Source organism: Mesoplodon bidens, assembly GCF_964165515.1.
Source record: "Mesoplodon bidens genome assembly, chromosome: 14".
In the NCBI taxonomy this organism is placed as follows: Eukaryota; Metazoa; Chordata; class Mammalia; order Artiodactyla; family Ziphiidae; genus Mesoplodon; species Mesoplodon bidens.
In genome coordinates, this window is record NC_138170.1 from 11187521 (window position 1) to 11259609 (window position 72089).

Here is a 72089-nt window from a genome sequence, read left to right on the forward strand (position 1 = left end):
GGGACATGAGCAAAAAAAAGTTTGAAAGCCTCTCCTCTAGACAACCTGGCTTGAGGACAGCATAGAATCTCAGGAACTCCCTTCCCATAACGTCTGCCTTTAAATATTTACTCGATTTTTAAGTTCTTTTTTCCAGGATTTCTTACCACAATGACCCACACCATCTACTCAACTTTAGGTTCTCTTCCCTTTCTTGGTGCAACAGAATTTCCCTCTTTCCCAAGCTCCCTTCAAACCATTCTAAAGCCCATGACCGTTTCAGCCTGGTTAGAGCTCTGAGCTGCCATGAAACTTCAAAGGATTAGTGACCCCATGGCTTCTGCAATTCAAAATGAACTTTTACTGCCATCATCTGAGTCATTTAATTGAAAAGTACTGAGACCCTGAATCATTCATCTTATCTCCAGAATACTCCATGTAGTCCTTGTATTATTTTGTCTTTGTGTCAATGAATGACCTAAACCTGAAGACTGGTTTTGACTTCAAGGTGATTGCCTGGAGGCACCATGTAATCGGAGAACTCCATCAATAGAGCCACTCTTGTTTAATACTCTTCAATGGCTCCAAAGAGCACTTACAATAAAACACAATCTCCCTATGCCCCTATTTGACTTTGCCAAGCCTACCTCACTTTTTCCTCACTGAAGCCAATCACCACATCTTCCTTCAGTTCCTGGAACATGTAGCTCTCTTCTGCCCCAGGGCCTTTGCCTTCAAGGTATCTTAGCCTGAATCGTTCTCCTCCATATTCTTCCAAGTGCATGCCTGCCTCTTTCTCTTCAAATTTGTAACAATTTGACAATTCTTTTCAAAATGTGAGATATCTGCCTATGGACTCACCAAAAAAAATTCTAGAAATCCATTCTGAAGGAATCATTACCACCCAACAATATATAAAATAATGTTTATTGCAGCATTTATAGGAGTAAAAATTGTTAATTTAAATGTCCTTCAAGAGAGGAACAGTGGGACTCCCCTGGTGGTGCAGTGGTTAAGAATCTGCCTGCAAATGCAGGGGATATGGGTTCGAGCTCTAGTCCGGGAAGATCCCACATGCCGCAGAGCAACTAAATCCGTGTGCCACAACTACTGAGCCTGCGCTCTAGAGCCCTCGAGCCACAACTACTGAAGCCCGTGTGCCTAGAGCACGTGCTCCACAACAAGAGAAGCCACCACAATGAGAAGCCTGCGTACTGCAATGAAGAGTAGCCCCTGCTCGCGGCAACTAGAGAAAGCCCATGGACAAAAAGGAATACCCAATGCAGCCAAAAATAAATAAATAAATAAATAAATAAAATTTTTTTTTTTTTAAAAGAATAAAGTAGGGAATTCCCTGGCGGTCCAGTGGTTATGACTCCGCACTTTCACTGTCGAAGGCACGGGTTCAGTCCCTGATCAGGGAGATGCACAGTGCAGCCAAAAACAAAAACAAAAACAGGTACATCCGTAAGTCCTGGCATGGATAGTGGTCCATGGTATGTTGAATGTGATAAAAGAAAGTCACCGCACAGGGACTTCCCTGGTGGTCCAGTGGTTAAGAGTCCATCTTCCAATGCAGGGGACGTAGGTTTGATCCCTGGTTGGGGAACAAAGATCCCACATGCCACAGGGCAACTAAGCCCATGTGCCGCAACTACTGAGCCCGCATGCCATGATGAAGAGCCCGTGCGCAGCAACTAAGACCCTATGGAGCCAAAAATAAATAAATAAAATAAAATAAAATAAAATAAAATAAGAAAGGCTTCCCTGGTGGCACAGTTGTTAACAATCTGCCTACCAATGCAGGAGACATGGGTTCGAGCCCTGGTCCAGGAAGATCCCACATGCTGCGGGGCAACTAAGCCCATGCACCATAACTACTGAGCCTGCGCTCTAGAGCCCACATGCCACAACTACTGAGCCCACATGCCATAACTGCTGAAGCCCTTGTGCCTAGAGCCTGTGCTCCGCAACCAGAGAAGCCATCGCAAAGAGAAGCCCGGCACCACAACAAAGAGTAGCCTCCCACTTGCCATAACTAGAGAAAGCCCGCCTGCAGCAATGAAGACCCAACACAGCCAAAAATAAATAAGTAAATTTATTTAAAAGAAAAAAGTCACAGCACAGTCTGGAGCATGTAATCCTATTTATGTAAATAAAACAAAGCCACAACACCCATGCAAATACAGAAAAGGTCCCAGAGGTCTCATACCTACCAAGAATGGGAGGACAGGGCAAGGAGAACATTATTCTTTTCCACTGCTCATTCTTATTTTGTATGAAAATTTTATAGCAACTCTGTGCTTATGTAATAACATTTATCAAATCCTTACATGTTAAAGTAAATTTGAGGAGTAGGAACTATCAATAAATCAGTGTCATGTTAGGGAAACGTACTCTTTCAAAGAGATACCAAAAATTGGAGGCAACTTCCCTGGCTGAGCAGGGAAAGAGCAGAGTGATTGCCCTGATGCTGGAATTGGCAGTCAGATGCTTATGGTCCAGGCCGGGATCATATCTTTGGACAAGAAGCTGTTTGATGATGCAGGTTGGTTCACCACACCCATGGATGCCATCACGGTTAAAAATGCTTCATTTCTTCTTGTGGGGGAGACCCAGCCAAGGGGAAGCTTGTTTTGCCAGGGCCTTGGGAGAAGGGCTAGAAAAGGAGATGAGATGACAGAGAGGGGGAAAGAAATGAGAAAACATAAGCTGAAGAGTAAATAAATTAGCAGAAGAAAAGAGAATAAAGAAGGCAAATGGGAGAAGAGAGAAGGGGAGATGGGAGGGGGAAGAAGTGAGGAAGGAGGGGAGAAGAGGAAAGAATAGTTAACAGTTATTGGATGTTTACTATGTGTCGATCATTATTCTAAGCACTGAATGTGGTTTTATTTCGTTCTCTCTAATGAGGGTGGTTGTATTATTATCTCTGTTTACTGCTGAGGAAAACGGGGCAGCAAGGCACAGAGATTTATATAAACTTTCCCAAGGTCCCTCAGCTTGTAAGTTCTGACACAAGAATGCAAACCCAGGTTGTTTGATGCCAGAGCACCTGTCTGGTTTTTGTTGTTGGTGGTGGTTTATTTATTTATTTATTTATTTATTTATTTATGGCTGCACTGGGTCTTCATTGCTGGCGAGCGGGGGCTACTCTTCGTTGCAGTGTGCAGGCTTCTCATTGCAGGGGCTTCTCTTGTTGCAGAGCACAGGTTCTAGGAGTGTGGGCTTCAGTAGTTGTGACACACGGGCTCAGTAGTTGTAGCTCTCAGGCTCTAGAGTGCAGACTCAGTAGTTGTGGCACATGGACTTAGTTGCTCTGCAGCATGTGGGATCTTCCCGAACCAGGGCTTGAACCCATGTCCCCTGCATTGGCAGGCAGATTCTTAATGGCTATGCCACCACAGAAGCCCTGCTGTTGTTGTTGTTTGTTGTTTGTTTGTTTGTTTTTCCCATGAAGTGGAAGATTTAATATTGTTAGATGTCAGTATTCCCAAAGCAATTTACAGATTCAAAACCATCCTTATCAAAATACCAATGGAAATTTTAAATATATATTTTTCTACCAAATCTCATTTTTGTTTGTTTTTTAATTTTTATTTTATATTGGAGTATAGTTGATTTACAATGTTGTGAGTTTCAGGTGTACAAAAAAGTGATTCAGTTATACATATACATGTATCTATTCTTTTTCAAATTCTTTTCCCATATAGGTTATTACAGAGTGTTGAGTAGAGTTCCCTAGAGTGCCTGTTCTAATCTCTAGAATTTTAAGAAAAAGAAGAACACTGGTGACAGGGAGGAAGGAAGCAAAGAAGGAAAGGGAAAAAGAAAGGAAAATGGAAAAAGAATAAAAACTCAGTTTGACGGTGACCACTACTTTAATTTCTGAACCATGTAGGCAGGGAGGATAAATATACACAAAAGCTTCTGAATAGTTGATATTTGGGAATTTTTTTTTATATACATAAAGCTCAAAAACAGGCAAAACTAAACTATAGTGTTTAGGAATGCCTACTCAGGTAACAAAACTATAAAGAAAGCAAGGAAATGATTAGCATAATAGTCATGGGTGTGGTTACCTTTAGGGATAAAGGAAAAAGTTGCCATCAGGATGGGGCAGGATGGGTCTTCTGGAAAAGTTCTGTTTCTTTGCCTGAGTGCTGATTACAAGTATTCCCTTTTTCATAATACCTTAAGCAGTATATTTATGTTTTATGCACTTTTCTGTATATTTGTATTTATTTCACAATACAAAAAAGGTTTAAAAAATATCTTGTGAGGCTGGTGGTGGGATGAATTGGGAGATTGGGATTGACATATATACACTAATATGTATAAAAGGGATAACTCATAAGAGCCTGCTGTATAAAAAATAAATAAAATAAAATTCAAAAATTCAAAAAAATAAAATAAACTTAAAAAATATATATCTTGGGAATGGTTTTAGTAATAGATGCCGGGTTGAGCACTCTAAGATCCTGTCTCAGAAAACAAATAATCAGGAATTCCCTGATGGTCCAGTGGTTAGGACTCGGTGTTTTCACAGCTGTGGGCCTGGGTTCGATCCCTGGTTGGGGAACTAAGATCCCGCAAGCCATGTGGTGCGGCCAAACAAAAACAAAAACAACAACAAATAATCAACAGTGATTATACTAATAATCAGTCTAGATAGGCACAATGGGTCCTGTTCCTGTACCAATGTGAGAGATGGGGATAGACAGTGAGCATGAAGGGTGTGGGGAGGCTTCTTCCCTCAGACCAGTGACATGCAGTGGTGCCCAAGGCCGAGGAGTTTTCCATTTGGACACTGGAGATTCAATCCCTATTGTTGTAGCCCCTGAACTTCTCCTTCTAGAAACCTGGGTCCTGGAGGAATTTCAGTCTGCTTCTCCCATCATGGGTTTCCCCAATCCCATCCTTCTTTGCCTGCTCCGTCCCAGTCCCTTCTTAGTCTAGCTTTTCTGAATTTCTTTTATTAAGCTGACAGAAGCCATAATTGGACCCACTGACAAGAGCTGGACTGTGCTTTTCTCGCTCACTTCTTTTTCTGCAATCTACAATGAGCCTTCCAAGTTCATTACCGCAGATGGTCCTGGGCAGGACACAGAAGCCAGTGGCAGAAGCTTATTATCCAAGCTCAGGGACAGTGAGAGCTGGCCAGCAGCCGCAGTCATTCTGAAGCAGTCATGTCCAATTAGAAGAAACATTAGGCACTTTCCTTCTGGAGCCCCATTAACAAATTAGTCCTACCACAAACTGAGAGGGACTGGATGGGACCAAATACCTTTTGACCACGGGATAATTTGATAATTTGGAGAAGAAACAGTACAGAACACTGCTGTGTGTGTGTGGGGTGTGTGTGTGTGTGTGTGTGTGTGTGTGTGTTTGGAGGTGGGGGGCCGGTGGTTAGGGAGAAAGATTTGATCCTATGTGACTGTCCTACCCAAAAATGAAACTTTTCTAATACTGAACAACAACTATTACTGGGTTTAAATGGTCAGGAAATTGGGAAGAATGGCAGTCTTTTGAGGGGTCAGTATTTCACCCCTGGTTGACTTGCTGGGTTGGAGCAACTGTTTCACATGCCTTCAACCAGGCCATTGCATCCTCATGCATTTTTGCAAGTTTTAGTCCCAGGAAGTTCATGGGAAAAAGGCTGGGGAAACCTGTGACTCATGTATCTGCTGTGGTAAAATAACCAGAACTCACTCTTTTCAGGCTATGTTAAGTTTTCAAAATATTGGTTATAAATGGTTTGCTCAGAGAACAGTACTAATTAGACCTCTGAGATTTTTAAGAGTGTGAATCACAAATGTCTGTTGCTAAGGAAACAATTACATCCAAATTACCATTGCAAATTCAAATAGCCATTTTAGATTCATTTACAAGAGAGCACAAGATTGGAACAAGATCTCTCAAAAGGAGAGCAGGAAAGGAAAATGAGGGAAGATGAAAATTGCCACGGGTGAGAAAGCTACTCTTGTTTTTGATCTAGAGCTGAAGAACTAAGAAATCTAGGAGCAGAGAACCACAGAGAAGACTCAGACTCTCTTTCCATGATAGTTTATTAATCCTGGAATTTTCCATCAGAAAGAGTCTTAGAGATTTTCTGCCAGCTCCCATTCAATGGAGGAGTGTTCTTTTTATTCATGGTAGATCCTATAGTTATAAAGAAAAATGTGAGGATCTTATGAACAACTTTGTGCCCATACAATAAAAAAAAAAACAAACCCTGGATGAAATGGATAAATTCCTTCAAAAACATAAACTTACCAAAATTGACTCAAGGAGAAATTTTTAAAAAGTGAAATAGCTCCATATCTCTTAAATATGCTAAATTTATCATTAAAACCCACAATGAAATCTCCAGACCCAGTGACTTCAACTGGTGAATTCTATCACACTTTTAAGAGAGAATGAATACCAACTGCACACAAACTCTTTCCAAAAAATAAAAAAGGAAGAAACACTTCTCAATTTGTTTTATGAGTCCAATGTTATTGTGATACTAAAACCTGAATAGATGCACAAAAAGCATTTGACAAAATTCAACACATTTTCACAATCAAAGCAAACTAAGAGAAGAGAACTTCCTCAACCTAATTAAAGGAACTACAAAAACTTAAGCTAATATCATAGTTAATAGTGAAATATTAAAGGCTTTCTCACTAAGTCTGAGAACAGGCAAAGATGTCAGCTCTTACAAGTTTTGCTCAAAATTGAGGCACCAAAAAAAGAAAAAGAAAGAAAAGCCAGAGGGGTTGGACAAGAAAATTGAAACTGCCAATATTTGCAGACAACTTGATTGTATATATAGAAAACCTTATGGGCTTCTATAGAATAACTACTACATCTTATAAGTGAATTCAGCAAGATTGTAAAATACAAGGTCCATATACAAAAATTAATTGAATTTCTAGATATTAGCAACAAATAAATGAAAAACATTTTTTTAAAAATGTACCACTTACAATAACATCAAACAAATCACCTATCTAGGATGAAATTTAGCAAAGTATGTATAAGACTTCTACACTGAAAACAACAAAACATTGCTAAATTAAAGACCTGAACAGTGGAGAGGTATGTTACGTTTTTGGATTGGATGCCTCTAATGTTAATATTTCCATTCTTCCAGTAAAACTGAACAGAGTCCAGAAATGAACCCACTTGTATATGATTAATTTTCAACCAAAATGCCAAGTCAATTCAATGGAGAAAGCCTTTTTAACAAATGGTGCTGAAACAACTATAGATTTTAAGCAAAAAAATGAACCTCAACCCCAATGTCACCCCATACATAAAATTAATTTAAGATAGATCACAGACCAACATAAAAGCCAAAACTGCAAAATTTTCAGGGGAAAAAGAAAAAAAAAAGCAATGTTAGCTTTTGCAAAGAATTCTTGGAAAGAAAGCAAAAAATGTTAATCACTAAAGGAGAAAGAAATAAACTTGATTTTATCAATCAATACCTCTACTCTTCAACAATAATGAAAAGGCAAGCCACAGACTGGGAGAAAGTATTCACAATGCATGTATGTGATATATTTCTTGAATACCAATACAAAAAGTATCCACACAACTCAGTAATAAGAAAATCAACCCAATTTTTTTAAATGGTCAAAATCTAGAGCAGGAATTTCACCAAAGGAAATATTCAAATGGCTAAGGAGTACATGAAATTATATTCAACATCATGAGTTATCAAGGAAACACATATGAAAAACATGGTAGTGAAGTCTTAAAAGGCTGATAAATACAAGACTTGACAAGGATGTGGAACAATCAGAATCTCAAACAGGACTCTCCTGGTGGCACAGTGGTTAAGAATCTACCTGCCAATGCAGGGGACACGGGTTCAAGCCCTGGTCCGGGAAGATCCCACCTGTCGTGGAGCAACTAAGCCCGTGCTCCACAACTACTGAACCTGTGATATAGAACCCGCGAGCCACAACTACTGAGCCTGCGTGCTGCAACTACTGAAGCCCGCACGCCTAGAGCCCGTGCTCTGCAACAAGAGAAGCCACTGCAATGAGAAGCCCACGCACCACAACGAAGAGTAACCCCTGCTCACCACAACTAGAGAAAGCCCGTGCGCAGCAACAAAGACCCAACACAGCCAAAAATAAATAAATAAATAAATAAATAAATGATTTTTTTTAAAAAAAGAATCTCATACAAAGATGATAGGCGGGTAAAGTGTACAACCCTCTTTGAAAACCAGATTGTGACTTTCTTACAAAAAGCATAATTTCACCTCTCTTAGATCCAGCAATTTCTACTTCTTGGTAGAAACATATCCACAAAATGACGGTCACAGAAATGTTCATAGTTGCTCTATTCATAATAGTCCCAAACTGGAAACAATCAAATGTCCATCAACAGGTGAACAGATAAACAAACTGAGATATATCTATACAATGAAATATGACTACAGTGAAAAACAGTGAACTGTTGATAACAGGCAATGGCATGGATGAATCTCACAATCATGCTGAGTGAAAAAGTCAGACAAAAGGAGGACATATGATATATACATCCCTTTCATAGGAAATTCTAAACTAGGCAAATCTGCTACGTGGTGCTGGAAATCAGGTCATGTTTAGCAGGGGTGACAGTGACTGCAAAGGGGCTTGGGCCTTCACGGGGCATTCTTGGCTGCATATGAACTCAGTCTTGATGGGAGCCTTTCAGCTGGTGTGTCAGGCCAAGGGAAAGATACCTGTGGGGAGGCAACAGGAAAACAAAGTCTGTTTAGCAGCCTCCACATTGGTTATTTCCATTTTTAAGAACTTCAAATTTTCTTTCCTTCCTCCCTCCCTTTTCTCCTTTCTTCCCTCTCCATCTCTCTTTCTATTTTCATCCAACTGAAACTGTGGGAAATGCTGGTATCCTCCTGAGCCAAAACCTTTCAAAAATTTTTTAATCTGATTTCAGAGAGACATCTGTTGATCCCTGCATTGTCTGTGATGAAGCAAAAATTGCAGCCCCGTAATTATCTCTTCTCCTGGCAGGCCTTAAGATGAAACAGACAGGAAGACCTGAGCGGATTCTTCTCAGATGCCACCTCTTAGCACTGGGCTTTGCGAGCCTGTTATTTGGGGCACTGCAGAAGGCAAGGCCCTATCCCGCTGAGGATCAATGGGAAAATAAGCAGTTGCTGGTGAATAGACTGTGGTCTCCTACAGTTGTTAGGCCTCCTTGGTAATGGCTATTTATCCCCACTTAATTGCTACCTGGGCTCCCCTCATTCTGTGCTGGTTGGCACTTCCCACCACTGCCGTCCGGGCTAACCCAGGGCAGGCTGCAGAGGGGCAGCTGCCTGCCCGACACTCCTTCAGAGGCCAAGGGATGCCCATGGTGACCTTGGCCAGGTTGATAGTAATGCCACCTACCCTGACTCTCTCCCCAATGGTGTCACCTGATCTCCAATGCCTGGTGACTGCTGAGCTGGTTCAGCCTTGGGATCTGCTCTATTGCCAGCTAAGTGTCCAAGCGGTCTGTGGGGAGGTCTGAGGGGCAGGTAGTTCTCTTTGACAACAAACTGAAAAAAGAAGCCCATGTTCTCCAAGAATGGAAGAGCCCAGAGAACCTTGGAGAAAGGGAACCTCAAGCCCATCTACATCTGGACTTGTTGTATGATAGGATAAATGGAGACCCCCTTAAAAAAAAGAAGAAAAGCAAAGAAAAGCGAAAAAGAAACACGTTAGCATAAATGCAAAAATCCAACCAAAGTTTTATAATCCAAACCGAGTGTTATATAATAAGCACATCATATCATGAATAAATCTGACAAATGTAAACTAGTGCGAACTTGGAAAATCAAATACTGTAATTCATAATTTAACCCAATTTTTAAAAAAAGCTTAAAAAAGGTCTTTGTTCACTTATAGAGCTACTTCTGGGAGAACTACATAATCATATAACTTGCCATATTGGGAATGGGAATCACTTTGATTTGGCCAGGTTAGGCAAACAAGTTTTGTTTTTGTTCCCATTTAGACTGAGTGCCTGTTCTGCCTGAAGTCCAGTGTTGAGGCAGATTGTGAGATCCTCTGTGGGTTCGGTGGGAAGGAGGGTCAGGATCTATCTGTAAGGTGTGCTCAGGCACTAGGGTGACAGGTAATGGTGCTCAAGCCCTGTATCTGCTCACCCTGGTAAGACCACCTGCTCTGGAGAGTATAAAACTCTTTTCCAACGTCTTCTTGGGAAAGAATCACCTTGTTAGCCCAGTTCTGCCCATCAGAAAGTAGAGACCAAACAACAGACTCCAAACCCTCACTGGTTCAGCTGTTGTCTGGTATTTCTGAGTAGATTTAGCCCATCCCAGGAGTCAACTGGAACTCTATCACAGAGCCATGTACCCAAACTCCTGAAAAACGTTTTACCCCTTTGGGTAGAGTCCACTGTGGAAGTTTTAGCTCTTACATAAAAAAGAAAACATGGGCTTCCCTGGTGGCGCAGTGGTTGAGAGTCCGCCTGCCGATGCAGGGGACACGGGTTCGTGCCCCGATCCCGGAAGATCCCACATGCCGCGGAGCGGCTGGGCCCGCGAGCCATGGCCGCGGAGCCTGTGTGTGTGTCCGGAGCCTGTGCTCCGCAACGGGAGAGGCCACAGCAGTGAGAGGCCCGCGTACAGCAAAAAAAAAAAAAAAAAAAAAAAAGAAAACATAGGTATAAACCTTCATGGTCTTAAATTAGGTGGTGATTTCTTTGATATGATACCAAAAGCACAAGTAACAAAAGAAAAAAACAGATAAATAGGACTTTATCAAAATTAGAAACTTTTGTGTTTCAAAGGACACCACCAAGAAAAGATGACACACAAAATGGAAGAAAATATTTGCACATTATATATCTGATAATGGATTAGTATCCAAAATATATAAAGAACAATTACAGGTCAACAATAAAAAGACACATAACGTAATTTTAAAAGATTTGAATGACATCTCTCCAAAGAAAAGATACAAATAGCCTACAAGCATATGAAAAGATGCTCAACATTATTAGTCATTAGGGAAATGCAACTTGAAACCACAATGCAATACCACTTCACATTTACTAGGATGACTATAATCAAATAAATTGATGGAAAATAACAAGTGTTAACAAGGATGTGGAAAAATTGGAACCCTTGTCCATTGCTGGTGGGAATGTAAAATGGTGCAGTCACTTTGAAAAAGTCTGGCAGTTTCTCAAAAAATTAAACATAGAATTACTATATGACCAGCAATTCCACTTCTAGATACATACCTAAGAGAACTGAAAATGTATGTCCAAACGAAAATTTGGACATGGATATTCATAACCACATTATAATAACCAAAAGGTAGAAACAACGCAAATGTCCATCAATTGATGAATGGATAAACAAAATGTAATATATGCAAATAATGGAATATATGTATCCATAAAAAGAATTTTGTACTGATACATGCTACAACATGGATGAACCTTAAAAACATGCTAAGTGAAAGAAGTCAGACTCAAAAGACCCCATATTATATGACTCCATTTACATGAAATGTCCAGAATAGGCAAATCTATAGAAACAGAAAGTAGGTTAGTGGTTGCCAGGGGCTGAAGAGAGGAGAGAATGGGGAGTGGCTACTAATGGGTATAGGGCTTATTTTTGGGGTGATGAAAATATTCTGGAATTAGATAGTGGTGATGGTTGCACAACCCTGTGAATATACTAAAAGCCACTGAGTTGTACAACTTTAAAAGAGTGAATTTTATGGCTTGTGCTTTATATATCATTTTTTTTAAATACTAAGGCACAGTCCTCACTCTCAAATAGCTGACAATCTTCAGTATTCAAACATACTTGCTCAACACCATGTAATTATCAATATTGAATGTTTTTATCTTCTGAGGTAGCCACCAATCATATTACTCTTGATGAATTAACCAAATCATGATCTAAACAACAAAAATATAAATCCGTCTAGAAAATACATTGCATTAATTATTCAAATTTTACTTAGTAAGAGTGGGGCATTTTGCAATAATGCAAAGATTGTTTCTAAAAAACAAAGAAAATAATAGTCATATCAGTGGACATGAAGACACCTCCATTTGATGGTGTTGGAAGTGACTCTAGACTCAAAAATAACAAGAAAGGCTGTTGTGTCTTTATTTGTTCATTCATTCCTCAAAACTCTACTGGTTATTATTATCTTCTGGGCCCTGTGGGGAGAGAATACAAGTTTCCTGAAGGAGCTCAGTGTCTAAGGAAAGAGGCAAACCTCCTACACTAAGAGGGTCATCGCAGAGCTCTGTCTAGCCCAGCTGTGGCCCATCCCAGTGGGCAATGATTTTGCACACAGGTATATTTAAGGGGCCCAGGATCAGGTCAACATTTGACTGCACTTCCTCTCTCACCTCCAGCATTTTCTCCAAGCATATGTTATTAACCCAAATCAGCAATTGGCAGCACAATCTTGACCTCTACAATGTATTAAAAATTTTTTTAATGAATTGCCAACATAGAAAAATCAAGAGGTCTTAAATAAAAATCAAAATGTCTAGTTTTTTTTTAAATCTGGCAGTGCTGGCCCCATGTGCTGACCTATAACTCTCAGGTGGGCTGGAAGAGTGCCTGCTCCCACTCGCCAGACACAGAAATGAACAAGGCCCCCTATAATTGGCAAGGACTGATGAGCTGGGTGATGGGCTCAAGAGCTTCATTATACTATTCTATTTTGTGTTTTTAATGTCCATAATAAAGAGTTAAAAGTGAACAAAAAACTGGAGATATACATTCTCCTATTGGCCACAGCCCCCAACCTGCTCTACTGTCATTGAGGCAGGATGTTAGTTACTATTCACTGGGCTTGCAGTACTCTTTTTCTCAGTAGTATTAAAAGGCAACTGAACTGTTCTTCATACCTCACTTGTTTGCCTTATCTTCTACATCTGTGCAAGACCTCTGCTGTCATGTGAGTACAGTCTTCAAAAGAAGCCTTAAGCAGAGGGTACAGCCTGGCAGCCAGTGGCCAAATTGGACCACAGATGCGTTTTTGTTTGGCCCAAAGAATGTTTTCCTTAATAAGAGTTCAGTGTCATAGATGGGCATGACTTTCCAATTCTCCCCAGTCCTCACCTCCCATTACATTATTATTATCTGGCCCAATAAACCTTTATGTTCCTTACCTTGCCCCTGTAGGCATCTGAATTTCAGAATCTAAGACAGGAGGAACAGTGGTTGTATTCAGTATTTAGGCTGGCATGTAGGTTGGCACTGTTAATCTTCAAGAGTCTTGAAATCCTGTCTGCCCACTGATCCCTTCCTATTGTGAAGATGACCATATCTTCCATTTAGTAGTTTTGTGAAAGTCTTCTATTTTGGAAGTTTAAAATAACTCTTGGGAATTCCCTGGAGGTCCAGTGGTTAGGACTCAACGCTTCCATTGCTGGGGGCGCAGGATTCAGTCCCTGGTTGGGGAACTAAGATCCTGCAAGCCACGTCGTGCAGCCAAAAAAAAAAAAAGCTCTTTATCTTTCCTAATGGTTTATTAAATGATTAATTCTGTGCTATGCCTAATATTGTCATTAATGTCATATCCACTGTGATTATGTCTAATCGCTATTAAATGTTGAATAGAAGAGGCTAACTCATTTTGTGACCAAATATGGTTTATATTCAAGGAAATTCAGATAGTATATTATCTAAAAAATGTACAAGCTTCCTAATAGAAAAAAAAATGCTACCCAAAATAGGTTTAAGAAATTATTATACCTCTATCAAATTCATTACAAAAATTAAAAGGGAAACATTCTGTGATTATGAGAAAACAGGTACACTTCTGTATTATCCGGTAGCTGCAAATTGGTTGGGCAAGTAACTTGCAAATGTTACAAGAGCTGTGGTCAAATAATTCTATTTGGAAAATATTTTTCCAAGGAAATAACCAAAAATGAAAGGTACAAAGATAGTCTTACTAGAGCCATTTAAGAGAGAAAAAGGTAAACAAACCTCAGTGACAAAACTAAGCAATAAACTAAGAAAACACTTGTTTATTAACAAGATAGCAAACTATAAATTCTTCAAATGACAATTATGCAGTTATGGTCCATATAAATGCAGTGAGCATGTGCACAGGAGATAGGGAAAAACACAGTGAAGCAGAATACATATACACTGATTTCATATGAATAAAAAAACTATGTTAAATCCTTGAAAAAGATCAGAAGAGACCATACAGAGGTGCAAAGAGTTTTGGTTTGAAGTTCATATATGGTACAAGTGAACAATTTTAAAGTGAGGATGGAATTGGGTTAGTGAAGTCTATGAAGAGGATGTAACATGTTTGATAGCGTTTTCATGGTACAAATGTAAGATGAGGGGAAAATAAGACAGAATGCGCATGGGGGAAAGTAACCCATAAGCATGAAGTTGTGCAGAAGAATTTGAGGGAAAACGCTGTTACTGAAACACCTAGAAGCTGACAATCCCTAGGGACTTCCTTGGCGGTCCGGTCGTAAGGACTCTGAGCTTCCACTGCAGGGGGCACAGGTTCAGCCCCTGGTGGGGGAACTAAGATTCCACATGACAAGACCAAAAAACAACAACAACAAAAAAGAAGCTGACAATCCCTGGTCTTTATACAGACAAGACATGGGCTTCACTAGTGGGTTGAATTTCTTAAGGTCTATTTGGAGAACTGATCAAAAGCTAGAAGGTGGTCCTGTACTGAATCTCACCCAGGGAATGGGCGGTGTGTTGATTCAGGCTCAACTTGGTAAAGCTGCCCCTTGATAGGGCTGGATGGAGAAAGACTTGATCATTACTGTGATATTTTGGATGGTGGATTACTCAGCCTTTGTCAAGGCACGGGATTGCAATGCTGGGGCATCCCTGGGAATGCCAACTCTGTAAACACCAGGACAACTTTTCTGGTCAAGACAACCCAACCCATACTAAATCTTGACTGTTAATGTCTTTCTGGTATGGCATACCATACCATATGGTGGTAAGAATTAGTAGGTTCCAGGGTTCTCCAACCATTGATGACAGAAACATGACACTAATGCTTACCACTGCTTTTTCACTCTGAAATAAATTAGCACTACCATCTCAATGAATGAACTGAGCAAAGGTAACTCATTATGAACAAAGAAGAAGAAAGGGTTTAGAGGCAGAAGAAAGAAATAAAAGACGCATTTTATAATTTAGCCATTAATAAATCTTTTTAAACAAATAAGTGCTACTAGTAAATATTTGATAATTTTCCCAGGATAGAAAATAGCCATGGAGGGGACTTCCCAGGCGGTCCAGTGGTTGGGATTTTGCCTTCCAATGGAGGGGGTGCAGGTTCAATCCCTGGTCGGGGAGCTAAGATCCCACATGCCTTGCAGCCAACAAACCAAAACATAAAACAGAAGCAATATTGTAACAAATTCAATAAAGACTTTAAAAATGGTCCACATTAATCGATCAATCAATCAATAGAAAATAGCCATGGAGATCTGCTCTCAAGAGTATCCTGGGAATTCTCTGGTGGTCCAGTGGTTAGGACTCGGCGCTTTCTCTGCCAGGACTCGGGGTTCAATCCGTGGTCGGAGAGATAAGATCCCACAAGCTGCATGACCTAGTCAAAAAGAAAAAAGAATATTCTCATTGAAACATGATAAGCAGTTCAATTTCTCCTTTGGAGCAATGCAAAGCAGATATATATCCTATCTATACATCATCTCCCTTAAATGTCAGCATAATCTTACTATTACTCTTCCTATTACTATACACAAACTGTAGCTTAGAAAAGGTTAGTAACTTACCCAATGTCACAGCTGTTAGTGGGAGATCCCCCAGATTTTGAACCCGGCCCTGTCTGACTTAAAGCTCGTAAACATTTCCCTCTCTTGCTTTTCATATATGCACTAGTAGTCTCTGTTATAAGTGCTGATGGCACAGACACAAGGGAACAGTGAATTCTACCATGGCAGGTGAATGCCAAGAGAGGTCTCAGGAAACCACAGAGAAGTGACATTGGAACTGGGCCCCGAAAAGTAAGTTGCAGTGTGTCAGGAAGACCAAAGAAAGGGTGATTTAAATAGAGGGAACAGCCTGGGCAAAGTCATGGGAATAGCACACCCTGGCATGGAAAACAACTACAAACTCTCTTTGACTCTTCTATCATTATTTCTATATGTGTGCCTTCTCAGGCCAACCCAACTGTAAACACACTTCTTGGAAACAGTGAATGGCGCCCCAATAATTTGTGCAGTGCTTAACCTATACAACTGTTCCTGCCTATCTTGATTAATTTTGGTATTATATGTGGAGGTTAAAAAGTTTTGCTGATGCTCTTGCTGTAGGAATTCTCTGATCTCTCTGCTCTTAAGAAATATAAGGAAACATCTCACTTTTCAGAACAACCTGAAGCTGTCCCACCACCTTTTATAAGTAGACAGCTGTTGATTATTTAATTTATTAAGTAATTCATTTAACAAACATTATTTATGTAAAAATGATGGGCCAGGGTTTGTGCCCAAGCAATGGAAAGAATCAAACAAACAACAATAAGAAAATAAGACATGAACTTGTCCTCATGGGACTTAGAAAATTAAAGTGAAAAGGATCAAATATCTCTCTCCTTTATTTTCTATTTGAAATAATGCGCAAACCTCCCATAACCTTTTTTAACGTCTCACTTCAGTCAGTATCTATTGTCTCCTCTCTTTTATCTACAAAATAAGGGTAGAGATGTGAATCATCTACATCTCATTAGCAATGAGCTTCTTAACCACAAAACAAAGCAGGGAATGGGGGCAGTTCATGATCAAATAAACTTGGAAAATAAGTCAAGTCACACTCCACGTTGGAGATCCATATTCACATTCACACATTAAAGGGTCTGAAGAAGAGTTTTTCACCTTTGGCTGGCTAGTCCAGGATTTCCAAAACATATCAGCCCATGAAACCATTTTTTTCATAGATATTCCAACACTAACTTTAGGAAATAGTTCTCAGAGTGTAAGCGAGTCATAGACATACTACCTTGGAATCACCTGGGGGTATGTTATCAAAATCTTGCAGAGAGACTTCCAAGAGTTTAACATTTTAGATCATTAATGCCTTACAGGCAGTAGTGCGTTAATGGCCAGCAGGACTGGTGGCCAGCAGGATTGGTGTCCAGTAAGAAATGAGCAGGCTTGAGTGTGGGCAGCACCCCTAAGAAACTTTGGACTGGTGACAGTGGAGCTGAATAAAGAGTCAAGCACCTAAGTCCTGGTCTTGGTGTCCTCTTGGATTCATGTGTGATCTTGGGGAAGCCACCTTCCTCCTAGGACCGTCTATGAAGGTCTTGGGTTTTGGATTGTGGAAATGTATGAGAGTATTTTTATTTGTCAGTGATCAAGGGTCATGACTGACATGGAGGCTGTAGGGAGTATGGATGCTAGAGGTTTTCAGGTGTGGGAAGTTCCTCACTTTGAAGAACTGCACTGCCTGTTGCATGATTTTCTGATGTTCCTCTGGACATTAGTGCAGGAGGTGAAAAATCTGCTACCAATGATCAGAGCCTAGAACCGAATCCTTAGCTGCACATAAATGGTTTAATATGCCCTGAAATTTCCAGGAATGCAACCGCATTCGGAACCAAGAGAAGATTGTACTTTATGTATTCAGAATTTTACCTAGAACTTTACCACAATTTTGGGAAATCCCATCACTAATGATAACAGTACTCGGGTTTTTGTTAAATTGCCAATGTTACAGGCCTGTATCAGTGTTCACTGGTAGCTGTCACATTCCTGTTGACTCGAAGTATGGATTCATGCATCTGATCACTTCTTGATGTCATCTAGAGCAATGCATTTCAAGACAGTGTGCTACCAGATAAAGAACTTGCACCAGGGACTTCCCTGGTGGTACAGTGTTTAAGAATCTGCCTGCCAATGCAGGGGACACGGGTTCGATCCCTGGTCAGGGAAGATCCCACATGCCGCAGAGCAACTAAGCCCGTGCACCACAACTACTGAGCCCGTGTGACACAACTACTGAAGCCCATGCCCTAGAGCCTGTGCTCCGCCACAAGAGAAGCCACTGCAGTGAGAAGCCCGTGCACTGCAACAAGGAGTAACCCCAGCTCACTGCAACTAGAGAAAGCCCACGCAGCAGCAATGAAGACCCAACGCAGCCAAAAATAAATACATCAATTAATTAATTAAAACAAACAAACAAAAAACTTGCACCAGAATGTAGATCAACATCATGTTTTGTTCATCAAGAAAGTCTTGCTATGAAAAAATGTCCACTAAACTAAATAGTGTGTTTCAATATGGTTGATTTTCATTTCTGGTATAAGCTCTTTCCGTCTTTGCAGAGCAATAACAGTTTATGTTTACGGCATATGATCTTTTTATAGTCATATCTGGAAGTAGGCTTTACTATCACTGGAAAGGAAAGGGAACATAACAAATATTGGTGATAAAAAAAGAAAATTGGCCCAACACATTTGATTATCACTGCGTCGAATGCTTGCCAAGGGGGGATGAGCTTTAGTTTGTCCATAGCATCATCGGCTGCCCTACCCAGTTCTCCGATGAGACAGTTGGAGATTTCTCAATCTTGCATAAAATGAATGCTTGTCCATTGTCATGTGGGGACACCTCTTTCCACCAGAACACAGTCCCTAAGCCCCACCTATGTAGAAAGTCTGAAGCACCCCACTAATGATCTCTGAGGTCTTCAGACTTTTTAATTTTTTTTTCAGCTAATTCTGTATCTTTCGAGCTTTGCCACTTTGTGCCTTGACTCATCTGTATGGCTGCCCAAGTCACAGAAAGAATTGATGTCGCTCTATTAAGGGAGCAATTCGAAGTCTTCTCCCCTGCAAATTAAGGACAATTACCTCCAGTGCTGCTCTCTCCCCTAAATGTGTACTAGATCAGCGGTCCCCAGCATTTTTGGCATCAGGGACCGGTTTCTTGGAAGACAATTTTTCCACGGAAGGTGGCGGGGGATGGAGAGTAAAATTTCTTTGCTGCAGACAGTCAAGGCGATTCGGTCCAGCAGGGGTTAAAGCTGGCTTCTTGTCTCTGCTGGGGAGCAGCCAGGCGGGATGGGGCTCCTCCTGTAATGGGCGCAGATGCCGCCATGCTTTGTTGATTACAATCTCCCACACCAAGGAAGCTTTGACTAGGTTTGACATAATCAGCTCAGAGCCTCTGCCTGCACTCTTTCACAAACAGGCCATTTTCACATCTTTTTCATGGAATCCGACAAGCGGAAAAATAATTAATGTTACCTCAGCCCAACAATGACCCTGGCTCTGATTCAAAAAGAAGGCATGTTGCATAAACTGCCCTTTAATTGAGGTTTGGGGGCAGACCCCACATACTCCTGTATCGGTTCTGCCTCCTTGACCAAGGCTGATTAAGGCTTTCCTAAGACTGAGGACCCTTGGTCACTGAGTACTACTCAGTTTCAGGTTCAAAGAGTTTCCGTGAAAGAATTCTGTTCATGGTATTTAGCAAGCACAGACCAGTTTCATCTGTCGGAGAATTCCAGATGGTACTGTTGGTTGTTCCCATTTTATTGATGAAGACAAAGTGACTTGCTCTTTGCAGAAGACACAAAACTAGAACCCACAATTATTTTTCGATATTTTTTTCTTTCTTTTGAGAAAGAAAATACAAACGTATTTTATTATAGAAGTCTACATAGTCATTTACACAATTGTTGTGAATGGTGCAGCCATTCAAGTGGCAAAATGGTACAGCCGCTTTGGAAAATAATCTGGCAGTTCCTCAAATGGTTAAATATAGAGTTACCTTTTTTTTTTTTTTTTTCGGTACGTGGGCCTCTCACTGTTGTGGCCTTTCCTGTTGCGGAGCACAGGCTCCAGACGCGCAGGCTCAACGGCCATGGCTCACGGGCCTAGCTGCTCCGCGGCATGTGGGATCTTCCCGGACCGGGGCACGAACCCGTGTCCCCTGCATCGGCAGGCGGACTCTCAACCACTGTGCCACCAGGGAAGCCCTATAGAGTTACCTTTTGGTTCGGCAATTCCACTCCTAGGAATTCTCCCAAGAAAATTGAAAACATATGTCCAAACAAAAACGTGAACACGAATATTCACAGAAGCATTATTCATAATATCCAGAAAGTGGAAACAACCCAAGTGTCTCTCAATGGACAAATGGATAAACAAAAGTGGTGTATCCATACAATGGAATATTATTTGGTCATAAAAAGGAAAGAACATGAATGAATCACTATAACATTAATGAATCTTGAAAACATTATGCTAAGAAACCAGTCACACACACACAAAAACACTTATTATATGATTCCATTTATATGAAATGTCCACAGTGGGCAGATACAGATACATAGAGAGTTGATTCATGATTGCTTAGGTCTGAGGAGGATGGGAACTGGTGGGGGGAGGGGTTGGATGGTGAAGGGGTGCAGAATTTCTCTTTGAGGTGATGAAAATATTCTAAAGTTGATTGTGATGTTGGTTGCACAATTCTGTAAATATACTAAAAACCATTGAATTGTACACTTAAAAAAAATAGTGTATAGTATACTAATCTTACTCCAGAAAAAATTATTGTCAAATTGTGAGCCAAGAAACTTGGCAATTCCCAACATCTTTTGGGGTGTCTGTAAGTACTTACCTTTCCAACTACACATCCACGCGAGGCTGGATTTTTCTTTATATAATTCAGCAATACATTATAATGCAACAGATTGAATGCAGAAGCTGATGTGAGAACTGAGCTGTCTATTTTTTACCAAGCCATAAGAAAAGCTTCTCAAAAAAGTAAAAAGAATAAAAAGTCCCAGGAATTCCCTGGCAGTCCAGTGGTTAGGATTCAGCATTCTCACTGCCGAGCCCTGTGTTCGATCCCTGATCAGGGAATTAAGATCCAACAAGCTGTGCGGTGCAGTCAAAAAAAAAAAAGGAAAAGGAAAAAAAGTCTACACATTCACTGTAGAAAATTTGGAAAATGTGAAATATTAGAAGAAAGACAGTAAATATCATCTATGATCTGATCAACCACTGCTAGCATGTTGGTGCATTTCCATCTGTTCTTTTTTCTGACTCCTTGAACTCTGAGTCTTGTGAAGGGTGAAGCTCTGGAAAGAGGCCAACTCTGTTGGGTGAGTCCCTTCCCTCTGTTTTTCCTTGGTTCCTTCAAAGTAGAGCGATCAATGCTCACCTTGCTGGGCTGGGGCTGGGGGATCCCAATTAGACCTGCCTCAAGCCCATGATTACTTACTTATTACAAAAGTAGCACACGGTCATTGTTAAAAAACATTGTGTGGGGAATCCCTGGCAATCCAGTGGTTAGGACTCTGTGCTTTCACTGCTGAGGGTGTGGGTTCCATCCCTGGTCAGGGAAGATCCCACAAACCACACAAGGGGGCCAAAAAAAAAACAAAAGCAACAAACAAAACATTGTACGGGTGTGTGTATGCATGTGTCTGTGCATCGTGCATACATGAAGCAGAAAACATAATGATCTGAGATATCAGATCAAGGTGGCAGATGAGAATACACTTCTTCAACTCTGCAACCCTAAAAATGAAGGAAAAGTGGCTTAAAGAATAAGTTTATCATAGCAAATAGGAGAGATGCTACTAGCAGATAAGAAATCATGAAGAATTCCCAGAAGACAGAATAAAGAAAGGAAGCAGATAAGTAGGAAGAGAAACTCTAAAAACACTTAGGCAAAAATACAGGTGAGGAAAAACAAATTCAAAGCCACGCCGAACTCTAAGTCAAATAATAAAGATATGCAATCTCGTATCTGCAATCCTTAAGTCCAAAACTCTAAAGACAGAAAGGTTTTTTCCTAAGTTTAGCAGAAACATTTGAAGCAAAATCCGACCAGAACTGATGTGGAGCTATGTTTAGACTTTATCTCATTTCATGTGAATATTCATTTATTTCTTTGCAAAAAAATTAGTATATCTGAGTACATGGTGTTGCCCCAGATTTTGCTGGGAGTATTATGAAATATTTAGTAAGTGCAATGAACTACCTTTTTTAAAATCAAAAAAATTCAGAATTCCAAACACAACTGGCTTTTAGGGATCTGAATAAAGCATGTGGGCTTGTACAGATATCAGAAGGGGTACTTGGGACAAAGTAAGAATGGGGTTTCCATCAACAGGAGAACGAATAAGTTGGGATAAGTTCCAATGAATAAAAGGAGAGTAGAGGAAATACAGATTGGAAAGGGAGAAATAAACTATCCCAATTTACATTATTGTCTACAAAATCTCAAGAAATCGACCCAAAACAAAACAAAACAACCCCCCCCCCAAATGCCTAGAACTAGTAAATGAGTTTAGCAGATTCTCAGGATTCAATAACAACACACAAAAAAAGTATCATGCTAACAACCAATGCTAGCAATGAACAATTAGAAACAAAAATTAAAGCACATTACTCTATAATTGCTAAAAAAGAAAAAAAAGGAAATATTAGGTATAAATCTAACAAAACATGTATAGAATCTATATGCTAAAATCTACAAAATGAATTAAAAACTGATGAAAAATTTTTTAAAAATCTAAATAAATGGAGAGAAATACTATCTTCATTAATTGAAAAACCCAACATAGTAAAAATGTCAATTATCCCTAAATTTTTAAAAAATATTTATTTTGTTTGCACCAGCTCTTAGTTGCAGCAGGCAGGCTCCTTAGTTGCGGCATGTGGACTCTTAGTTGTGGCATGCCTGTGGGATCTAGTTCGCTGACCAGGGTTCAAACCCGGCCCCCCCCCCCCGGAACTGGGAGCGCGGAGTCTTACCCACTGGACCACCAGGAAAGTACCTCAATTATCCCTAAATTGATTTATCAAAGTCCCAGCAGGATTCTTTGTAGATATAGACAAAGTGATCCTGAAATTTATATGGAAATACAAAAAAACTAGAATAGCCAAAACAATTTTGAAAAAGAATAAAGTGGGAAGAGTCACACTACCTGATCTGAAGCTATTTATATAGCTTCAGTAATTAAGACAGTACAGTGTCAATAGAGGGAGGGACACTTAGATCACGGCACAGAATAGAGAGTCCAGAAATGAACACACACAAAGTTTTACCAACTGATTTTTTTTTTTGGCCAAGCCGCATGCAGGATCTTAGTTCCCCGACCAGGGATGAACACACACCCCCTGCATTGGAAGGCGAAGTCTTAACCACTGGCCCGACAGGGAAGTCCCTTTGACAAAGGTGCAAAAGCAATTCAATGAAGGAAAGATAATCTTTATAACAAATGGTGTTGAAAATATTGATATTCAGAGGGGGAAAAGAACCTTCACCTGAATCCCACAACTTATACAAAAACTAGCTCGAAATATATCATAGGGACTTCCCTGGTGGTCCACTGGTTAACTTTGCTTTCCAATGCAGGGGGTGTGGGTTCAATCCCTGGTCAGGGGGCTGGGATCCCACACGCCTCTTGGCCAATAAACCAAAACATAGAAGCAATATTGTAACAAATTCAATAAAGACTTTAAAAATGGTCCATATCAAAAAGAATCTTAAAAAAAAATAGGTCATAGACCTAAATGCTAAGCTTAAAACTATAAAACTTCTAGGGCTTCCCTGGTGGTGCAGTGGTTGAAAGTCCGCCTGCCGATGCAGGGGACACGGGTTCGTGCCCCGGTCCGGGAAGATCCCACATGTCGCGGAGCGGCTGGGCCCGTGAGCCATGGCCGCTGGGCCTGCGCGTCCGGAGCCTGTGCTCCGCAACGGGAGAGAACACAACAGTGAGAGACCCGTGTACCGCAAAAAAAAAACAAAAAAAACTATATAACTTCTAGAAGAAAACACAGGAGAAATTCTTTGTTATCTAGTGTTAGGTGAAGAGTTCTTAAACATGACAACAAAGCATGATCCACAAGAGGAAAAAAATTGATAAACTGCTTTTCACCAAAATTAAAAACTTTTGCTCTGTGGAAGACTCTGTTAAGAAGATGGAAAGGGGACTGCTCTGGTGGTCCAGTGGTTAAGAATCTGCCTTCCAATGCAGGGGATACAGGTTCAATCCCTGTTCGGGGAACTAAGATCCCACATGCCAGAGGGCAACTAAGTCTGCGCACTCTAGAGCTTACATGCCACAACTAGAGAGCCCACGTGCCACAACTACTGAGCCCACACACTCTGGAGCCCGCATACCACAACTAGAGAGATGCTCGTGCACCGCAACGAAGAGCCTGCATGCTGCAATGAAGATCCCTCATGCCACAACAAAGACCCAATGCAGTCTTAAAAATTTCTTTAAAAAAATTTTTTTAAGAAAAAGAAGATGGAAAGAAGCCATGGACTGTGATCAAATGTTTGCAAATCACACATCCAACAACGAACTTGCATCCAGAATGTATAGAGAACTCTCCAAGTTCAACATTAAGGGGAAAAAATCCAACTAGAAAACAGGCAACACTTGAAAAGACACTTTATCAAAGAGAATGTATGGAAGACAAATTAGAACATAAAAGGATTATTAATATCATTTGCGATTATTATGCACCTATAGAATGAGTAAAAGAAAAAGTACTGATTATACCAAGTGCTGGTGAGGATGTGTGCAACTGGATCTCTCATACGTTGCTAACAGGGATGTAAAATGGTTCAACCACTCTGAAATAAGGTTCAGCCATTTTGGATAAAAATAACCTTACCCAGCAATGACAGTCCTGACTATTTATCCCAGAGAAATTAAAACTTACATTCACACACACACAAAGAATGAACTACTGATGCACGCAAAATCTCAGATGGATCTCAAGGGTATTATGTTGAATGAAAAAAAAAGCCAATCTCAAAGGGTTACTTACTAGACGATTCTGTATATTTAATATTCTTGAAGTGGCAGAATTACAGTAAAGAGAATAGGTCAGTAATTGCTAAAGTTGTAGTGAAAGAACAGTTCTGTATCCTGGTTGTGTTGGTGGCTACTGTTATCTGCATATGGCAAAATTTCATATAACTATTCATGCACACACACACATACACACACACACACACACACACACACACAGAGGAGTGCCCATAAAACTAGTGAGAGCCAAATAAGATCTGTACCTGAGTTTTATTATATCAACCTTACCTTTCTGGCTTGACAATGTTGTGTAAGATATTATCATTGGGGGAAGCTAGGTAAATGGAACACTGAAACTCCCTGTACTATATTTACACCTTCTTCTGAAACTTAAACTATTAAAAAAAATTTTAAGTTATTAAAGGAAAAACAAGGGAACGATCATTGCAAAACTTCTGAAAGTAGTTACCCAGGAGAGATGCAGGGGAATGGAATAAATAAGAAATATAAAAGTAGATGTAAGTTACTAGTTATGTTGTTGTTCTGAGTTCACTGATACATTTGTGGCTATTTCCTGTCTTATGATGTTTTTGTTTGTTTGTTTGCTTGTTTTAATTTACTTTTGGCCGCATTGGGTCTTCGTTGCTGTGCGCAGGCTTTCTCTTGTGGTGAGAGGGGGCTACTCATTACGGTGGCTTCTCCTGTTGCAAAGCACGGGCTCTAGGTGCGTGGGCTTCAGTAGTTGTGGCACGTGGCCTCAGTAGCTGTGGCTCACGGGCTCTACAGCGCAGGCTCAGTAGTTGTGGCGCAAGGGCTTAGTTGCTCCACAGCATGTGGGATCTTCCCGGACCAACGCTCAAACCCGTGCCCCCTGCACTGGCAGGTGGATTCTCAACCACTGAGCCACCAGGGAAGTCCATGACGTTTTATATAGATATATATGTGGGTATAGATATTGACAGAGATGGAGATCTAGATGTAGGTGTAAATGTAGATGTGGAGACAGAGTGAGAGATCTCACACATAAGCATCCCTGCAACTCAAAGCAATATTTAAGAGTTAATGGAGAAAAGGAATATTAATAGAAAGTTCTGAAACAGTATATGTAATAAGAGCCAATTAAGATTTAGAGAAAAATAAAAGCTCTGTTTCTATGTGCACATATATATGTATAAATGCACAGGAAACTGCAGAGAGAATGCAAGAGCAAAGATGGATAGTCAGAAGCTCTGGTGAGGGTATTGGGATTGTGCTTGGACCAGGGAAGGGGAAAAGTAAGGGATGGGAGTAAATTGAGATTTTCCCCTCTTACGCTCTACATTTTGTATTTAAAATTTTTTTCCAAGAGAATGTATAAAAACTAGGCTTCACTGTGCCACTGCTGTCATATGTTCTTTCTGAACTAGACACTTATTCTGCAGATAGTGTGCCTTCCTGCCCACAATTCTTCTGCTAAAACCATCCCCTGGGGACTTACAGAGTGTCTTATTCACCTTTATTCACATAGCATTGCTTCTGACCAAGGAACATCTTTTACAGCAGATGAGGACTGCAACGGGCTTAGGATCATAGAGTTCGTTACTCTTATTGTGCTCCCTATTCTCCTAAGGCAGAGCCTTTATAGAACAGTTGATGTCCTTTTGAGGACATGATCAGTTATGTATGCCATCAGCTGGGTGACAACACCTCTCAAGGCTAGGGCCATGTGTGCTCTAAATCAGTGACCCACATATGCTTCTGTTCCTCAGGATCTGCAGGCAAGGGACCACAGGGCAGGGATGGGAGTGGCCCCTCTCCCTGTTAGCCCTGCTGATCCACAGCCAGCATTTGGCTTCCCGCTTCCACAACTCCGAGCCCTGCTGGTGAAGAGGTCTCAGTCCCCAAGGGGGTGGGGATCTCCCACAGGGGACACAGCACGGGGTCCACTGAAGAGGAAGCTGGAACGGCCATCTGGCCACGTTGCCTCTTCACTCCAGTGAATCAACAGGCAAAGAGGTCACTCTACTGTTTGGGGTGATTGATCCTGACTCTCCAGAGAAAATCAGGCTGCAGCCACACAACAGAGATGACGAGGAATATGTCTGGAATGCAGGGGCTTCCCTGGGGTCCTCTTAGGACTCCCAAAGGCTGTGATAAAGTTCAGTGGAAAACTACAACAGCCCATGCAAGCAGGCCTGCTATTGGCTCAAGCCCTTTAGGAAGAAAAAGGTTCAGTTCACCTTCCCAGGCAAAGAAACTGGACCAACCAAGGTATTTGCCCAGGGCGGATGGAATATAGACTGGGCAGAGGATGAACTGGCACACACCTGGCACAGGATTAAGAGAAGTTGGAGGAGATCTAGAGTGAGCTGGACCAGCTGCTGGCTTGGAAGATGCCAAGTTCTGGGGAAACAAAGCAATGAAATCTGCTAACACAGTGGTTCTCAAATTCTGGTGTGCATCCGAATCACTGCGGGGAGCTTTTTTTAAAATGCTGGGTCTAGAAGACTCCCAGCCTAGGCTTCCCACTCAGAACCTTCCAGGTAAGGTCAGGACATCTCCTATTATGTTCCCAGATGATTCTAACACATAACTATAGCCAACACCTTCGTGTTGGTATGTACTTGTGGAACATTCATGCATGATCTCCTTGTTCCCCAGTTGCCCACTCTAATTATTTTATTTTCCAAATGAATGGCACCCCCTAAAGCATAACTCCATGGATGATGAGATATATGAAGTTCCAAAGTTTTGGAACTCTGAGTTTCCCCTATTCAGTCCTCATGAATTTTGCTTCAATTAGTAAAATGGAAAAAATATATATTAAATAAAAGCAGTCCCCACAAGTAAAGGTATTCTTTTATCCTGCTTATGATATTAAAGTTTTAAATGGCCATTAAACTTCTTACCTGGGCTGACTGGCTTATGCCCAGAAAGACTCCCTGAGAGAATAAGAGATCTTTGCTATAGATGTGCAGATAGACATGTGATTTAAGCGGAACAGTCAGGACATCTATTCAGTATGTGCTCAATTGCTAGATGCAACAACCTTGATGTCATGATATTCTATCCTATCAAAGCCTGTAAAGATGAGACCTCAGGGCTTCCCTGTTGGCGCAGTGGTTAAGAATCTGCCTGCCAATGCAAGGAACACGGGTTCGAGCCCTGGTCCAAGAAGATCCCACATGCCGCAGAGCAACTAAGCCCGTGCGCCACAACTACTGAGCCTGTGCTCTAGAGCCCGCGAGCCACAACTACTGAGCTCGTGCGCCACAACTACTGAAGCCCGTGTGCCTAGAGCCCGTGGTCCTCAACAGGAGAAGCCACCACAGTGAGAAGCCCGCACACCACAACGAAGAGTAGCCCCCGCTCACCGCAACTAGAGAAAGCCCGTGCGTAGCAATGAAGAACCAACGCATCCAAAAATAATAAATAAATAAACGTATAAAGTAAATAAATAATATAATATAATATTAAAATAGTGTCCAGTACATAGTAAGTATTCAACAAATATTATTAGTTATTATGGTGTTAGATAATAATAATAATAATGATGATGATAATAGTAATAAAGCTCAAGTTTACATAATGCTTATGGCACAAAAAACTTTGACCTGTCCATTTACTTTTTTAACCTACCAAATATCTGCTTCTAAAATATGTCAGGCATCACATCAAGTGCTTTATACATAATTAAATTTTTTTTTTATTTTGGAGTAATTTAGACTCAGAGAAAGCTGGAAAAATAGTTCAGAGAGGTCTGTGTACCCTTCCCCCAACTTCCTCCAATGATAGCATCTTACACACCCATACCTATATATTTTTTTTAAGATGAAACTTTCCAGAGGAAGAAACTGAAGCTAAGTCAAGCAACTTGCCCAAGGACAGACAAACTCAAGGTCTTCAACTAAAGAAAAAAACTACCCTTAATTTTTTGGGAGTTGGGGGAGTCGGGGACAGAGAAGGGAAAATCAGAAAATAGGGGCTTCTCCCTTTTTTGGGGGGAGGCTTCTCCTTTTGAGGAAGACTGAGCACTCTCAAAGAATGCTTCACTGTTCAGAAATAGCTACATATTTTATCCCATTTAGTTCCTGAAAACAGCTCTAGGAGGTAGCAAGGCAGAGAATGTCTTATTCCAACTTCACATATGAGGAAAGTGATGTTTAAGCAATTTGTCTGAAGTTAGAGGGCAAATTCAGATAAAGTTGCCTTAAGAAATGTCCAGAAGAATGGTTCTGTAAACAGGTACTGAGTTTGTCTTTTCATTCTGTATCCTCAATGTCCCTGGGAAATAAACAAACTAGGGAGCTGTCATCTTCAGATGAACTGTTTGTAGGGACAGCAGATCTGCTGGTGTGCTGACTATGTGGAAACCCTTCCCCGTTTCCTTCTAGACTCCTCTGAAATGATAGGAAATTTATAATGAGACAATAGACACGTGAACTCAGGCTTTCAGCCCGGAAGGCATAGCACAGGGACCACAGAAAAGAGAAATTATGCAGGCCTTTTCGTTGCCCAAATACCTCCAAAGAAGCCTTTATGCTGGAAGGCGTAAAAGTGAATTTGGCTCCCTCTTTAAAACCCATGGACCAAACTGGATTTACTGTTTGAGTGCAGGAAACTTTACCAAGATTATGGAAACAGAAAAGAATTCGAGATTAACACATACTGTACATTTCAGTACAGGTGGCAGGACAATTAAAAATCTAGTTAAGCTATAGAAAATCCCCATAAATCTGGGAGGGATTTAGATCTTGGTGTGCTTTGGTGTAACCCATCATCAGACGCATGTTGTACTTGGTCTCAGTGCATCCAGACACCCCAGGTGTGGGGGAGATGATGTAAAGGGGAAGAATAAAGAAGTGATTTTTCTCTGATCCACCTTTTGTGCAAAGCAAACGATGAGGTGGCACTGGAAGGGGAACTGAGTGAGTCCCTGAGAGCTGTCTCTTGTCACTGTTTCACAAGTTTCATATTTTCCTTTTTAAAATAACTAAGATAATCGAGGTAATTGCTTATATGCAGATGTTGATTTTAGAGTTTGAAATAGTTGATGCACCTCTGTACGTTTACCTTGGATTCTTATACTTTGGATTCTTACAAAAGTCTTTGAAGGTTTTGTCTTGTGTGTAAATGCTATTTATTTAGCCTAGCTTTTAAAGATAACTTTCTGGAAAAGAAAAATGTAACTAAGAGCATTGCCACAAAATTTTAAAAAGCAGCTAAGAGAAAAGAAAAAAACAAATGCCCAAAAGCAAAGAGTACCCTTGACCATGGGTTCTCTGGCCACCTCATTGTCATATTCTCCAAAATGAAGAAGAAGAAGGAGGAGGAGGAGGAGGGGGAGGAGGAGGAGGAGGAGGAGAGGAAGAGGAAGAGGAAGAAGAAGAGGAAGAAGAAGAAGAAGAAGAAGAGGAGGAGGAGGAAGAGGAGGAAGAAGAGGAAGAAGAAGAAGAAGAAGAAGAAGAGGAGGAGGTGGAGGAGGAGGAGGAGGAGAGGAGGAGGAAGAGGAAGAGGAAGAAGAAGAAGAAGAAGAGGAGGAGGAGGAGGAGGAGGAGGAAGAGGAAGAAGAAGAAGAGAAGGAGAAGGAGAAGAGCAGGAAGGACCGGGAGACGTTGTGTTTAACTGACCAAGAACTGAGTAAACCTATTCTGCTTCAACTATGTCAAATCGAGGACTTTACTTTCCTTATAATCTTAACTAGTAGTTAGCACACTTTTTCTGTAAAGTGTCAGAGAGTAAACATTTTAGGCTTGGAGGGTCACATGGTCTGTGTTCATTACCCAGCACTGCAGTGGGAGCCTCATAGCAGCCTGGAATAATATGCAAACGAATGGAAGAAGCTATGTTCCAATAAAACTTCATTTATGCTGAAATTTGAATTTCATATAATTTTCATGTGTCATAAAAGAGTATTCTTCTGATTTTTTGCAACATTTAAAAATGGAAAAACCATTCTTAGTTCTGCACAAAAACAGGCCTTATGTGGGATTTGGTTCAAGGGCTGTAGGTTGCTAACTCCTGAGCTAGGCCTATTCTGCCTCTTAAATCTCTTCAGGAGAGATCCTATTAGACTGAGGTAGATGGGGGCTCCCCAGATCTGTGGGAGGGGTCTGTGTCCCAAATCCTTTCTTCCAGATGTTCTGAGCTCCTGTGCCATCGGGCTCTGACAATCAGATCCCCTTTCTAGTGTCACTTGAACTCTTTTGCTAGGATTCTCTCTTGCTCAGTGATTACTGTTTCCAAGAATAGATAAAACAAAACAGAACACACATTTAAGGGTAGCTTAAAAGGCAGCTTTAAAATCTGGACCTCAGAATGGTTTCCCAACACCAGGTCTCTCAAGGGGTCTCTAGTTGCTCTACACTGGGTATTGCCAACTGCTGCTTACACAGGGTGAGGATGTTTGCCCTGAAAATGGGCTTGGAGAGGTTAGGCTGAGAGAAGTCTTTTCTCCTGACCAAGAGAATTGAGGAAAGAAAGCCCCCTGCCCTCTTTATCAGGGATTTCATGTGGTTGGAATGAAATACTGCTTCAGGGCACTTTGGGAATAGATTTTTATCTGCTCGGGCAGTCCTCTAAATGAGATGCCAGAAAACACACCTTGAATGTCAGAGAATGGAGTTCCCTACAGGGAGAGCTTTGCAGATCTTATGAAATTCCAACCAAGCCCTGGAGATTCAGCCCTGCAACTTAGAGCAGAAATAGTCCCAATCTTGGGGGATCTGCGCTAGTAGCAGCCTTCACTGTACCCCTAAGGGCAAACTAGAAAAAGAAGAGAGGATTTTGCCTTGTCTGGGGGGTGAGACCACCAATGACAAGGAGATTCTGGATAGGGAGTGAGTGAAAGGGGTTTCCAAGAGATTGTGGGTCTGGAGAGGGGACAAATCCAGAGGCAAGGCCCAAAAAACATTAGTGATAGGGCTTCCTCCTAGCCAGAGAGGGCACAGGTTTACTGGGAGGTGCTTCTAGAGTACCAAATTCCTGTGCCTTAGGGTGGAGCTCAAGGCCACATTCTCTCTCTATCTGCAGGCTAGAACACTTGTACCTCTGGTGTAGATGGAAAGAGGGCAGGAGCAAGGAGAAGGAAGGTCAAGGTAAGCCCCACGTATAAGGGTGAACTGAAGTATCGTCCCGGGTGGGACTGGGCCTTACAGTGAAGCAGTTACCTTCAGGCTGTGATGTTGATCTAATCATCCCTGTGCCCTTCTCTGCCCGGTTCTGCCAGAAGTTAGGGGATTTTGTTTAGATGGTCGATTTGGTGTTGTCTAGTTGTTCCAGTCATAGAAATGTTTAAAGCCTCAAAGGCAAGCCAAACTATGCAGTCCTTTTTCCATGCAAAAGCCTGGCAGGTAATTGGGGCTGGGAGTTCACTGTTCTGACAAGAACCAATTACCAACAGTTAGCAGAGGGCAGGCAGAAACCCAAAGGGAAAAGGCTCCCCTCTCCCTTGAAGACTGAGAAATTGATTTCAGGCGCAGAGGAAGGGTTCCTAACAAGTTGTCAGGAAGCAAAGATGAGTCCCCATGAGATAGTAAATAAATATTATGCTGTTCATTTTGCAGAAAATGAAACAGACCTAGAGGTTAAGCAATAGGATTGAATAAGCAAAGGGAGAGAGAAAAAAAGAAGAAATTACAGTCCTTATAGTAAAATGTAACAATGAAACGGAGCAAAACAGCAAAGAAGAAGAAAAATACTTTAATGAGATGATAAAAGTTAGATCAAACCTGTGTGACAATAAACGTGGGTGTGATAAGTTCATCCATGAAAGAACAAGATTTCTGGAACGCCTCAAATACAAAATCCCACAATATGTTGTGTGAAAGAAACACAGCTAAAAGAAATTGAATTTTAAAAGTTACAGTTTAGAAGGCAGGTAAACAGACACCATGAAAATGCTATTAAGGGGCTTCCCTGGTGGCGCAGTGGTTGAGAATCTGCCTGCCGATGCAGGGGACGCGGGTTCGTGCCCCGGTCTGGGAAGATCCCACATGCCACGGAGCGGCTGGGCCCGTGAGCCATGGCCGCTGAGCCTGCGCGTCCGGAGCCTGTGCTCCGCAACGGGAGAGGCCACAACACTGAGAGGCCCGCATACCGCAAAAAAAAAAAAAAAAAAAAAAAAATGCTATTAAGAAAAGAGCAAGGTTATAGATGAATATCTGACAGTATTTGTGCAAATCTTAGAGTGGCTTGAAATAATTTGCCAGAAGTAGAATTTCTGGGCCAAAAATAAGTGTACTTTAAATTTTGTATGACATACTGCCTTCAGAATTGCTAAATAGTAGAAGTAATTTATATTGGCACCAGTAATGTATAAGAATACACCATTGCTAACCTTGGAAATTATCAATCTTCTTCAATTTATTAATTAATATGAGTAAAAAGAAAAAGCATTTGTTTTCATTTGAATTTCCCTGACTAAAAATGAGGCTCAGCATCTTTATGTATATATTGGCATCTGTTATTTCTTCTGTGACTAACCTGTTCTATATTTGTCTAATTTTTATGGATTTGTAGCTGAAATATATGGAAAGTAATTATTTACCTTTCATATGCATATTTCCAAGATTATAAAATGATCCTCATTTTTTATAATAACTTTATACCTTTGTTTTCAGATTTATCTCTTTAACCTTCTGGAATTTATTTTTGTATATGGTATACATAAGAGTTTAAATGTATGTTTTCTTTACGGATTCCAAGTGCCCTAACTCTTTGTTTTGAGTGTTTTTTCCTTTTTCCACTGATTTGAAATGCCACCTCGAGGATATTCTAAATGTACGTAGGTTCCTTAATGGAATCTCCAGACTGTCTCCTTGATCCATTGTATTTTCCTACACTAATACATGCTGTTTTATTTTTATTTTTTGGCTGCACTGCGTGGCAAGTGGGATCTTAGTTCCCTGACCAGGGATCAAACCCATGCCCCCTGCAGTGGAAGCATGGAGTCTTAACCACTGGACTGCCAGAGAAGTCCCAATACATGCTGTTTTAAAGTTTGTAAATGCTGTATCTTTTTTTGTTTTAATTAATTAATGTATTTATTTATTTTTGGCTACGTTGGGTCTTCATTGATGTGCGTGGGCTTTCTCTAGTTGCGGCGAGAGGGGACTACTCTTCACTGTGGTGCACGGGTTTCTCATTGCGGTGGCTTCTCTGGTTGCAGAGCATGGGCTCTAGGCAGGAGGGCTTCAGTAGTTGCAGCACGTGGGCTCAGTAGTTGTGGCTCATGGGTTCTAGAGCACAGGTTCAGTAGTTGTGGCACATGGGCTTAGTTCCTCCTCAGCATGTGGGAAGTTCCCAGACTAGGGCTCGAATCTGTGTCCTCTGCATTGGCAGGCAGATTCTTTTTTTTTTTTAAATTTTATTTATTTATTTATTTATTTATTTGGCTGCGCTGCATGTCATGTGGGATCTTAGTTCTCTGACCAGAGATCAAACCCGCACCCCCTGCAGTAGAAGCTTGGAGCCTTAACCACTGCACCACCAAGGAAGTCCCTGTAAGTGCTATATCTTAATAGATAGTAAGGGAAAGAGGATATATATATATATATATATATATATACACACATATTTTTCCTTTTTCCAAAATTATCTCATATATTATTATTTACTACAGATAAGCACTGAAATTCTTTAGTTACATTAAAAAAATCTTTAGGGACATCAATTAGTATTACACTAAACATTGTTTGGGGAACATGACATCTTTACATATTGAGTTTTCCTATTCAAGAGCATGGTTTTTTGTTTTCTTTTTTAATGACATTCGGTAAGACTTTATGGATTGTTATAAAAATATTTATATATAACATGGAGCTTGACTTTTCCTTGTTAAATTTATAGCTAGTAATTTTATAGATTTTATTAGTATTGAAAATTGGATATTTTAAAATTTATATTTTCTATTGATTATTGATTCTATAAAGGAAAGCCATGAATTTTTGTTTCTGATCATGATCATATTACTGGACTATCTCATTAGTTTTAATACTTCTTTAGATGATTCTCTTGTATTTTTTAGAGGATAATATTGTCCACCTGCAAAATGGCAAATCTCTCCCTTTTTTCTATATTTATACCTCTTGCTTATTATTCTTACTGACTAGTTAACTCCAATTCAATGTTGAAAAGTATAGGTAATAGTGTAAAATTTTGCCCTGTTCCTGTCTTTAATGGGAATACTTTTTTAAAAAATTAATTAATTTATTTATTATTTATTTTTGGCTGTTGGATCCTCATTGCTGTGCATAGGCTTTCTTTAGTTGCAGCGAGCTACTATAATAGCTACTGCTATTGTGGTGTGCGGGTTTCTCATTGCCATGGTTTCTCTTGTTGTGGAGCATGGGCTCTAGCACGTGGGCTTCAGTAGCTGTGGCTTGCAGGCTCTAGAGTGCAGGCTCAGTAGTTGTGGTGCACGGACTTAGTTGCTCCGTGGCATGTGGGGTCTTCCCAGACCAGGGCTCAAACCCGTGTCCCCGACACTGGCAGGCAGATTCTTAACCATTGCACCACCAGGGAAGCCCAATGGGAATTCTTTTAAAGCATTTTTGTTGGTTCCTTGTAAAAACATTTTCTTAAATTAAGGAATGTTTTTTTCCTATTCCTAGCTCAGTAATAAATAGTTTTGTTTATACTTATTGTTTTATTTAGTTTTAATAAGAAATAATTGATACATTTTAACAAATGTTTTTCAGCATATGCTTTGTTTTCTTGCTTTTTTAATATATTCAATTACATTAACAGATTTTCTTTTTTCTTTTTTTGTTTGCAGCAGGGGTGCTCCTTAGTTATGGCATGCATGTGGGATCTAGTTCCCAGACCAGGGATCGAACCCAGGCCCCCTTCCTTGGGAGCTCAGAGTCTTATCCACTGAGCCACCAGGGAATTCTCACTTTAAGAGATTTTTCTAATGATGAATGATCTTTGAATAACTAGAATAAGCCCTATTTTCCCATGATATATGATCTTTTCACACCTTACTGAATGCAACCTGATAATAGTTTAAGACTTTATTGAGAACTGTGAAAGTTCTGGGATTTTTTTCTCCTTGCTTGCCAGCTAACAAGTTAACCCAATATAGTATCATATAAGCTTACAGAATACACGAGACTCTTGGGTCAAAGACAAAGGATTTTATTACACACAGCACAGCAAGCAGCATAAGCATCAAGTTTCCATTGGTTTCCCTTGCTCCATAAATCCCATAGGGGCAACACAGGTACTTGCTATACACCCAGCAGGCTTGCATCACAGTTCAGAACTCCAAGGTTAGGAAGCTGAATCTTTTATAAAGAGAAGTAAGCAAAGGCACTGGAGGGAGACATCATTTTTATCATACAGTAAGCTATCCTCTCTCTATTCCAGGTGAAGGTCCTATCACTATCTTCCAAGGTTGTTGACTATACAAACATTCTTGAAATTATAGCCTGGAACAAAAGGGCAGTTAGTACCTCTGTTTGCAAGATGTGTGGAAACACAAGAGTCCCACAGAGTCTGTCTCTTGACAGACTTTTGTGTATATTAGCACTCATTTGTAAGTGAAATTTGTCTATACTTTTCTTTGGAGAGCTAACCAGTTTAAGAGTTATTGGGATTTTGTAAGTAGCAACTGACACTGCAGAAATACAAAGGATCATGAGAGATTACTACAAGCAGCTATATGCCAATAAAATGGACAACCTGGAAGAAATGGACGAATTCTTAGAAAAGCACAACCTTCCGAGACTGAACCAGGAAAAATAGAAAATATCAACAGACCAATCACAAGCACGGAAACTGAGACTGTGATTAAAAATCTTCCAACAAACAAAAACCTAGGACCAGCTGGTTTCACAGCAGAATTCTATCAAACATTTAGAGAAGAGCTAACACCTATCCTTCTCAGACTCTTCAAAAATATAGCAGAGGGAGGAAGGCTCCCAAACTCATTCTATGAGGCCACCATCACCCGGATACCAAAACCAGACAAAGATGTCACACACACACAAAAAAAAAACTACAGGCCAATATCACTGAGGAACATAGATGCAAAAATTCTCAACAAAATACTAGCAAACAGAATCCAACAGCACATTAAAAGGATCATACACCATGATCAAGTGGGGTTTATCCCAGGAATGCAAGGATTCTTCAATATATGCAAATCAATCAACGTGATACAACATATTAACAAACTGAAGGAGAAAAACCATATGATCATCTCAATAGATGCAGAAACACCTTTTGACAAAATCAACACCTATTTATGATAAAAACCCTCCAGAAAGTAGGCATAGAGGGAACTTACCTCAACATAATAAAGGACATATATGACAAACCCACAGCCAACATCGTTTTCAATGGTGAAAAACTGAAACCATTTCCTCTAAGATCAGGAGCAAGACAAGGTTGTCCACTCTCACCACTATTATTCAATATAGTTTTGGAAGTTTTAGGCCCAGCAATCAGAGAAGAAAAAGAAATAAAAGGAATCCAAATCAGAAAAGAAGAAGTAAAGCTGTCACTGTTTTCAGATGACATGTTAGTATACATAGAGAATCCTAAAGATGCTACCAGAAAACTACTAGAGCTAATCAATGAATTTGGTAAAGTAGCAGGATACAAAATTAATGCACATAAATCTCTTGCATTCATATACACTAATGATGAAAAATCTGAAAGAGAAATTAAAGAAACACTCCCACTTACCACTGCAACAAAAAGAATAAAATACCTAGGAATAAACCTACCTAAGGAGACAAAGTACCTGTATGCAGAAAACTATAAGACACTGATGAAAGATATTCAAGATGATACAAACAGATGGAGAGATATACCATGTTCTTGGATTGGAAGAATCAACACTGAGAAAATGATGATACTACCCAAAGCACTCTACAGGTTCAATGCAATCCCTATCAAACTACCAATGGCATTTTTCACAGAACTAAAACAAAAAATTTCACAATTTGTGCAGAAACACAAAAGACCCCGAATAACCAAAGCAATCTTGAGAAAGAAAAAAGGAGCTGGAGGAATCAGGCTCCCAGACTTCAGACTATACTACAAAGCTACAGTAATCAAGAAAGTATGGTACTGGCACAAAAACAGAAATATAGATCAATGCAACAGGATAGAAAGCCCAGAGATAAACCCATGTACATATGGTCACCTTATTTTTGATAAAGGAGGCAAGAATATATAATGGGGAAAAGACAACCTCTTCAATAAGTGGTGCTGGGAAAGCTGGACAGTTACATGAAAAGGAGTGAAATTAGAACACTCCCTAACACCATACACAAAAATAAACTCCAAATGGATTAAAGACCTAAATGTAAGGCCAGACTATAAAACTCTTAGAGGAAAACATAGGCAGAACACTCTATGACATAAATCGCAGCAAGATTCTTTTTGACCCACCTCCTAGAGAAATGGAAATAAAGACAAAAATAAACAAATGGGACCTAATAAAACTTAAAAGTTTTGCATAGCAAGAGAAAACATAAGACGAAAAGACAACCCTCAGAATGGGAGAAAATATTTGCAAACGAAGTAAATGACAACGGATTAATCTCCAAAATTTACAAGCAGCTCATGCAGCTCAATATCAAAAAACAAGTAACCCAATCCAAAAATGGGCAGAAGACCTAAATAAACATTTCTCCAAAGAAGATATACAGATTACCAACAAACACATGAAAGGATGCTCAACATCATTAATCATTAGAGAAATGCAAATCAAAACTACAATGAGGTATCACCTCACACCAGTCAGAATAACCATCATTAAAAAATCTACAAACAAGGCTTCCCTGGTGGCACAGTGGTTAAGAATCCGCCTGCCAGTGCAGGGGATACAGGTTCAAGCCCTTGTCTGGGAAGATCCCACATGCCGCGGAGCAACTAAGCCTGAGCTCCACAACTACTGAGCCTGTGCTCTAGAGCCTGCGATCCACAACTACTGAGCCCACATGCCACAACTACTGAAGCCTACACAACTAGAGGTCATGCTGAGCAACAAGAGAAGCCAGCACAAGGAGAAGCCCGTGCACTGCAACGAAGAGTAGCCCCCACCCGCCACAACTAGAGAAAGCCCGTGTGCAGCAATGAAGACCCAGCACAGCCAAAGATAAATAAATAAATATATTAATTAATTAATTAATTGATTAATTTTTAAAAACCTACAAACAACAAATGCTGGAGAGGGTGTGGAGAAAAGGGAACCCTCTTGCACTGTTGGTGGGAATGTAAATTGATACAGCCACTATAGAGAACAGTATGGAGGTTCCTTAAAAAACTAAAAATAGAACAACCATGTGACCTAGGAATCCCACTACTGGGCATATACCCTGAGAAAACCATAATTCAAAAAGAGTCAAGGACCACAGTGTTCATTGCAGCTCTATTTACAATAACCAGGACATGGAAGCAAGCTAAGTGTCCATCGACACATGAATGGATAAAGAAGATGTGGCACATATGTACAATGGAATATTGCTCAGCCATAAAAATAAATGAAATTGAATTACTTGTAGTGAGGTGGATGAACCTAGAGACTGTCATACAGAGTGAAGTAAGTCAGAAAGAGAAAAATAAATACCGTATGCTAACACATATATATGGAATCTAAAAAAAAAAAAAGGTTCTGAAGAACCTAGGGGCAGGACAGGAATAAAGACGCAGACATAGAGAATGGACTTGAGGACACAGGGAGGGGGAAGGGTAAGCTGGGACGAAGTGAGAGAGTGGCATGGACATATCTACACTACCAAATGTAAACTAGACAGCTAGTGGGAAGCAGCCGCATAGCACAGGGAGATCAGCTCGGTGCTTTGTGGCCACTTAGAGGGGTGGGATAGGGAAGGTGGGAGGGAGATGCAAGAGGGAGGAGATATGGGGACATATGTATATGTATAACTGATTCACTTTGTTATAAAGCAGAAACTAACACACCATTGTAAAGCAATTATACTCCAATAAAAATGTTAAAAAAAAGAGGTATTGGGATTTTGCTGGCTTCATAGAACAAATTAATAAATTTTCATACTTGTCCATGTTTAAAAGTAGCATTGGGGTAATACTGTGTTTGAAACATTGGTAGAGCTTACTCAGAAATCTGTCTTGGCCTAGTGCCTTTTTTAGGTGTAGATTTTTTACTACTATTCAAATTTCTTCTGTAGTTATTAATCTGTTCAGAGCTTCTACATCTTATGTGTCAGTTTTATTAGTTGATATACAGTATCTTTAGAAATGTTTCCATTTCATCTAGATTTAATTATTTACCATTATATAGCATTCAATATACAGACATTTACTAATTTGTGGGGTTTTTGGTTTTGTTTTTTACATTTCGCTGAAAACTTTTTATTGACCTTTTGGATAGAAACGAGAACTTATTTGCCAGGAAGGATGATCCCATCATACTTCTTCTGGAACCAGTGCATGGCCTCCTCTTTGCTGATTCTGTGTTTGGCCCTAATGCAACCTGTCCTGTGCTTCTCATCTGCAATGCTGAAAACTGGCCTACCCAGCACCATGTAGAAGTCCAGCTCGTAGATACCAATTCTTGCATCATATGTGATCCCCAATCGATGTGTTCTTGGATCCCAAAACCAGTTTCTAATATCTGAGAAGTTATTTTTTCTTAACACATGTTCTCCACACCTTTAGACATTTTCCCAGGATTTCTTCTGCCTTGGCCCCACGGACTGTGCAGTGAACAATCTTTTCTTTTCTCCTGATGCCGAAGGATCTCACAGTGTACCTGGCTTTGGAGAACACAGGGGTCTGGCCTATGAGCTGCGCCAGCACCTTGGCTGCTGGGGTCAGTCTGTCTCTACTTTCCCCCACAGATGTTCAGGCAGAGCTTGCAGATGCAGATTTCCCTTATGGGGTTCTCCTTTTCACCTTGATCCTATGCCATGATGTTAGAGGTGCTCAGAAGCAACCTTCATCAAGTGGCAACGAAAGAGAATGAGAGAAGTGGGCCTTGTGAAGTGGGCTTCTCATGAAGACACAAGAAGCTACGTAGGTGGGAGTACATACTTCATGAGTGCGAACAACTTGGCCCCAAGGAAAGTTGATTGAGAAGAAAAAAACAAACAACCTAGCCCCGATTTACAGATGGACAGGCACAATACTGCAGCATCAACCAGAAGTGTCTGACTTCAGCCTTACATCTCCATGCCTTGAAAGACTGTAGAGAAAGGAAATTCTCCCAGAAGACAAAACTTCAAGAAATATATCTCACAGTCCACTTTGCCTCAAGAAGACCTTCTGGTCTAAGGTGAGGACCTTATTGATTCCTGAGCATGATGTTTATTAAACACTCAATATGTCTCAGACACATATCTGTCACTAAGTACACTGGATAAACAAGTCAGACAACATCTTCATTCATGGAGTTTATATCCTCTTGAGAAGACCAGCAACGCCAAGCTTGTTTGACCACAGCCACCAAGCACCAAATTCACCATTAGCTTCGGAAACCCTGAATCTTTAATAATAGAATGATAGCTCCAGGGCATGTGGTTTCTAGCTGGTTACATGGTATCTCTTCCATCATGGAGGAAGGATAAATCTGTCTTTGCTTAAATAGACTTTTTCTAGAAATAGATTTGTGTTCTTGCCTATCATGCCTCTACTGGGAACACCATCCAAGCACCTTACTTAATAGCATTCTCTATGACGGGACACCATACACTATTACCTCCTACAAAGAAACTCACTTCGTAATAAAGTAAACAAATGAGATGACACCCAAAGGAGTCATTGGTCTCCATGTGCTCCATCATCCAGAAAGAGCTGCTCTTGAATGGCTATTAAAAAGTCAGCCATCTGACTGACTCTTGAACGGCTATTCAAACAGCCGTTTGCTGTGAACAAGCAAAGTCATGGTGCTCTTTCTCCCAAGCAAAAGTTCATTGGCCAGAGAATGAAGAAGTAGAGCTTGGGAGTCACACCTCGCATATGACACCCAATGAAAGGCTCAACAATTGTTTCCTTCCTATTCCCAAAAGATCTGGGCTCCGCTGATGTAGAAGGAAGGATCGCTCATGTCATAGGAACACAATAATGACTGTGATGGAACTGGGAGCTGAAACAGTCACTTGTTCATTCTGAGATCTCAGGGAAGGAAGAAAGGAAAGTAGGAGGGAGGAACAGAGGAAGGAGAGGAGGGAGGGGGGGAAAGGGAGGAGTAGGGGAAGGATGGCACAGATGGAGGGAAAGAGGGAGGAGGAGAGGAGGAGAGGCAATCAAGAGGAAATTGCCTTGTTGCTAGTGGGTAAAATTTGATGAGAAACAGCATACCCAGTCTCAAGGTAGCTCTCTACAAAATACTTATCAATTTTCTTACTAATTCATAAGTAAAATTTCTTACTAATTCATAAGTAAAATTACATAAGTAAAATTCATAAGTAAAATTAATTAATTCATAAGTAAAATTACTAATTCATAAGTAAAAATTACATAAGTAATTCATAAGTAAAATTAATTCATAAGTAAAAAAACTTTGTGGTGAAGAAACCCGAAAATACCATCTATATTAGTCAGTTAAGACTGCTATAAAAAAATACCATAGATGGGTTGGTTAAACAACAGAAATTTATTTTCTCACAGTTCTGGAAGCTGGAAGTCCAAGATCAGGGTGCCAACCTGGTCAATTTCTGGTGATACCTGTCTTTCTGGCTTGCAGATAGCTGCCTTCTTGCTGTGCCCTCACATGGCAGAGAGAACAAGCTCTCTGGATATCTCTTCTTATAAGGGCACTGATCCTAAGCCTCATCTAAATCTAATTATCTTCCAAAGACCTATCTCCAGATAGCATCACACTGGGGATTAGGGCTTCAACATAAAATTTTGGGAGGGACACAATTCAGTCTATAGCATCATCTTAGCTAAGTGAAAAAAAGTTATCATCACCAATAATAGGACCAATCAATATCATTGGCCTCTGAGTCTGATGCACTAAGGGGAACAGAACCAAATCTGTGATATTTCTGCCAAAAAAAAAAAATAGTAATAACCTGAATCTAATCATGAGGAAAACATGAGACAGATTCAAATTGAAAAATAACTGGCCAGTACTCCTCAAAAATGACAAAGTCTTGAAAGATATGGAAAAACTGAAGAACTGTTCCAAATTGATGAAAACTTAAGAGACACAACAACTAAATATATGTGATCCTGGATTTGATCCTGGACCAGAAAGGAGACAGCTTTTATAAAGGATATTATTGAGACAAATAGCAAAATTTGGAAAGGGTCTGTGGATTAGCAGTAGTATTTTATCAATGTTAATTTCCTGAGTTTTGTGGTTGTGCTCTGATTATGTAACAGAGTAGCTTTATTTTGGGAAAATATACATACTAAAGTATTCATGGGTAATGGGATATCGGGGTGAAGAAAGAGTATATGGGAGTCTTTTGTACTGTTGCTGCAACTTTTCTGTAGGCATAAAATTGTTTCAAAATAAAAAGTTAAAAACAAGCAAAAAGATGAACTGAAACCAATTAGAGAGTAGTAAGCAAGCAAGTACAAAGGTGGAATTTGACCAGAGGGCAAATATTGAAATTGGCCTCATATATTACAAAGGCCCACAAATACAGCAGGCAGCAGGGTGGGGATGCTGAATGCCGGGGAGTCCCAGCGTAAACTGGGACCCTCAAAAAGGGCTAAAATAGGGCTTCCCTGGTGGCGCAGTGGTTGAGAGTCCGCCTGCTAATGCAGGGGACACGGGTATGTGCCCGGGTCCGGGAAGATCCCACATGCCGCGGAGCGGCTGGGCTCGTGAGCCATGGCCACTGAGCCTGCGCGTCCGGGGCCTGTGCTCCGCGACAGGAGAGGCCACAACAGTGAGAGGCCCACGTACCGCAAAAAAAAAAAGAAAAAAAAAAAAGGGCTAAAATGCTCACATGTTGATAGCATCCCTTCTTGATAGCAGAAGCTTATATAAATCCTCTTTCGCAGAGATTAAGATTAACCATATATTAATTCACAATCAAGGCAAGTGACACAGAGAGACAAGTCATAATGAGTGAGAGTAAGCTGAAACAATCAATAGATTTAGACTTGAAAAGACTTCAGATATTGGAATTATCAGATCCAGAATATAAAATATGTACAACATGTTTACAAAATAAAAGATGGATTGTAAAGCTAAGCAATCCATCAGACACTATCTGAAATGCTAAGGCAGATTTGGAAAAGAAACAAATCGAACTTTTTTTTTAAAGACTGGTTATTTTCATTGAGTTAGTCCCAGGGTCCTTTTTTTAAAAAAAAAAATTATTTATTTATTTATTTGGCTGTGCTGTGTCTTAGTTGTGGTACACGGGATCCTCCTTGCAGCATGCGGGCTCAGTTGCAGCATGCAATCTCTTAGTTGCACCATGCAATCTCTTAGTTGCAGCATGCAGGCTCTTAGTTGCTGAGTGTGAGCTCTTAGTTTTGGCATGCAGGATCTAGTTCCCTGACCAGGGATCAAACCCAGGCCCCCTGCATTGGGAATGCAGATTCTTAACCACTGGACAACCAGGGAAGTCCCCAAATCGAACTTTTTGGAATGAAAAGTGTTATTGTTCAAACTTAAAGATCAATAGTAGAAAAGTTAAACAAAGCCTAGGGAGAAATGAAGAAGAGGGAATGAGTGACCTGGGAGGTAGAGTGAATAACGTTATGGAGGATGCAACTTAGAGAGACAAGGTGATGAAACATATGATACAGAGGGAGGTTACATATGTAGAATGAGAAATGGGATATACATTTAATCATAGTCCCAGAAACAGAAAATCCTGAGGATGGAGGAGAAGCTATATTTAAAGAGATAATGGCTGTACATTTTCCAAAATAGATAAAAGGCAAAAATCTACAGAAACAAGGAGGATAGCATACACCAAGCAGGGTAAGCAAAAACAAATCTATACCTATACATATTTTAGTGAAACTGTAGAACACCAAAGGCAAAAAGAGCATGTTATTAGCAGCCAGAAAGAGAAGACAGATCCTCTCCAGAGGAATGACAATTATTCAGACAGCTGATAACAGAAATCAGAAGATATGCGAACTTCCCTGGTAGTCCAGTGGTTAAGACTACACGCTCCCAACGCAAGGGGCCCGGGTTCAATCCCTGGTCAGGGAACTAGATCCTACATGCCACAATGAAGATCCTGCATGCTGCAACAAAGACTAATGTTATTTATTTATGTTTAAATAAATAAATAATTAATTAATAAATGTTTGTTTGTTTGTTTGTTTGTTTTTGTGGTACGCGGGCCTCTCACTGTTGTGGCCTCTCCTGTTGCAGAACACAGGCTCCAGACGCACAGGATCAGTGACCGTGGCTCATGGACCCAGCTGCTCCACAGCATGTGGGATCTTCCCGGACCAGGGCACGAACCCGTGTCCCCTGCATTGGCAGGCGGACTTTCAAACACTGCACCACCAGGGAAGCCCCTATTTATTTATTTTTAAATAAATATTTATTTAAAAATGAAAGAAACCAGAAGATACAGAATAACATCTTTAAAGAGTTGAGGGAAACACATGTCAACCTAGATTTCTGTGTCCTGAAAGCATACTATCTTTCAAGAGCTAGGGCAAATGGAACATTTCTCTACAAGTAAAACTTGAAGGAGTATATGGTCAAGAGAACTTCACTAAAAGAGCATCTGTATGATTTACTTCAGCAAATAAGGAAACGTCTTTAAGGAAACGTAAGAAAAGATGGTGAGCATAGAAAGTGATTGACTTTTAGGTAAATCCAAATAAATATTCCCTTATAAAATAATAAGAATAGGGACAAGGATACTACTTCATAGCTTTTTCAATTTCATCCCTGGAGAAAAGAGATCATGGAGCTGTATTTACTTTCTGTCAACCACCACCTCCCTCACCAGAATGTATGCACCATGAGAATAGTGTCTCTGTCTGGTTTGTTCACTGCTTATGTCCAGTGCCCAGAACAGTGTCTGGCACATAGAGGGACTCAATAAACATGGATCAACTATGAATTAATGTGTTGTTTGACTGCAAATTCATCCTCACTATTCTAGTAACTGTATCCTGTCAATTAAGGTGTCCCACCCGCTTCCCAGCCCAGGAGTCAATCAGAAATTTTTCCCTGAAATTTGAATCTTATGCAGAGTGACACAGATACCATACCTGGCTGCAGCTCCCTCCTTCCAATGATGGGGTCCAGAGGAGACCTGCTGCTGTGACCTAGAGAGCTAATATGATTCCCTCTCCAACAAGACACAGTTTTTCAGGTTTCCTTTGATTCTGTGAGTTACTGCATACCCTCCTAATAAATTCCTTTTTTGCCTAAGTTAGCTGGAATGTCTTGTGTATCACCAAGAAGTCCTCAGAGGATGCAGTGCTGTTGAGGAGAAGTCTGCTGACCATCTGATTTTCCTTCCTTAGTAGGTATTATCCTTGGATTTCTAGAGTTTTACCAGAATGTCTGTGTATAGGTCTTTTTTTTTCCCTCTCAAAATCCTGCTTAGCATTGGGTGGGTCCTTTCCATCTGAAGATTATAAATATCAATAAATTAATTGTTGGGACTTCCCTGGTGGCGCAATGATTAAGAATCTGCCTGCCAATGCAGGGGACATGGGTTCGAGCCCTGGTCCAGGAAGATCCCACATGCCATGGAGCAACTAAGCCTAGAGCCCACGAGCCACAACTACTGAGCCCGCATACCACAACTACTGAAGCCCACACGCCTAGAGCCAGTCCTCCTCCTCAAGAGAAGCCATCGCAATGAGAAGCCTTTGCACTGCAACCAGGAGTAGCCCCCGCTCACCGCAATTAGAGAAAAGCCTGTGCACAGCAACAAAGACACAGCACAGCCAAAAATAAATTAAATAATTAATTAATTTTAAAAAATAAAACAAAAAAGAAATAATGAAATGAGAGATGATGAAAACTAAAGAGTCCAGTCTTTTTCTAACCTCTGAAAACATTTCTTCTATTAGTTTATCTTCTTCTGTTTTCTCCTTCTATTTTAAACCTTTGGTTGCCATCGTGTGTGGGGATTTCCTTTTCCAGTCTCCTTTTCTACCTTGTTAATACTGTACAGTGGAAAGAAAATGTGTTTTCTATATTTATGTCATAACTTTATGGAATTCTCTTACTATGTCTCTGTACTGCAGTCTGCATATGGATCTTGTAAACATGGAAATCTAGTCATGCCATTCCTCTGCTTAAAACCCTTCAATGGCTTCCCAGTGTTCACAGAACAGTGTTCAAAATCCTCCTCCTGGCAGCCAGTGCTGCATGAGATCCCCCTATGTCTCTGGCCCTCCTCCCTCTGCTTTCCCACTCTCCACTCACTCAAGACACTTGAGTCCCACTGATCTTCCCCCTGTACCTTCTCACCTTGGCACCTTACCCATACTCTATCTTTTGTCTGGAATGCCTTCTCCTTATCCATTTGGCCAGCCCAGTCACCCCTGTTCTTCAATGACTGCCCAGACCTTGAGCTATTCCCTTGTATCTATCACAAAATATTTCCTTCATGGAATTATAGTTATTTATGCAATTATTTGTTTAATGACTATTTTTATTAATGACTATGTCAAGGCTAGAGGTTTTATTTTGGGTACAAGATGATTACTGTTGGTAAAAGAATTATAGTAAAGGGCTTCCCTGGTGGTGCAGTGGTTAAGAATCTGCTTGCCAGTGCAGGGGACACGGGTTCAAGCCCTGGTCTGGGAAGATCCCACATGCTGCAGAGCAACTAAGCCCTCGAGCCACAACTACTGAGCCCACGTGCTACAACTACTGAGCCCGCATACCTGGAGCCCATGCTCTGCAACAAGAGAAGCCACCACAATGAGAAGCCTGCGCACTGCAACAAAGAGTATCTCCCGCTCTCCACAACTAGAGAAAGCCCACACGCAGCAACGAAGACCCAATGCAACCAAAAAAATGAATAAATAAGTAAATTTATTTAAAAAAAAGAAGAGGTATAGTAGAGATCTTTAATGAAGATACAAGGTTCAGAGAAGTTCAGTCAAGACAACAAAGACCAAAGTAGATCCAGAATTCCCACCTGCCTTGGAACAGGGGATTATTACCATTGCCTGTTACCATTTCTCTTCAGTGCTCCAAGCTGCTTGTTACAGGGCCTAAGGGATCTATCCCATAAATAATGCTACCTGCCTCATTGTTGTAGGGACTGAATAAATACATGTAAAGCCCTTCTGAAACAGTGCCTGGCGTATAGTAAGCAGTGTACCAGCTATTACTGAAGGCCCTGGGAACCCTGTACTTTTGCCCTTGGGTCTTGTTTGTCTGAATACTGGAGAGGTGAGTAGGCTGGGTAGCTGATAAAGACAAGTGTCTGGAAGAGCACCACGTGATATACAGAAGGAGCCTCATTTTTTAATCTGCCCTACACCCAAGGGCCGGGAGGCATCCATCTTCGCCCCACTGACAGCCTCTCTCAGGACAATGATACAAATGAGGGCAATTCTCTTTTGGATTTAAATTCAAATTGTAGTAACTTGGTTTTGGATAGACAAAACAGTTATATGTTTCCAAGTTCAAAAAGTACAAAAGGCTCTGCATTGAAGTCTCCCTCCCACTCCTTCCCCAGCCCCCCAACTCACCTCTCCAAGGTATTACCAGATCCTTTTGTCCCTACCAGGGATATGTTATGCATTTTTAAACAAAGCACACCCATTCTTCCTCCTCTCCATCACCTGATCCTAAATCATATACACTTGTCTGCTTGCTGGCTCCTCTTTCCCGTTGTTGTCTGCTGCCTTTTAACATTTTTAACTCATTTAGTGATGTTTCAAGGGAGTAAAGATAAATCTTCATTTGACCATCTTTTTTTTTTTTTTTTTTTTTTTTTTTTTTTTTTTTTGCCATATGGCACGGCTTGTGGGATCTTAGTTCCCTGACCAGGGATTGAACCCAGGCCCTCGGCAGTGAGAGCACGGAGTCCTAACCACTGGACCACCAGGAACTTCCCTCAACCATCATGTTTAACTGGAACCTGAATGAGATTTTTTTCTCTTTTATTTTTGTACCATTCGTGGGTGGTGTGAAAGGAGGATATTAATTTATATGCTTTTATCTTCTATCTAGCCACTTAAGACTGGCAAACAGAAGACATATTTATAATGTCCCCCACTGTTGGTGAGGGGATATAAGCACTTCCATAGATACATTTAGGGAAAAATTTGTCATAGTTTTTAAAAATTCAAATGAAAAATACGGGGCTCTATTTGAAGCACTGGCCTTGATTGACCATCCTTTCTTCATTTACATCTACTTTCCTTGGCTTCTGGGACACATCAATCTCCTTGTCTTCCTCTCTGCTCATTCATTCTTCTGTGTCTTTTTGGTGGACTCATCCTCTTCTATCAGTAAGTCACGGAAACCCTGATGGTCCTCAAGGCAGCTTTGATACCCTCTTTTCTCCTCATGTCACATTCTACCTGCTAAGTGGTTTCATCCACAGCTACTACCTCAGTTCATATTTCATTAACTTTGGAAAATTCACAAACATTATTGCTTCAATTATCTCTTCTGTTCCTTTCTCCTTTTCTTTCTGGTCTTCCCACTGCACGTAAGTTATACCTTTTGTCATGGTTGCATAGTTCTTGGATAATCTGTTCTGTCTTTTTCTTCCTTTTTTCCTTTTTGCATTTCAGTTTTGAAAGTTTCTATCAACATATCTTCAGGCTCACTGATCCTCTACTTGGCTGTGTCCAGTTTACTTATGAGCCTATCAAAAGCATTCTACATTTCTGTTAAAGTGTTTTTGATTTCTAGCATTTCCTTTTGATTCCTTCTTAGAGTTCCCGTCTGTCTGCTTGTATCATCCGTCTCTCCTTGCATGGTGTCCACTCTTTCCTTTAGAGCCCTTAGCATATTAATCATAGCTATTTTAAAGTCCTAGTCTGATCATTCCAACATCCTTGTCATCAGCCTGGTTCTGATGTTTGTTTTGTTCAAACTGTGTTTTTTGCCTGTTAGCATGCCTTGTAAGTTTTTTTCTTGAAAGCCAGATATGATGAATCTGGTTAAAAGAACTGAGGATATGCCTTTAGTGAGTTTATGTTTATTTGGCTAGGAGTTAGGCTGTATTTACTGTTTGCTGTAGCTATATGCGTCAGAGGATAACATTTCCTCCAGGGTCCTCATTTTTGCATCCCTTGTTGTCTTTGGGTTTCCCTAGAGACTCTGTCTTGAAATAGAGTCTGAGCCTTATTGTTCATTTCGCTATAATCCACTGTTATTATACAGGAGCCAGATCGATATGGTGGTAAGGTGGGGATAGGTGAAGTGTTTTATAGTTTATAATTCAATTTTGGTCTATCAGTGAGCCTGTGCTCCTGGTCTGTGACGTGCACAAGTGCTTCTCTGCTGTTTTGTTTGTTTCTTTAGGTGAGATAGGAAGTCTAGAGGGGGCTGGAGTTGGGTATTTCCCTTCTCCCAAGTCAGTTAGGCTCTGATAAAACACATAGGGCAGGGGCTTCCCTGGTGGTGCCGTGGTTAAGAATCCGCCTGCCAATGCACAGTACACGGGTTTGAGCCCCGGTCCGGGAAAATCCCACATGCCATGGAGCAACGAAGTCCGTGCGCCACATCTACTGAGCCTGCACTCTAGAGCCCGTGAGCCACAACTACTGAAGCCCGTGTGTCACAACTACTGAAGCCTGCGGGCCTAGAGCCTGTGCTCTGCAACAAGAGAAGCCACTGCAATGAGAAGCCCTCGCACTGTAACGAAGAGTAGCTCCCGCTTGCCGCAAGTAGAGAGAGCCCACGTGCAGCAGTGGAAGACCCAAAGCAGCCAGTAAATAAATAAATAAATAAATAAATAAATAAATAAATAAATAAAATCTAAAAAAAAAAAATACATAGAGCAGGATGTCATTATAGGGAACAGAATGATCTGGCTTATTTCAAAATGGCTACTTTCCCCCTCCCCCTGTCAGCAGCATGAGAGGACTTTTTTTTCCAACCTGTACTCTGAGAACCTGAAAGAGTTCCTGGAGGTAAAACTCAGCAACGTGTGGGGCCTCCAGAAGTTTTAACTCTCAAGCTTATCCACACTGATCCTCCAGCAATTTGTCCATTACATTTTAGGTTTTTCTACCAGTAGTGGCTCCAGTGGCAAGCGTAAACTTTGCTCCCGTTAAACTGTGATTCTTGGTGTTCATCCCTCTTTTCAATTTTGGAGGCATCAGTTCTCTGATGAATCTAAGAAAAGTTGTTGCTTTTCAGTTTGCTCAGCTTTTTCTTAGTGTGAGCATGGAAGTGATAACCTTCAAGCTCTTTGCATGTCAGAAGCCAGAATTCCCTTAATTAATAGTTCCACACCAGTGACGCATAATTTCAATTTCCAGCCTAGGCTTCTCCTGTGAGCTCCAGAATCATCTGTGCTCCTACCTGAATGTCTGGGGCACCTCAACTCAATGTATTTGAGACCAGATTTATGACACACATGCACCAAATAACAACTGATCTTCTTTCAATTTTCCTCATCTCTGAAACCCTTACCAGCCAGTTTCCCAGGGTACAGACCAAAAACTGATCCTTGATACCTTTCTCCCTTACACCTCTATATCCAATGCCTCACCAAGTCTTGTTGATTTTATTGGGTCGGCCAAAAGTTTCGTTCGATTTTCCCCGTAAGACGGCTCTAGTAGCACTTAGTCGTCTTTAACTTCATTCGAAACAATTTTGTTAGATCGTATGTGACACCTGTCATGTCAGCCTGCATCTAAAAAAAGACATCAAAACTGGTGAATTTTTGTGTAGCCATTTTAATATCGAAGATGGAAGAAAAAAAGCGACATTTTCCGCAAATTATGCTTTATTATTTCAAGAAAGGTAAAAACGCAACCGAAACATGAGAAAAGATCTGTGCAGTGTATGGAGAAGGTGCTGTGACTGGTTGAACATGTCAAAAGTGTTGCCAAGTTTCATGCTGGAGATTTCTCCCTGGACAATGCTCCACGGTCGTGTAGACCAGTCGAAGTTGACAGCGGTCAAATCGAGACATCGAGAATGATCAATGTTATACCTTGCGGGAGATAGACAACATACTCAAAATATCCAAATCAAGCGTTGAAAATCATTTGCACCAGCTTGGTTATGTTCGTCGCTTTGATGTTTGGGTTCCACGTAAGTTAAGCGGAAAAAAACCCGTCTTGACTGTATTTCCACCACGAGATTCAACTGAAACGTAATGAAAACGTTCCTTTTTTGAAACAAATTGTGACGGGGGATGACAAGTGGATACTGTACAATAATGTGGAATGGAAGTGATCATAGGGCATGTGGGGCAAGTGAAATGAACCACCATCAACCATACCAAAGGCCGGTCTTCATAGAAAGAAGGTCAGATTTACACAGCTAGCCTGGTCCTCCCCCCAGTCAGTCTTCGGATTGGAAGCTCTATTATGAGCTCCTTCTAGAAAACCAAACGATTCATTCCAACAAGTACTGCTCCCAATTAGACCAACTGAAAGCAGCACTTAATGAAAAGTGTCCAGAATTAGTCAACAGAAAATGCATAATCTTCCATCAGGATAACGCAAGACTACGTGTTTCTTTGATGACCAAGCAGAAACTGTTACAGCTTGACTGGGAAGTTCATATTCTGTATTCACCAGACATCGCACCTTCGGATTTCCATTTACTTAGGTCTTTACAAAATTCTCTTAATGGAAAATTTTCAATTTCCTGGAAGACTGTAAAAGGCACCTGGAACAGTTCTTTGCTCAAAAAGGTAAAAAAAAGTCTTGGGAAGATGGAATTATGAAGTTGCCTGTAAAATGGCAGAAGGTAGTGGAACAAAAGGGTGAACACGTGGTTCAATAAAGTTCTTGGTGAAAATGAAAAACGTGTCTTTTGTTTTTACTTAAAAACCGAAAAGGCACTTTTTGGCCCACCCAGTACTTCCCTGATACCTTTCACAAGAATCCATATGTCTTTCTGTATTGTCACGATCGTGGTCCAAGTCCCTTGCTTGAACTGCAATGACATCCTACTCTTGTCCGCTTCACTTCTGAAGACCGCTTACCTCAAACAACCCTTCAAAATGCAAATCTGATTATGTCCCACCACACTGCTCCGTGCACCCACCCAGCCCTGTTCAGCCCCTCCAGCACGCTGGGTCCTCTTGGCCGCAGAGACTTTGTAAGTTCTGCTCCCTCTGTCTGGAATGAGCTTTCCTTCCTCTCACCTGGTCCACTCCCGCCCACTTTCTCAGATCTCCATTCAAGCCTCATGCCCTCAGGAAAACCTTTCCTGGTGTCCCAGGCTCGATTACTGTCCTTCCTTTTATGCTCGCAGAACTCCACCTTGCCCCTTCACAGCACTCAGGCCACTTTGTAATTACATATTCATTAGCAAGATTATTTCCTCTCCCACTAGACTATGAAATCCAAGAGAGAAGGGAACGAGTCTATTATACTCACCATTGTGTCTCCAGTCCACGGCACAGGGCTTGGCACAAAGTAGCTGCTAAGAAGTATTTATTAAATGACTAAATTAAATCTCACATCCACATTCTGATACCGCTCAGATTTACACAGCTAGCCTGGTCCTCCCCGCTAATCAATCTACAGACTCCAGCTCCTGCTGGAAAGTTCCTCCTGGGGGACTCTCAGACAGTCTCCCCTCTTCTGGAGTGTCCTGATCTGGTGAATGGCGCCACCTTTCACCCCACGACCTCGGGCAGAACCCCGATGTCATCTTGGAGTCCTCCTTCTCCCTTGACCACCAGTTTCTGGAAATCACAAAGTCTGACCCTTCCTATACCCTACATGTCCCTCAAACCTCCCATTGTTTTCTTCCTCATTAACCCAACCCTATTTCAGATTCCCATCACTTCTTGCTTGCTACAGTGGCTTCCAGAGAGGTCTCTCTAAGAAGATCTTGTCCTTCCAAAAGATTGTCCACAAAGAAGTCGCTTTGAAATACAAATCTGATTCATTTCTGTTCTCTTCTATTCTGCCCAGTTCTATTCTATTGACGCAGGCTTCCACCCACTCCACTGCCCTGCTTGCCTAAAACTCTGCTGTATGTGACCTGCCTCTGAGGGCAGCTTCTTTCAGTTCCCCTAAGAACCATGGCTTCTGGTTTCCAGACCTCCATTCTGCTTCCACAGGCCCCTCCTGCCCACACATCTTCCCTCCCTCCCTTCCCTCTTCACCTCGCCAGCTCCTACTCAGGTCAGGGGTGCGGCCTCTCCCAGAAATTCCCACAGCACCCCACATTTCTCCCATCAAAGCACTTTGACCCTGCTCTTACCCCTTCTTTGCTTCTCCTCCTCCCCTAGAATGAAAGCGCCATCCTTATAGGGACCTTGATTTTAGCCAGGTCTCTGAGTAGGTATAGAAAGTGGTTAGTAAAAATTGCTGAGCAAATGAAGGGTCATTACACCTGGGAGCATCAGGGTGAATTGTGAGGCTGCCCTTTTGGAGGAATCTGAGCATGTAAGATGCTGGGCAGGAGGACCATGGCCTCACAAGCCCCACTACTACTTTGACAATGGCAATAATCCTATTATTAAGATGTGTATGTTCTCCGTAGTTCCTGAATCAAGAAATTGGAAATAGCAGGACATCCGGCACACAGCCTGGAAAGGCAGTAGAAGGGGCTGGGTTTCTATGGCTGACGTTGCGACACTGTGTGGCAGCCATCATCGGCTGCCCGGAAGTTAATCCCATTGATGGAAGGTTTTTTAAAATCTTTGCTGAAGCAGCAATTCCTTGGCACTTACCACCAGTACGCAAAGAAAGGTGCAGCGTAACAGCTGCTACGGGTGTTTTGGTTTTTTTTTTTCCTTTCCCAGACCTAGTAAAGGGGGAGAACTTGAAAGTCTTCTAGCTGAAATGAGTGCTGGGAGGCAGCTGATGGGTTGATGATCAAAGACTCCAGGTGTTTGGCTGAGACCTACGTCTCCAGGAGAACACAGGGGAGGTATGAACGCAGAAAGGGGGAAGTGATGTGTGGGAGAGGGGGACGGCTGAGTGCTAAATCCAGGCTAAACATAGCAAAAATTCCTGGGGTTTTGCCCACTTAAGACTGGAGGAGAAAGAGAAATTTTCTACTGTACGGACTAAGTGGTGCCACAGGCGGGCAAATGAGGTGTATCATCAATGAAAGTCTTGTGGAAAGGGATGCTCTGTGCCTCAGTTTCCCCACAGAGGGAGGGGGGAAATGTACTTTTCTTTTCAGATCAATAAGATAATTATTTCACTTTAAAATAGGAGGAGGGACTTCCTTGGTGGTCCAGTGGTTGACTCCACGCTTCCACTGCAGGGGGCTTGGGTTCGATCCCTGGGGAACTAAGATTCCACATGCCACGTGGCACGGCCAAAAAATAAAAATAAAAAAAATAAGTAAAATAGGAGGAGACAGACAGGGGTTTAGTTAAGGTGGGAAGAACAATTTATAACGGGCTTCCGAGGGGACTTGATAGAAATGGGAAAGGTTACGATGCTCAAGGGGCAGCTGCTCCGGAGATGGACCTCTGAGTGGAAGCCTGAAAAGATCTGGGGAGGGACCTCCCTGGTGGTCCAGTGGTTAAGATTCCACGCCTCCATTGCAGGGGTTCGATCCCTGGTCAGGGAACTAAGATTCTGCATGCTGCGCAGCGTGGCCAAAAAAAAAAAAAAAATAGGAAGAAAGAAAAAAGATCTGGGGAATTGAGCTCTCATGGTAGAGGGAATAACTGCAAAGACCCTAAAACAGAAGAGTTTGGAATGCTTGAGGGGCTGCAGAGCAGTAAGTGTCTGGAGCCAAGTAGACAGGGGGTTACATGAGTAAGGGCAGGAGCTAGTTCATGCAGGGCACAAAAGAACTTTGGAGTTTGCTAGTAATAGAGGTTATCGAAAGGTTCTAAGCAGGAAAGCAGTATCATCATATCTGTTGTTTAAAAGATTACTCTGGGCTCCAAATGGAGAATGAGCTCGGAAAAGTAGGGATGGAGGAAGCGTGCCCAGCAGGGAGTCAGGAGTCGGGGGCTGGGAGGATTCCAGGCAGGAGGTGTGGTGATGGCAGAGGAACCAATGAGAAGTCATGGGCTGCAGACTAATTTTGGATTCTGGAGCCAACAGTCCTCGTTTCGGGCTTGGAGGTGGGGTGCGAGGGAAACAGGAAGCAAAATACGAGTAAGTAGGTGTTTGGTACATTTACTAAGTGACTCACTCGCTCACTGGAGGCTGTGAATGAGTGAACTTCCCTTTCCTATGAGATCTCCATGGCTCCTGGCAGCCAGCTGTTTGCCAAGATTCCTACTCTGTTTTTTTTTGTTTTCTTTTTATAAATGTATTTATTTTTATTTTTGGCTGCGTTGGGTCTTCGTTGCTGTGCGCGGGCTTTCTCTGAGTTGCGGCGAGCAGGGGCTACTCTTCATCGTGGTGCATGGGCTTCTCTTGTTGCGGAGCACAGGCTCTAGGTGCACGTGCTTCAGTAGTTGCGGCACGCGGGCTCAGTAGTTGTGGCGCACGGGCTTCGTTGCTCCGCGGCATGTGGGATCTTCCCGGACCAGGGCTTGAACCTGTGTCCCCTGCACTGGCAGGCGGATTGTTAACCACTGCGCCACCAGGGAAGCCCGTCCTACTCGGTTTTCGCCTTTCTGTAGTATGACGCTCATAATCCTCACTCTCCAAGAGTGTGGGGCAAACAAATGATGACACCGACCTCAGACCTTCTGAGAAGAAACAAGTGGAGGTTCTGTGAGTGGATGCTGAGGCCTTCTGGATGTTACTGTTGGGCAAACACACAGAATCAGTATAAAACAGATGTATTCACCCTCTCAACAGTCCTGTGAGGGAGATGCTGCTATTTTCCATTTTATCCGGAAGACAGAGGCCCACCCAGGGAGTTTGCACAAAGGGGCTACGGTCGCAGTGCCTGTGGGTCAGCCCAGGTGGGGGCAGTTGGAGGTAAGCGGTGATGTGATAGGGAGAGTTGGCATCATCTTTGGGGCCGAGAGGGAAGAGGCCCTTGTGCTTGGTGATGCCCCGCTGGCTGATCCCAACCTGGAGCAGAGGCATCCTGGCATTGCGGTTCGCTTACTGCCTTTCAAGAGAGTAAACTGGGGAGGAGGAGACCCCAGCATGCTTGCAGCCTCGAACCTCCTTTTGTTTGCTTGTCTGTATTGTGTCGGTTTTGTAGCCGCATCTTGGCTTGCGGGATCTTAGTTCCCTGACCAGGGATCGAAACCGCATCCCCTGCAGTGGAAGCACGGAGTCCTAACCACTGGACCGCCAGGGAAGTCCCTCGAACTTCCTCTGAAGTGCGGTGGAGTTGGGGCCGCGAGTCTTGATGCTGATGTTGGCGTGGCTGGAAAGCGCCCAGGGCTGGAAGGGCAAGGGTGCGGGGGAACCGACTATAGTCGTGCACCACGGCCGGAGGCCTTGAAGGAAACTCCCCTTGACCGAGCGACAGAGCTTGACCATGGGTGCTCTGTCCTTCCTGCCAGTCCAGAAGCACCAGGGCTTTGAATGAGGCCCTGGTATTATCTCCTCCCAGCAGGAGCACAGGGGAGACACGGGGTGAAGGAGATAGTGGTAGGGCTGCCGCTTCTCAGCCCAGGACAGGGAAATTGCCCGCTGCTCTTCCCAGAGGTGAAGGCATTCTGTCTCCCTTGGGGGAGGCTGGCAGCTGCGTGAGGGAAGCTCAGTCCCTTCCTGTGGATCTTCCCTATCCTGTGTGCATCTGTTCTAGGCCCTACCATGCTTGCTAAGGATCTGAGTGGGTCTAGTCATCTTAGTATCCTCAATGCCTAGCACAGGGCCTGATGCCCAAAGGGATTTGCTGAGTCAGTGGATAAATTTCCAAATTTATGTTCAAAGTCCAAGGTTCCAAATCAGCATCGCCAACATCTGGCTTCCCTCGGCCGTTTCAGAGCCTGAGATCTGGGCCTCTGATCTGGCTGCTGGCTGATCCTGTAAAGGAGGACCTATCAAGGAAAAGTGACTTCTCTCTGCTTAGCTTCCTGTATCCTTGAAAAGGAGCCCCAGACACAAGAACCAACCTCAAGGAGTTTACAAATGAAGTGCCTGAAGAGAAGAAGGGAGTGGGTGGCAGGGCAGGAGCCTGGGTTCTAAGCCCAAATCTGCAACCAGCAAGCTGTGTGGCCTTGGGCAAGTCATTTAACCTCTCTGTTTCTCATCTTCAAAATGGAGAGGCATTATAGTAGGTTAAGGACAGGTAGGCTGTGACATCAGATGGCCTGATTTTGAACCTCAGTTCAACGACTTACCTGCAGCAACCACTTAGATTTTTGACCTTGGCTTCGTTATACAAACTTCCTGGGTCTCAGTATCCTTATTGGTGAAATGAGTAACAGTATCCACTTCATAGAGTTGCTTTTTTAAATTTAATATATATATTTTAGGACTGTGCTTGGCACCTAATAAGACAGTTATTATTATTGTAATGTTTACCTTTTTTAAAATGATAAAGGACTGTTCCCCAGGCCTCCCAGGGTTTTGGCGATGATCCCCCAACATCATGAATAAAAAGGTAGGGAGGAATTCAGTAGGTATCAGGTCTTTTTTGACCTTTTTTTGTTTTCAAACCTGACAGGAAATTCCTTCTTCTTCCAGCGGTGCCAGCCACCCAGCCGCAAGCACAGTTGACTGCTTTCCATGACAAAAGGCAAGGCCCCAGGGCCCCAGGTCTCTACCCCAGAAACCAGCAAATCCCTGCCTCAGGAAACCACCACGGATTTCTTTTTCATGAAAAACCTCAAGGTTTTATCTACTAGAGCAGCTCAAGAAGATAAAAAAAAGTTAGATCCTGAAGGTTTAGGATCTTTCCAAGTTCTAGTAAGTCTCAGAGAGGCCGAGAAGCACAGTGTGGGAGTTTCCTCTGAATTCCGTGATGTTCCTTCTTCCGGGGTGTGTGGGGTGCATGGGGGCACCAAAGCTTGGCCCATTTTGCCTGGGGAGCCCTGGGGAGCTGGGGGAGGAGTTAGGTGGGCAAAGGTGCACAGTTTTCAAAGCCTCTGGGCTCCCCAGCTGCCTTTTCCCAGTAAGCTCAAGAAGGAGATGAAGGATGTTAAAGTATCAAGAAGGAAACCTGAACCCTGCTTATTCGTTTTTCAAATTCTCCTTTACCCCTGTCTTATTCTAAAAGGTACACCAGGTCCTAGAAGGTCAAAAGGCAGCTGCTTTAAGTTATACATGTGCCCAAAGGTCCTCAGCCTGGGCTTCAACTTGACACCAGGCCCTAGACTCTGGGAGAACCCCAGAGAGAGAAGGGTGCTAAACTACATGGGGATGGAGGGGGTCGTCTTTTCCTCTGTATTGTCCCGAACAACGGAAAGTGAAATCTAGCTCAGGTCCAGAATTCCTGACCTGGTTCCCAGGCAGAAAATGTCACAGATGCAGGAAACGGGTGTCAATTGGAGTGCCAGTGCAGACTTTGACCTGGAAACATCACAGGCACAGGCAGCTTCGTCTCTTTCCCTTTAATCCCAGGCCCAGCGGGAGGCAGTTCCCGGATGGAGACCTGCCCTGGGCACAGCTTCTTTGGTCCCCGGCTCAGCTCAGGGACTGAGCCACCCTGCTGCCCTTTGCGGTTGTTTGGGAGATCAGAAGTGGATTCTCCTCTTCGCCTTTGTTCTCATAAATGCCATCATTCTGGCATTTCATAGCTATCAAACACCCAGATCTAGATGCTTCCAAATACAGGTTAATCACATTCTTTTAATGTATCTTTCTTTCCAAGAAATCCTTAAGTCTGTTCTCTGCACCACCATCCCTATCAAATAATAATAACCCAGATAGTTTAATTTTGTTTGGTCAGAATTATTTCCAGCCGAGGTCTCTATTAATAGAAATAGACGCCAAGAAGGAAGCTACCATAAGCATCTATAACAAGCAACTAAAATATGGCGAGTCTACCTCCAATGCGACTGGCAAACAGGTAGATCTCAGTTCTGAGAAATGCCACAGCCGTCGGGCTGCTTCTGCTCACAACTCATTGAAGAGAAAAGCCGTTTCATAGGACAGAAACTGTCCTGTACCAGAGCCCAGAGGCCTCATTCATTCAGGGCTCCTCTGCTAGCCCTAGAGCCTAGGACTTTGTGTGGGGTAGTGAGGGGGCTCCATTTCCTCACTGGCAAATTGTGGGTGTTGGTCTAGATCAGTGGTTCTCAACCAGGTCTAATTTTGCCCCCCAGGGGACATTTGTCAATGTCTGGAGAAACTTTTGGTTGTCACACATGGCCAGGTCCTGGGGTGGGGGTGGGGGCGGGGAGGAGGGGGAGTGCTTCTGGTATCTAATGGGTAGAGACTAGAGATGCTACTAAACATTCTGTGATGTACAGGGCAACCTCGACCATGGGCTATCCCTCTCCAAATATCTATAGTGCTGATGAAACCCTAGGCTAGAAACCTTACCTTTCAGGTTTCTTCTAGCTGGGGTCAAGTTCAAGTTTCCTAGCAATTTCCTTGGAAACGATGGGCTGCCCATGGCCCCCTTGAGGACCACAACACCCAAAGCCAGAGCTCCCCCTGAGGACTGCTGCCAGCTGGTGGGGCCTTACAGCCCCATTTCTTTCTGGAACACAAATTGTCTGGTGCACTGAAACTTAGTTTAATCTAAATGACAGAACCGTTACTCTGTTAAAAATAAATAAAATGCTCATATGCCTAGAGATCCTCCAGAACTGTTTCAGTCTAACCCTTTAGGATGTGTGTAGGTGGAACAAATCCAATTAAAAAAAAAAAAAATCAGTCGCTCGCTCTCTCAACACACAAAAATCCCTGTAGCAGCCCCCATGCCCTGCCACTTATAGCTCTATTCCTTTAGGAGAAAGAAGTTAAAGACAGAAAAACAGTAATGCCTAAAAAGTAGCCATAAGTCATCCCACTTAAAGTTTATTTCATGTGATTTCCAGCATGCAGTGTGCTTTTTTGGGGAAAAAAAGTTTTGTCCCAGTTCACATTATAAATTAATTTACAAATATAGAATTGTGTTGTTAGAAACAGTATTTATAAAAGTCCATACAATTTTTCACATAGAAAAATATCCATAGAAAGTGTTCTTTTGTACACACAATATGGCGGTAGGTAGTCTCTTTGGTTGTCTTCCTGCATAATATTTACAAAGTAATGGTGATGTTATTTATACTGCAATAGACTATTTTAAAAAAATAATTTTCTGTATGTATATTTCAAAATTCAAATTTAACAGTAACGCTGTGAGAGTCTCAAAACAGAATACACAGGGAAAAGTTAAAAATTTTTTACAATGAATTTGTGTTCCTTTTTCTAAAAAAATTAAAATCCCAAACAAGCAACGCTCCCATCAAAGACCAAACAACATGGTACAAAAACAATTCATACGACATTATCTTCATCTTAATACATCGCTATGCCAATAAAATCACCAACTATCTGCATGTTAATTCATACTTTTTGGATAAGTTCAAACAGTGGCTGCCTGTCTGCCATGTACAGACATTCTGTTGGGCACCGGGAGGGTGACCATAAAAAACTATTCGAAGGAAGATACCTCTTGAGAAGTAGAAGGGAATGTTAAAAATAAATTACATAAAAAATTTTTTTTGACCACAAATGTCTTATTTTTAAAACTTATAAAAATTCCATTTAAAAACTACTTTTAATAAAATTCAAAAACTTTGTTTCAAAGATGAAAAATCCAGGACAAATGCTAAAAGGGATAGGATGCCAATTAATTAGGATGGTCACCCCAAACCTCAGAAGTATGGCAGCAGAAGTAAGGCAGAGCTGGTGTCCATCCTCACTGCTCAGAATGTCTCAAGTGATACTGATTTCAACCAGAATCTTTGGTCAGATGAAACCTAACTCATTCCTACTCTTTAGACACCATGTCTGCCTATGCATGTTGGTGCCTTTGTTTTTCAGGAACTAGAACACACTAGAACACAAAGCTTACAAGCACTGACTCTGGAGCCAGACCGCCTTAAAACTGGATCCTGGTGAGAGTTCCCTGGTGGCCTAGTGGTTAGGATTTGGCACTTTCACTGCCGTGGCCTGGGTTCAATCCCTGGTCGGAGAACAGAGGTACTGCAAGCCACACAGCAAGGCCAAAAAACAACAACAACAACAAAACAAAACAAAACCCTAAAAAACAAAACACACACACACACACACACACACACACACAAACCTGCTAAAACTGGATCCTGGGTCCATGACTTACTATCCATATGGCCTTGGGCAAGTTAACTAAGTTCTTGGCAGTTCACTGCCCTCATACAGAAAATGAGGGGGAGTAACAATACCTCTCTCCCAAGGTTGTTGTGAGGATTAAATGAGCTAATATATGTCAAGTATCTAGAACAGTGCCTGGCACACAGGGTGTGCTGGGGCGGTCCTATTGCTATTAGTATCTGCCATGTACCTGACACTGAGCATAAACAGAGGTGATTTGTGAGCTGCGTAGAGCTCAAGGATTTGTGGCGCTTCCTAGCACAGTATTCAAAAAACTCTCAATAGCCACAAAGCAGACAAATGGAGGTTTCCTATAAAAATCCAGGTCTCTGGGCTTCCCTGGTGACGCAGTGGTTGGGAATCTGCCTGCCAATGCAGGGGACGCAGGTTCGGGCCCTGGTCCGGGAGGATCCCACATGCCACGGAGCAACTAAGCCCATGCTCCACAACTACCGAGCCTGCGCTCTAGAGCCCGCGAGCCGCAACTACTGAGCCCACGAGCCGCAACTACTGAGCCCGCAAGCCACAACTACTGAAGCCCGCGCACCTAAAGCCTGTGCTCCGCAGCAAGAGAAGCCACCGCAATGAGAAGCCCGCACACTGCAATGAAGAGTAAGCCCCGGCTCGCCGCAACTAGAGAAAGCCCGCGTGAAGTAATGAAGCCCCAACGCAGCTAAAAATAAAAATAAATAAATTTATTTTTTTAAAATTTTGAAAATTAAAAAAAAAACCCAGGTGTCTGACTTTTCTAGAAAAATCAGAATGCTGTCAAGCAGGAGATAACCAGCTGCCCACAGCAGCCTTCGGCTCGAAGGTCCCAACCACTCCCAAACTGCTTCCAGTGCCAACTGTTATATTTTTCCGACCCAATAAGTTAATTCACTTGTTTTTGTAGCCGGCCCCTGGACCCATTTGAGCTTGTGACCCTCACATACAGTGATGAACAAACACACATGGTCCATGCCCTCACAGGGCTCACGGGTATGATCCCAGAACAGAGTGAGCTGGATTTGTCTCCAGAGAAACCTGTCAAAGTTTGCCGGGTTGTAGAAAGAGTTACCTACTGCATCCACGCTACTCCAAGTGTGGTCAGTGGACGGCAAGCTCAGCCGGGAGCTTCGGAGAAATGCGGAGTCTCAGTTCTTGCCCCAGACCTACTGCCTTGGAATCTGCATTTTCCACAAGATTTCAGGTGTCCATAGTCGAGTCTGGGAAGCGGGGGGTCTATACCTCGGAGCCCTCCCGGGGGTAGATGAGGCTGTTGACCATGCTGAAGTTGTAGAAAGGGGTGCTGAAGGGGCTGCTTGGTCCCCCGCTGGTGCTGGCAGGGAAGGCGCTGTAGTAGGAAGATCTCTGGCTGCTGCCGTTGCTGGTGCTGTGACTCAGCTGCAAGGTGTCTGGCGAGGCCTCTGGGACGGAGGTGGGGGGGAACGCGCCGCCCGAGGGCACCTGGGTCCCCTGGATCCCTAGGGGGCGGCCGCCTGGGAGCACTCGCTGGGTGCTCCCACTGCTGTTGACACTTAGCGTGCTGAGGCTACTGAAGAAGCTGTTCAGGCAAGGGGTGGAGGAGAGCACGGACGCTCCTGGGGAGGAGGCGGTACTCTTGGTGCCCTCGGGAGGCTCTGGGGACTGAGAGGGCCTCAGCAACGCCGGGGAGCTGTCTCCTTCCGGCTTCCCACCCACTCCAGACCCCAGTCCCGGGGAGAGCCCTTCCTCTGATTTCGAGGTCCCCACGGCCACCGTAGGGGTGCTGCTGGCTTCCGAGCGGCGCTTTCGCTTCCGTCGGAAGTTCCCGTTGTCAAACATTTTCTCACAGTTTGGATCCAGGGTCCAGTAATTACCTTTCCCTACGGAGATGAGAAAGAAAGCTGAGTTAGGGCAGGACGCGGTTCAGGCTCCTGTACTCAGCTTCACATGCGATAGGGGGCTGGTGGGCAGGCTCTCGTGAAAAGTCCGACAGAGATGCTCAAACCACTCTGCTGTTTAAGTGCATCCTTTTGTGGGAGATGGCACTAACTGAGCCTCATTTATCTATAGAGATAAGAACAGTACACCTCACAGGTTGGCTGTGAGGGTTAAATGATAGATCTCCGCAAAGTAGCCACACCATAGTGAGTGAGTGAAGAAACAGTATCTGTTATCACTTGCTGAAAGGGTGCAGTACTTGCCCCCCCAAAATATACTCCACCGGAAAAAGGCAACCTCCAATACCCAACCCTGTGCCTTGCTGAACAAAATCAGGTTATTACTGGGGAATTGACTGGTTTAACAACGCCTTGGATGGCATATATTTGGAGTACAAGGAGGCTCCACACCCCTTCCTTGCCTAGGGCAGGAGGCACCCCTGCATCTCTTCCAAGCTCTTCCTCCACCCGGCCAATCTCAGAGATCAGGGCCCCATTTAATGCAATGCTAGTCTTCTGCTTAGAAAATTTCCCTCGCTTTTGAGCACAGTGGAAGTAAAAAAGATCTATCGTCTTGGAGAATTTTATCTCCCAACAGCTTTTTTCACTTCTGGTAAAAAGAATCTTTGGCATTTGCAAATACTGTAAAGTGCTTATCCTGTAGGGAGTTCTCTGCATGGATAACTCCAGTTACTCCTCACAGCTCTTTGGAGACAGGCAGTATTAGGGCCTCCATTTTTCAGATGGGGAAACTGAGGTGCAGATTGGTTAGCAACCTGCCGTCTTTCCAGTTAGCAACGGTAGGGCCAGGATTTAAGCAGGCTGGCTCTAGACTCAGCTTTCTTAACTACTAGCGCACTCTCCCCCATATCCATTACCTCCACCTACACAATTTCTGCAAGTAGTTGCAGAAAAAAACTTATTCACATATCTACCATCTAAATAACAATACCTGCATCTATCAGGATATTTATACTGTGTCACCTCGGTACCAAAAGCTTTTTCTTTTCTTTCTTTTTTTTTGGCCACGCCGCGCGGCATGCTGGTTTTGAGTTCCCTGGATCAGGGATCAATCCTGTGCCCCTGCAGTGGAAGCTCGGAGTCTTAACCACTGGCCCTCCAGGGAAGTTCCTGGTACCAAAAGCTTTGATAAAACACTGGCTAGAGATCCTCAACCTTTTTAGAAAGTCGAGGAGTATACACGACAATTGACATGATCATCTCAGGTGACTTAGAAGCCAAATCTGGAAGATGTATCTTCTAGAACTGCATGCTCTGTCCAGTACAGTAACCACTAGCCAAACGTGGCTGCTGAGTGCTTGAAAAGTGGCTAGTCCCAAGTGAGATGTGGTGTAAAACACACACATAGGATTTTGAAGACTTGGTACCGAAAGAATAATGGAATGTAGCTCACTGATAATTTTTTATATGTGTTATATGTTGAAATTAAAAAACATTTTCACCAGCTTCTTTTCACTTTTTTCACGTGGCTACAAGACAATTCACAACCACGTGTGGGTTGTACTGTGTTTCAATTGGAAAGCACTGCTCTAGAATGACTTTAGGTACAAATACTCCAGAGCATTCACATAATTTACACAAAATCCTGGATCTCTCTGGAGGGCAACTGAAACTCTTCCCTTTTTCCTATCACGACTCTCCCCTCATACCGTAGTCCTGGGCTCCGTCTGAAAACCTCAGGTAAGATTCTGTTTCTCTCATTTTTGATCTTTTCTCCACCTCACTCCTCAGGTAAGAGGGAAACCACTAACACGCCATGGTAACCCAGCCCTCCTCACCCCCGGGGTTAGATCCGAACGAAGCAAACTTGGGGTTTTCATTTTTACATTTCTAAATACATAAGGTTCCCAGACTACAATCTGCAGGACCCAGCTCAAGCTCCCTGACCCCTCGACCCCCGTCTCGCGATGCCCGTGCCGCCATCCTCGAATCATCTCCTAAGGTAGGGACAGTACGTGTCCCACGAAGGGCACCGTGAGTCTCTCTGGAACCCGAGGCAGGAGGAGGTACATCTACGGACAGCGTGTTCCAACTCCCGGTCTCTCCCCACCTCTCTCGTGAAATGTAATGGGATTCGCAGCTCATCTGAATCTTTACAGCCATCCCTTATCTGAGAGCCCACCCATGTGCTTATTCCTAATCCACCTCCCTGCAACTCGACCGGCCCTTCCAACGGCCTGAGGAACATCACCCAGGGGCGGCTCTCTGCTTGAGGATTCAGGTTCTACACCTTTAACCCTAGCTGGCCAGTCTCTGCGTGTGTGTGTGTGTGAGTTGCGGGGGGAGGGGGGTAAGGGACCGTCCGGGAAGCACCTGTCCGCCCTCACCTGGGTCGTCCTCGTCGCGGGGCACCTTCTTGAAGCAGTCGTTGAGCGACAGGTTGTGGCGGATGGAGTTCTGCCAGCCGGCCTTGCTGCGCTGGTAGAAGGGGAAGCTGTCCGCCACGAACTGGTAGATATGGCTGAGCGTGAGCTTGCGCTCGGGCGCGCTCTGGATGGCCATGGCGATGAGCGCCGAGTACGAGTAGGGCGGCCGCACCATCTTCATCAGGTCCTCGCGGCTGGCCATGGACAGCCAGCTCAGCTCCCCGGGCGCCGCGGGCCCGGCGGGCGAGGCGGGCGCTGCGGCCGCGGGCTGCGCGAAGGACCGCTGCGCGCAGGCGAAGGTGCCGGCGGCGGTCGGCGGCTGCAGGAAGGGCCCGGGCGCGCCCCCGGGGGGCGGCGGCGGCGGTGGCGGCGGCGGCGGGGCGCCCAGGTACGCGGCGGCGGCAGGGGGACCGCCCACGGCCGGCCCGTTGAGCCACAGGTAGGGGTTGGCGGCTGCGGCCGGCGGCGCGGCATAGTCGGCGAGACCGTAGGGCGCCCGGGCGGCCGGAGGGGCGCCCGGGGCGGCGGCGGCCGGGGACAGGCCGGGCTGCGAGTACACGCCGAAGTTGTCGCCGCAGTAGAGAGCCATGTCGGCGACCGTCGGCGGGTGCGGCGCGGCGGCGGCGGCGAGGGGCGAGCGGGGCTGATCTCGCCGCTCGGGCCAGAGCATCCCTTTGGGGGCCAACCCTGCGGCCCCGCCTCGGCCCTGGTTGGGCGACCGGTGCTCTGGGCGGGGGAGGGTGCGCGCGGAGCGCCGACAGGCCGGCTTCTTATAACCGTCGGCGGCGCGGCTCCTCCCGGGCAGGTCCCGGGGCTGGGCGGCGGCCCGCGGGCCGCGGCTCTCCACGCCCCCGCCACGCCCCACCTGCCGGCGCGTCCCGGCCGAGCGCGCGGAAACCTCGCGCCGCCCGCCGCGCCCGCCCCGCCCCTGCAGCCCCTCCTCGCCGGGCCAGGGCAGCCCCGGGGGCCAGGGGAGCCGGGGGAGGCTGGCGCCTGCAGGATTCAAGCGAACCGCTCCCCGTTCCTAACCACCGTGTCCTCAGCACAATAACGAAATAAAATAACGAATATCAAAACAAAGAGAAGATCACCGAGACGGTACTACTGTTTTCTAAAAAGTCTGTAAGTTAACTCTGGGTGGCCGCTCAGGCCACCTGCTTAGCCCCCTTTGGTATTTCGACCTGGAGCTACACCTTTTGTCATCGAGTTGCCGGATTCACGTCCGGTCTCGACCGATCGGCTCACAGTCGAAAATAATAGACGTGATTTACAAGTCTTTGGGGTATACGAAAGATATCCCTTCTCCTGGGGAATTCTTTGAAGGGAGGGACTGAAATCGGTTTTTTAATTTCTCTAACCACGTCTCTAAACATAACGATAGGTTCGTTCACATTTGGGAAGCGTGTTCATTTAGGTCAGGTTTGCGCAGTCTTTTGCCGTGATGTGTTGTCTTTCAAAACAGAAGGGTGAACGTTTTCAAAGACATTGAAATAAGGGGGTTCGGAATTAGCATTTTAAAGCCAACTGTAATTTAAACTGTGCAAGAAGCGCTCATTTACAAAAACGGTCTTCACGAATTACGGTAGAAGACTTGCCCTCTACTTTTGTTAGTTTTCAAATGCGGCTCCTGCCTGGAAAAACAAACAAAACCAGTGAAGTACTGTGTGGACCCCACGTGCCACGCGATCATTACTTACTGGCCCCGAACAACCCATAAGAAAACTGTTTCTTTTACAATTAAAACGATTCCTAAATATGTTCTTAAGAAGTGACCGGTCTGAGATTCTCGTTTAAGGGAGAGGGGGGGGAAAGATTTTTTTCTATTAGCCAATTGCAGACTGACAGTTCAGAATATTTAATAATTCGGAAACCCCTCCCCTCCACCACCCCGCATTTATTTTCAGGACAAAGTTAGTTACATACTTTCAGGAAAATGATCGTCTTCTGCTACCTCACTTCGTAAAAAATGAAATCCAGAAACATTTAACGAGCAAATTTTGGTTCCTAAAATGCAAATCACACTTCAGATGTAACATTTTTCTCGTCTTTTGTGAAACCGGAAAGGAATTCTTGTCACGCAATTTCTTTCAATCTCCTTGCTGATTTTATAGAATGGAATAGTGTTTGCCTTAGTTGTATTTTGAGTTAGGTTTCCTAGTTTAGATAAGCACCGTGCTTTTGTTTTCCTTCCCAAGTAGCCCAAACGAAGCTGTTTTGTTTTGCTATTTCTCTTGCGATGTTAATAAGGGTGACAGCTATAAGGAAGGAAATTGGAAGTTATAATGCCCCAATTTAATACTTTTTTGTAAATTTAAAATTTAAACTAAAAAGAGAAAGTCCACAAGAAGAGCTGGCAAACTAGATGGCAATAAATTAGGAAAAATTTGAAACCATCTCACCCTTAGTAATTGATGTCCTTAAGAATGTAATATAATGCCTTCCCTTAATTTTTAGCAAATTGCTTACCCATATATACTTTGCAGTCTTGAAGTTTTGTTGTTGTTGTTGTTGTTTCAGTTTAACTCAACCCTATACTCCAAATTATTCTGAGTGAGAGACCATGATTGAAGATTATTGTTTCTTGTTTGGGTTAAAGGTTCAGCCCAGTAGAGATATTTTGTTCCTTGACTATGCATTATCTTTTGCGGACTTTAATTTTAGTTAAAAATCATGGAGCCACCTAGCGTCTCCTTGCCTTTGTTACAGCATTTATCCAGATAGGGATCTGTGAGGTGGACACCCCCTCTAGGGGTTTGGAAGTTATACTCTTTTCTATCTATTTTTAAATCACATATTAATTAGAGAAGCTTAAAACTATCATTGGTCATAAATCAAAGTTAAGATAGTATTTTAAGTCGCCGTTTTTAAAAAAATTAAATTTAAAAAGCAGTTGGTGCACTTAGGGGAAAAAAAAGATAAAAACTATGCTTAGGGACTTCCCTGGTGGCGCAGTGATTAAGAATCCACCTGCCAATGCAGGGGACACGGGTTCGAGCCCTGTTCCGGGAAGATCCCACATGCTGCGGAGCAACTAAGCCTGTGCGCCACAAATACTGAGCCTGCGCTCCAGAACCCGCGAACCACAACTACTGAGCCCGCGTGCCACAACTACTGAAGCCCGCACGCCACAACCACTGAAGCCTGCGTGCCTAGAGCCCGTGCTCCACAACAAGAGAAGCCGCCGCAGTGAGAAGCCTGCGCACTGCAATGAAGAGTAGCCCCCACTCGCCGCAACTAGAGAAAGCCCACGCGCAGCAACGAAGACCCAAAGGAGCCAAAAATAAATAAATAAAAGTTTAAAAAAACTATGCTTAAAATGTAAGTTTCCTGTAATAACGTTTTGTCAAATTGCCTTTCACAAAAGAATATAATCGAGGCAATTGATTAATGTATCTTTGCCACTGTTGCATGTTTTCTTCACTGGAAAATAAAACATTTTGAGAAATTATTCAACCCAAAGAAAACATCTCGTTTATTTTCTACTGACATTTGGTAATATTCTTGAGGCTTCTTTGAGCGACAACAGTGATTTATGATGGAATGTAGTCATTTCGTAACAAACACTGTAACAGAATGTAAAATTCCTCACACTCATTGATTGATGGCATCATAGAAACCTTGGCACATTAATGTTTGCTAGCATTTTTCCATATTTACCAAGGAAGAAAAAGGTAATATAAATTGGAAATAGCCTCAGTGGTCTTAATTCCTAATGGCTGTGACTTAGAACAACATTGAACTGTGAACAGAGTCAGTCCTTCCCAATTTCAGCATCATGGTTTACTTTGTATCATCTATGAAAAAGGCTACAACCAGAAATTATGAACTCTATCCATGTCCCCCACGTGGCTTTCTACCCTGCACTGTAGTTATTATACCTATCTTACCTCTTCTCATAAATCAGAGGCCCTGTGAAGATGAATCCTTATATGGAATTCAGTTTTTGAAACACCTTGCCCACCAGAGGACAAACAAATATCAATTTTTGAAAAATTCGTACCTGTTGAATTAAGGAATGACTACTTACAAATGCCATGTTGGAATATAAATAAGCCCATTCAAGGATGAGTAAACACACACACACACACACACACACACACACACAGACAAACCAAACACACAAAATGGAACGTTGGGACTTGGGAAAAATTTCTATAGCAAAAAAGAATAGAAACATTACTCAGATGTGCAGAAAAAGTCCAACTCTGAAAATCATTTACTAGAGTAACGGAAAGAACATTGTAGAAAATATCTGCTTTTTTGTCTTCAATAGATGTAAGACAGTTTGGTCTTTATGAAACAAGAAATCAGAGTAAGGTAAAAACCAAACTCGGTGCAAGTGGAGATGAAAAAGGAACCAGAAGAGGCGAGAAAAGAAAGCAAGAAAACTCAAATTGTAATCGGAGAATACAGTCTTTGGAAAAATGAGGTGAGAATGACTCTATCACGTAGGCTAAAATATGTAAGATTAATTAGTGCACTTGTTGTTTTGGTGAAGAAGGATGGATTATGGAAGAGAAGATATTGCATCAACGGGAGCTGGGCCCTCTGTCTCATTCCTTACTTTCTCCAACTTCTGACCACTTAATTGGTTCTCATTTTGGAGCTGGTAGTGTCATTAGTGAGAGGCACACTGAAGAGCATCTGTCTACTCCCAGTCCCTACCTCAAAGGCTGCGACTTGCAGATTGAAGCAGGACCCAGAGGGGCTGTCCGTTTGCTCCTTTAACAAACTTTTAGGGCTCTACTTACTGAATGTAAGTGCTGGTGGGAAACTGAGGCAACTCTTTTCCCTAGGAGAGCAGGTTTTCCACCAACTTAGCATTTGTCTTCTTCTTCTTTTTTTTTAAACAGTATTTGAGCTGGATCATTTTTTTTTCTTTATTTATTTTTGTCTGCATTGGATTTTCATTGCTGCACATGGGCTTTCTCTAGTTGCGGCGAGAGGGGGCTGCTCTTCATTGTGGTGCGTGGGCTTCTCATTGCGGTGGCTTCTTTTGCTGTGGAGCACGGGTTCTAGGTGCGCGGGCTCCCGTAGCTGTGGCACACGGGCTCAGTAGTGGTGGCTCGCGGCTCCAGAGCACAGGCTCAGTAGTTGTGGCGCACGGGCTCAGTTGCTCTGCGGCATATGGGAGCTTCCAGGACCAGGGATCGAAGCCGTGTCCCTTGCATTGGCAGGCGGATTCTTAACCACTGTGCCACAAGGGAAGTCCAGCATTTGTCTTCTGTTCAAAGAATACGGTTCCCTTGTAAGCCCTTCAAGTTGACATTGGCCAAGTAGCCCCTGCCGGTTCCCCTACTCAGCCACCTGGGAGTCAGGGAAGACTGGAATGAACTGCAAATACAGAGTGAGGGGCAAAAATCAAACCCAGGGAGGCTCAGAAGCAAGGGCATAGCCCAGGGGTCACTGGGCCACAAGCCCGCTGACCCCCAAGGCTCATGGCCAACATTAGGCACAGGACGTGTAGCAAAAAGGATGCATCCTTAGGATTCTTGTAGGCTGAAGCCTCTGAGGATACCACAGAAGTTCCAGGTACTCCATACAGAAAAATAAAAGAAACAATTGTCAGCCCAAACCATGGTGATCCAACAATTCCTTTGAACAAAGTTATTAACACATGACTCCCTGCTTGAACCCTCTCCCCTCCTCAATCCTCTGGAATGCGTCCTGGCCTCCGGTTCTAGCTGATTAGCCCCATTCTTGAGCTTCCTCAGCTAACTTCTCAGACCCTTCCTTCTGCTCCAGACCCAGCTCCCAGAGTGTCTTCAACTCTTGTAGGACGTCTCCCACCACTGAATGTATCCTGGCTCTCCTGGGATCTTCCCATGGTGTCCTGAGGCTACGTTTCCCCCAACTCCTCCCTCCTCA

General features: G+C 42.7%; 1 protein-coding gene and 1 pseudogene across 2 annotated transcripts; both read right to left on the reverse strand.

The window, feature by feature from the left end:
• Positions 1 to 39860: 39860 nt before the first annotated feature.
• LOC308628040 (large ribosomal subunit protein uL5-like) lies at positions 39861 to 60203 on the reverse strand (annotated as a pseudogene). Its single transcript has 4 exons — positions 60131 to 60203; positions 56985 to 57244; positions 56594 to 56758; positions 39861 to 40655 (listed from the first exon to the last, which is right to left on the reverse strand). The product of its transcript is annotated as a large ribosomal subunit protein uL5-like (transcript).
• A 2951-nt stretch (positions 60204 to 63154) lies between these two features.
• On the reverse strand, positions 63155 to 66891 carry FOXI3 (forkhead box I3; the record flags this gene model as incomplete). The annotated part of the gene is made up of 2 exons (XM_081254399.1): positions 63155 to 63777; positions 66183 to 66891. 2 exons carry the CDS (start codon positions 66889 to 66891, stop codon positions 63155 to 63157), a joined length of 1332 nt encoding a protein of 443 aa, XP_081110525.1.
• Between the last annotated feature and the right edge of the window lie 5198 nt (positions 66892 to 72089).